We start from the raw sequence: 71,047 nt of genomic DNA on the forward strand, positions 1-71,047 counted from the left end.
CAAGCCTGTTAACTGTGTACTTTAATGATGTTTTAAAACTTATGGCGTTTTTTAGCTTTCTTACCCCAAGCTATTCTTATTCTACTCCCTCAACCCTGACCATGAAGCCCAAAGCTATTTATGAAAGCTTTTGAATAACATTTTCCAAAGGACAAAAGAGTGATCAGCTTGGCAATGGTAGGTATGAGTCTATTGCACATTAACTGCCCAAAACCAACATAACACTATACAGACTTTTTTAAAACAAGTTTGTAACCAGTTTTATTATAGAAAGACAGATAGCATTACATCATTTACTTCTCACTGGTCTGCTCTGGCATGCTTCTAATGATATCAGAATCACCTGTAAAACAAAAGGACCATATTCAGATAGGACTACCACAAGACCCATTTTCCAATGACAATTATATAAGTTACTTCAACACTGGCTTCCAGACTTATGTTTGTAACTGCACAGAAGCCAATACTTTATTTTTCTAAATCTGCTATAAGTTCTGAAAAAAGCTCTCTTATCAAAACGTAGTTCATTTATTCCAGTTCCTATAAAATAGTATGATTTCAAGTTCTACTGAAGTATAGTATTTACAAGGAAAGCAATCAAGACAAGTGTTAAATGTCAAAAGATATTTATGAACAATGTAGTATTTTGTTCAACATACTGTTCCCTCCCCCACAAAAAAAGAGAAAGAAAGCAATTATATACATGTCACTAGCATCACCAAAACCAGAACTAGAAGCAAAAACTAGTCCTGGGCCAAACTGCAGTTTTAATATAGCGAATGTCTAGCCTGCCGAGATCACTGAACTATCAGGACAGCGAGAATATTCGCAGCAACTTTAACAGCAACTCTGTTGTACATTTTTTTTAAACAGGTGCAACAGCTATAATATAGATTTAAAGTATCAACACTTAACATGACCCTATATGATATGTCAAAGTTGAAGCATTCTTTAAAAAAAACAACAAACAAACCAAAACACACCTGCTTGATCCACAGCATTTTAAAAATACATTTTTTTTGCAAGTAAAAATTTAGATTGATGAAGAGAATTTGGTAAAGAGAAATAAAACACAGTAAAACCAATCAAGAGACTGACCAAAAAAGTACCAGAACAGGACTCCTTAATAATTAACCATACTTTGGGGAAAACCAGGCACAATAAAATTGTCTTGAGGTGACCCATCTGGAGTTTTTGGTTCCAAAGAGAATACTGCCAGTCACTTCTTCTTGAATTTTATTTGCTAATAACTTAAAAATAAGATAAGTTTAGCAAAAAAAGCCAAATTTACAATCTTATTTTCAAATTAATGTCCGTATTTGTTCATTGCACATGTCTACATGTTGTCCTACAGCAATACAGTAACATGCTATGGTGACAGCGATCACGCGGTCCACACACGATCACCAGCTACGCTGCCATAGTGGCACCCTCCTCCAGTATAGTGTGCTACCACGGTGATATAGCAGCGAAATCTAATTGTTCACCCCACACACAGCACAGCAAGAGGAAGTACTAAAGCACAGTAACATGTAGACATGCCCTCTATGTTTAAAATGCATATGTCCACAAATTAACTATTTATGCCACTTTTAGAAAAAGTGATTTTGAAAGCAAATCTAGTCTTAGTTCTGGTATAAGCTGCAGAGGTCAAACAAGCTTGGTACAGAAAGGACGCTGTATAAGTGAGAGGATTTTAAGAATCCATCAAAAAGATCATGCTCAGATAACTGGTTCCTAGTTTTAGATAGAGTAACAAGCAACTAAGCATATGCTGGGGACACAAGCAGAACACAGGCAGAAATTAAAATGCAGACCTAGGGGTAGCTTTATTACAGCACACCAATATACACATACCTGGGTCAATGATAGCCAACGTGCACACTCTGTAGTACTTCCCGCAGGCTGTACCCAATTCAATGTTGTTGCCGCTATAGTGGTGCACGCCGGTCTTTGCCAACATAGCATAGTACTCAATCTCTGATTTTCTGAAAGTCAAAAGTTAGGCATTAGAAAATGAGGATTCATCTGGAGTGAGGGAGGACATGAAGTAGGTCACCAGTTTTAACCTGAAGGCAGCTGAAGTTAGAGACATTCACAAGCAGTAATTTTCAAGTAAGTCTAGAAGCTATAAAGTATCCTTTTTCACTGGGGGAGGGGGGCAGGGAGAAAGTGTTACCCCTTTCCTCCTAATGGACAGCCCCTCATAGATTCTATGAGTCATTTTAGTCACAGGAGTCATTTTTCAGGAATTAAGCCTAACAGTGCTGGTGTGGGTACTCAAATGCTTCATCCAGGACAAGCCACCCAGATGCAAATATAGCAAAGAGCAGAACCAGAATGTCTGACAGCCAGATCAGTGGAACCTGCAGCTGACCAGGACTGGGGAGCTAAATAGCCAGATGCTGAGCACGACTAATCCAGCTGCTCATGACAAAGGCACTAAAATGTCTTGCAGCCAGTTCTTCTGCACTGTATGTATCTCTATATTCCCCTCCATCCCAATTCCATCAGCCACAAATACTGCTGACTACTACTTCTCCCCCAGCCACGACAGTAGAGATTAGAAGGCAGGTTCTAGGAGAGACATTAACCTACCTCCCTGTTCCACAACCTATGAACCTTACAAGGCCTGGATCCCTTTCCTTTTGAGGAAATGGATGCAGAATTCTTGACAGAGTTGCTGCATAGGTAAGCCAGCACACGCAGCTGGAAACTTCAACCAGATAATAAGGAAAAGGAGTAGTAACTATGTAACACCTTATCCCAGAAGCGTGACTACTGCTTGGAAATCTTCACCGTTCAGCTGCGCTTGGGAAAAAACAGAACAGCATAAAGAAGTTTAACACTGCAAATATTTCAAACCCACGACACTATTAGAGCATTGCAAAAGAGATTTAAATTAAATACGAAAAGCTACGGAATATTGTTCTTTGACTAAATGTGTATAAACTATTTTGCTGTTTGAGTCACACCACAGACTTCTTGGGCAGCATTTTCAAAACTGAGTTACAAATCCAGCCCTGCAGTCTTAAGCAACCTGTCAGCTTCCAGAACACTATAAATACTTGTTCCACAGAACTCAGCTAGTTTTATACATTGTACTAAATGCCTGTAGAATAAATACTATAAAGCCAATATGAACAAGCATCTTTTTAGAGCTACACAGTCAGTTTTTATTCATTCACCTTTCTAAAATAAGTGCATACCTACCTCAAAGCAGGACAGTTGTTGGCGAGGATAACTAACTTGGCTTTGCCTTGCCGAATCATTTTCAGAGTCTGCTTGTACCCCAGAACATATTTACCGCTTTTCATAACCAGTTGAAGCCTTGAGTTTATAGACTCTAGAGACTTTTTCTGCAAGAGTTCACAAATGGAAGCTATGAAGCAATACAAATTTTGCTCCTCCCAAAACTGGAAAATGCAAACTTTAATCTTAAAAACAAAAACACTTGCTTACATAAAATTTACAATTACATTTGAGTAACCCCATAAATTTAGAAGCAACCCCTTGTTTAAGGTACAAACTATAAGAAAACAGTCTGCAGACTTTAAAAATCTCCTTTTCTCTAACACCCTGCACTTTTTAAGCAGCCTATTGCATTCAACAAGCACTTTAATAAATTAAAGCTGCTGGATCCTTTAAGTGTCTGGTTGGCATTAGAGAGATCTCACAGCCGAGATGATCCAGGAATGATGCAAGGCAATACCTGGCCAAGCACATACGATACCACTCTTCAGGCCTCTGCTACACATTACATGTGTCATGCAGCTGACCGGTGAACGAGTTCAGCCCGGCCACACGTGCACAACAATTATCAGGCAATACAGATGTCCACCCAGCTAGAGAAGAGCCAACAGCCACAAAAGCAGTGCTCGGAAATGTGCAACAACCCTGCACTTCGTTTCTATGCAGTGTTAACCTCGAGGAGTAGCAGGGCTCACCTGTGACAGCACCCGCGCAAGCCCGGCGCAGGAAGGGAGAACAGGGCCGGCGCGACGCGGTTACTCTGGCCAACGCAGCGGTGGTGAAGCCACCCAGCCTCGAGCCCCGGCCCGTGCATCACCCAGAGGGCACCGAGACCCCGCGCAGCCACTGCCTCGGGGCGGGAGCCGCGGCCACAGCCGGGCCAGCCGACCGACCTTCTGTCCCGCCCCCCCGCAACCCCTCGGCGGCCGCGGCGCCACGTGAGCCCCGACTAGGCCGCCCCGCGCCACTCACCGTCTTTTTAGCAGCCACCATGTTGCCGCCTCGCGTCGGGTCCGGCGGGAGCTGAAACACAGGAGGGGTTAGCGCCCGGGTCGCGGTCCCGCCGCCCGCTCCGCCCCGACCCGGCCCGGCTCAGCCAGCGGAGCCACTCACCGGGAGGCGCCTCCAAGATGGCCGGGCAGCAAGAAAGGAAGGAACTCCCGCAACGCCCGGCGAGTCCCCGCGCGGCCCCGGCCAACTCTCGCGAGAACGGTTCGCCCCGCCTCCCCCTTTCGGGAGGAAAGGAGCGCGCGCTGGGGCGAGGGCCACTAGAGACAGAGGGCGGGGCCAGAAGACCGGAAGCGGCCGTCGGTCCCCGTGCGCAGCGATTGAGCCGTTAGCCCTAGGGGGCGGGTCCAGAGGCGGGCTGCAGCAGAGGGCGGGGGCGGTACCTTGGGATTGATTGGTTGGTTGATTCCCTTCCGAGGGTACGTTAGAGCTTCCGGGGGGAGGGTAGTAGAGTCTGTGAAGCAGTGCTGGGGTATTTGCTTCTGGGTCATCTCGTTTAGTAGTGATGTCACGGCGGCGTGTGGTTTACCTGCATCGCGCGCTTCACCCGCGCTTTGTGTCATGTGCGTCACGCGTGGCGGGGCCGAGCAGAAGCCTCCCGCTGGGTTAGTCTGTCTCACCGGTGACAGCTCGCGTCGCAGCGGCGGTTTTTGAGGGGCTCCAAACGAGCGAGGTTGTGAGGGCACACTTGCCCAACCCCCTCCACTTCAAGCCTCCAGTAGGTTTTGGGCATGGGCAATATCCCCCCAACGGCCAGTCAGTGACCAGCCGATAGTGCCAGTCAGGAAGTGCGAGTGGTGCTCCTAGAAGTGGCCGCAGCACTCCCAGAAGTACCAGCAGTGCTTCATTCAGTGCCCCCACACCCTGGCCAGCACTCCTGGGAGGGCACTGGCACTCCCGTCTGCCCCTCCTGCCTGTTGCCTAAGTGGGGAACACTGCTGGTTAGGCGGTACACCAGCGCTCTCAGGGTGTACATGCACCTCCGTGCATCCTATACATGTCGCCACTGGTTTTGCTCAGTTTTGAAGGCCTATTTTTGCTACTAGAGAATACAGGCAAGGTTCATATAACTAAGACAAGTTCATGGCCTATGAAAAGGAGTTGTGCATACTCAGGTGCAAAACTGCCACAAGAATATAGGCATCTGTTCAAATATTGCAAAGGACGTACCAAAGATGGGTTACAAGCAGCAGTGCAGGGTGATGAGACAGGAATGCAGCCTTCCTATCAAAAGGAAGGCTGCTCTCTCCATTTGTGTTATTACATGAGTAGGGATATCACAATGGATGGTGACCTCAGCCTGGAATATCTATGGACACCTCAGAACGTGGGGAGGAAGAATCTGCAACCTATGAAGTGCAGTCCACAGTCAATTTAGTGCTGGGAGGAAATCACAGGGTACAGTCCCCTTAGACTTAGGAGCTCTTTGCAAGCCAACTAAATGTGAACCAGATGAACCAAGTGACAGAATCCACTGAGGAAGGAAATGGGAGCACAAATAAGGGTATCGTTGCACATATTTTTTAACTTTATCAGGCATGCACATTTTTCTAACAAGTATTTCTAATGGAGCTATGCTTATGTGCTGAAAAATTTCCTCTGGAAGATTTTAACCCCTGAGGGCTGGAACCTGATTGGATGTCTCCCTAGTTCACAAAAGTGGGAGGATGGCCATCTTTGCTGCATTGTTTCACTGTGCCATGCGCTGCCTTTTGTGTCTATGGAGAAGCCTATCCTTAGGGTCTGGGATCCACAAAAGGGAGGAACCAAAGACTGGGTTGGGCTGTCTTTAGTGTGGGTCAGGTCAGCTAAAAGTAGCAGAGGTTAGAGAAGGCCCTGCAGAGCTTCTCTAAATAATATCAATGCAGCACCATGCTTCTTAGGACTCAGTAGGCATGTCTACACATGCACATTACTGCGCAGTAACTAAAATTACTGCACAGTCTGGGCACGTGTCTACACATCAAGGCCCATACTGTGCAGTAAATATGACGACTTAAACCAGCTTGCAGAAATCTGATAACTGCATCATGCAGGTATCAAATTTACATCTGATTAGTTACTGTGCAGTAACACACATGTAGACAGACACCTTACTGCACAGTAACACTATGTGTGCACTGACTTGGGAATGACTTTAGTCCCAAGTCAGTGCACACATAGCATTAATATGCTTTAATGCTTACACATGTAGATGCCAGCCTATTCCCACTTACTGTGCAGTAATTTACTGTGCAGTAAATTTAAGCCAGCATAAATGCACTTGTAGATGCATCCAGTGATGTCCAAAGGCAAAGAGGAATTGACAGACTAGCATTGCTACCTCAGAACAGTATCTAGTACTTTGGTTCCTGCAGAGGGAGCTGTTTTCAAGAGTATTGAGATCACTGAGTACTAACAGAAGCAGAGAAGGAAATGTTGCAACAGAAAAAAAAATGGAATTCGATTTGCATCCAAATTGAGATAGCAGTGATCCGAGAGATCTTCCTGCTTCCTCAGTTAAAATGCTTTGTGGCACTGCAGACTCATCTGCGCCATTCCCCACGCTGCAGGCATTCCTCACGCTGCTGCCTTGCAGTGTGGGGGGTGAGGAGGGTTTAACCCTGGGAGATCCTGGGGTTAAAAAAACCCACACCAAGCAAAAGTGGGGTGGGGCACACATGGCGGCAACAGGCACTACCCAAAATGAGCCTGGTTGACCAGAGCCATGCTCTGGCTGCAGGAGTGCCGTGGCTGTAGTTCCCCAAGGTCCTCAGGATGCCAGGTAAGGCTTCTGGGACCAGTACAGTTGCTAGCCCCAGCCTCCTCTACCCCACCCAGGGTAACCTGCCACACAACAGGGGGCATGTGGCATGGGTGTTCCCTAGGGACAAGTAGTAGTAGCTCAGGTGTGCCACTCCTACTTGTCCCTGGGGAAGCAAACATCTGTGCTTGTGTGGACTCAGCGTAGTGGAGCAATGGCTTGACCTTGAAATCATGCTAGAGAACTTCTTCATCCCTGTGTGTGCAGGAGTGTGAAGTGAGTGCTGTATACAATCTGTGAAACAATGGGACACATTCAGATGGATCTTAGTGCAGTATCATTAGTATGTATAGACTGCCATTTTCTCATCCATTTGGACATTCAGGTGTCTGACATTTTATCCTCACCAAGCATCATTTCTTAGTGTTACAGAATGGATAGATTCAGCCTGTGTTTTTACCATTGGTAGCGACAGAAAAACATAGGTCTGACCACTTAATAGTGGGCATTTTACAGTTTTATTGTCCACATCTAAAATAAACACTTGTATCATGTATTCTATATGCTTACATGATTCCCACTGAAAACTTAGTATCAAGTCAATCCAAAGTTTTCTTTGAAAATGGTGCAGCTATGAATGGGCAAGAGAGCTATTTTTAATTGAAACAGCCACTAGGGATTGAAATAGGGGATCAGATAATGAGTAGAAAGAGAGAGAGAACCAGTCTGTGGAGACAATATGGGGTAATATCATCCATCACAGGCTTTTACTGAACAGAATTGTCATTTTACTGAGAAATAGCCTGAGAAGCTTACTACATAGCAATTGGCTAAGCAGCTAGATGCAGTGTAGTAATTTCTCTATGCCCAGGTTCTCATTTGCAAAATAGGACGATGCATCTTTTTCCCCATCTCTATGTGTTCTCTATTCAGACCATTCTCTATTAGGGCTGTGTTTCTTAATATACGTGCACAGAGGTGGATCCAGAGGGGACGCAATGGTGCAGCTGCATCCCCCACTTTGGATTTGGATTTTTAAAGTCCCTAAAGCAGATTAAATCCTCCCTCCCTCCCTTTTCCTGGTCAAAGAGACACTTTCTCCTCTCCCCTTTCCCCTCCTTCACTTCTACCTGACTTATCTCACTGTCCCAGAGGAGGGAAGCTATTCCTGCCCATAACCTTGAATCCTGGCCATTCCAAACTACATTGGAGATTAAAGGAATGATGATAATGATGATGTGGTGTTACAGATTATTCACTCTAACAAGGATCCACTTTATATTGTTCCAAAACAATCAAGATATATATTCCTACAACACTTAAGTGAAGCCTACACAGTAAAAGATATAGTGATTGCATGCATACATGTAGCTGAACAATTTTGAGCTGCAATCAGCTGTCACTGCGTTTGCAACTATTCTTGCAACCTTCTACCACAAAGGCAGTGCCTGGGGACGCTGCTCTGGATGCCTTCCCCTACCTTCCCCCTTCAGTTACATAACTCTTTTATGTGCTGTTACAATATAGATTGGGGTAGGCAATATTTTTGGCTGGAGTGCCAAAAAAACCACAATGTCGATCTTGTAAGGTGCTGGAGTGTCAGCTTGCCAGAAAAACAAAACTGGGGTGGGGGGTAACATGGCTGCATGCACTGGATCTTAATATAGTTAATAATAATAATAAACGTTGCTGTTTTTTAGAGTAAATACTATGTTTTCTAAAAATTCTAAACCTGGTAAGAATAAATAAAAGTTTGTTGTTGTGTGGTTGGGGTTTTTTTGTTAAGCATGTTGTGAGCCTGCCCTGCTCCACCTGGAATGCAGTTCTCCTTAGCCTTCCCCCACACCACTGGGAAGAGGCAGGCGCCACCCCCTAAGCTGGCCCAGGCTTTGGGCAGCTGCTGTCAGCCATGGAGCTTGTGCTGCTTGCAGCAGGGCTTGTAGCCTTCCAGCTGCCTGCTGGGAGCAGCCAGCCAAGAGCCTGGGCAGGCAATAGCATGTTGAGCAAAATGGCCTTGAGTGCCATGATTTGGCATGAGTGCCAGGGCTTGCCAGTCCCTGATATAGATAATGTTTGGCCAACTAAAACAGAAAATAAGAAAAATGAAAAAAACTCCTAGTGAAAAAAGGAAAACATATCTTTGAACACTGTACAATTGTTATTGTTGAAAAGGTTTTATTTTGTAAAGTTCTGTGTAATTTGGAGTCTCATAAAACTTGGATTAATGATATTGACTGTGCATCAGACAGAAATGAATGATCACATAGGCAGACTGTGTGACCTGTGTGGCCTACATATACCTTGGCTTCAGGCGCACAGGAGTAAATGGGGTTTTCTGCTTGCTTACTTTCTTCCCAGATCAGCTAGTCCAATGGTGCTCAACCTTCTGGCCTTGTGGGCTGGAATGACTGGCATGGAGCCAGTCTGTGGTCTGGTTCCCATGGGTGGGCTCAGTCTGTAGGCCACATACAGCATGTAGTTGGTGCACAGGCTCAATCTCTAGGTGCAATTCAGCCTGCAAGCTGGAGGCTGAGCACTACTGAATTAGTCTTACCTCCTCTTTCTACTCCCTTGGCAGAGTAGCTGAGCCCCTGAGAACAAGAGGACAGCCAGGGAGTCAGTCTTTTGTGATGTGGTTCAGAGGTATGTTTTGGTCTCCTAGAGTTACCCTTAAGTCAGGGTGTCAGATCCAGGGCATCAAATCCAGGGCAGATCCAGTCCACAGAACTGTATCATCTTCAGTGCTCATGGATCGTAAAGTGACCCACAGGCAGCATGTGGGGCGTACCCAATGACCCCGTGCACTGCATGCTGTGCCCACTGTACCTTATGTCACAGAGTGGCAGACCAGCTAGCAAAGGAGGCCCTGCAGTGATAGCAGCTCCAGACTGTGCTGCAGGTGGTGGCTGTTCCACCATTCTGGGACATAAGCACACTTGGCACTTGTTCTGTATCTGGAATGAGGGGCTGGTCTGTAGTTCTGGCCTGGCCTGCAGACTGTACATCTCCCTTCCTCTCCCCACCCCACTTCATCCAGCCTCCTGCCTTAGGTAATATGGCTTAGGTACCACCACCTCCAACTCAGTGCAGTCTGGCACCACAATCTAGCCCTTAACTAGATAGATGGTAGGCATGAGGGTTCAGAAATGCAGGCTGTTTTGTTTTATTTGTGCTAAAATCTAGCCCCAGATATTCATTTTATCTACAGAACCAGCCTCATTTTTAGATTTCTGTAAACATTGTCAGGATTCTTTTGATAAAGGAAAATATGGAAAAACATTATCTTTATTCTTCTTGTATATTTTTTCACCAAAATCATTAGGCAGTTATATAAGAACTCTATATGGGCACCTGCATTCATTATTTTCTCTTTTGCACTTGTTACAGCTATTAAAAGTGACAGGCTGTGCTCTCTGATAATGATCACATTTAGCACAAATGCAAACATGTTCATCCAATTTTCATAGGGTTGTGCACTAAAATATCCCTTTATTGTCAGGCAAACAAATATATCTCATTGTTTCAGACCACTGGGAATTTAGAATCCTAATAATAAGCATTTGTTGATTCAGCATTGACATTTCCCATCAGCCATCCATCCAGTGATTATACCATTAAATAAAAATAAAAAGAAGTTGCAAGGGGAGGAATGAAAGCCAGGATACAAAGATGATCTTGAAGCTGAATATCTGTTTGTGGATATTTGCACACCTAACACAGCTGAACTTAAATTGGTAAGGAACATAACATGAGGTAGCTCTTGTACTACTTTATGTTCATAAGTTTGTTGTTTCCCAGCCCATTATTTTCAGCTTGGCAAAGGAGGCCTTTTTTAGTGAGAGCTATATATATACTAAGTTCAAATGATTAAAGACATTTTTCCAGGTTCAAAGAAAGTCTTCACTTCCTAAGGCCACATTCTGTCAAGAAATATATAGGTGTAGGTTCCTAAAAATTGTCATCAGTCTGGCAGAAAGGTCCTTCAGGTTCTTCCTTCCCTGGAAATAGTGCACTGTGTTCTAGTCATGCACTGCTGGTTCAAGGGTTTTGCTAGGCTAACTAAAACATGTTGCATCTGCCAATCTTTAGCTAGTGTAGGTCAGCATCTTTCAATTGATTCTGGGGGAGCTACAGTGATTCACACCAGGTGAGGCTATGGCCTGAATTTCCTCTCAAAATAAACATAGTTAAAACATTTTGCAGTCTTATTATTGCTCTATACAGTCCTGTTCATTCTTGTATAGAAAAGCCTAAATATCTGGTAAAAGGGTTTGTAGCTGGACTAAAAGATCCTTTTATTTTTGTAAACTTGTTTAAAAGACTTATTTGATGAGTCCTGGGAGTTCAGGGCAACACTTGAGTAGGGGATCAAAATGTGGTAATTTTAGGTTCATCGCCTAGAAAAGTTCAAAATTACAATCAGCTGCTAACTTCCTGAAAGAGTGAATCAAGCTGGGTTCTGCAGCACAGGCCTAATTAGCTTAAAAGATGCTGATGCTTTATGAAAACTAAAATTGCTTGTGGAGTGGCAGTTCTGCTTATATATTTTGATTGTTTAGTGACCAGCTTTCAGGGAATGAAACAAGGGACACAGTCTTGAATCTCCACAGACAACTATTTACAGCTGATGGTGGTTAACCAGTTTGAGGGACTGAGACACCTGCACAATTTGTGAATGGCCAGGAGCAATCTAGAACTTTTTTTTTTTTTTCAAATTCACAATGAAAATCCCATTCCAGGAGGTAGTCCTCAGGAATGCAGGGACACAGCTCCAAAATTCTGGACAGTGAGAATCTGGGATGGGTTGTTTGCTTAAAACTGTTTATTCACAGTTACAAATGGACACACAATCTTCATTTCTTACTAGTCTATTGATGCTTGATGGTTATTGCCCAAAGTTTTAATCCTCTGTTTGTACACTACTGCAGTCACACACAGAGGATTAGAACTTAAAGTAAGGAAGCATCAGCAGGAGTCAATAAGTCCTTTGGCCTCTGTTCTGTAAGCTGATCCACAGGGAGCTGCTGCCTCATGGGCTACCATGGTCCAAGAGTTAGGAAATAAACCTGTTTCCATGTAAGTGTCTCTTGGAATATTTAAAATAATAAACCCAGAATGGCAGAGGCATAAGTGATAAGATTTGTGCTCTGCATGCAAATCCCAATAGCGCCATGGGAGATGCTGCTGCAGAGGGAGGTGTTGGCACTGCCAGCATCCATGTGGGATTAACACTCTTTGCCACCCAACACTGCCAAATTCTGTTGCCACTGGAAGTTGACAACACAGGGTTCAGCACCTACCTGCCCCTCTTGAGTGTTGCCCCAACACCTACAACCTGCTCCCTCCAAGTGCCATTTCAACTCCCACCCCCTTCCTGTATGCTGCTGTGACCCCCTGGTCCCTCCCTGTGTGCCACTACAAGCACCAATCTGCCCCTTATCCCTCCATCAGTGATGCTCTGACTCTCATTCCCTCCCCAAGTGCTACTCCAATCCCCATCCACTCCCAAAGTGATGTTCTGACCCCCCATCCCATTCCCAAGTACCACTGACTCCTGCACCTTCCTAAGCATTACCGGCACTCCCTTTAACTCAGAGCCTGGGGCTTGTACACTGGTCACACATTGCTAGTTACACTACTGTAACTGTAGGATGGCACGTTGCTAACTGCCTGGATTTCTGAGGTAGTTTCCACAAAGTAGTAAGTGCTGTTTATCAGTTACTCCTGGAAAAATACATGTTCACACAAAACCTGAAAGCAGTTCAACACCTAACAACCCTCCCTCTCCCCCTTCACCTCTGTTCTAGCATTTCACCCAGTATTCTTTTCTGTCCTGTCCTCCACGTTCCTTGGTTTTTATAATTGGCAGGTGCATTTATTTATTTCTCTTTTTGAGTTGCATGAATCAGGCCACCTGTGTTGGAATCCACAGCCAAAGGCTGTGGAAATGGCACTATCTCTTCATTTGTGACAATATGAATGTCTGTTCTCAACCTCCTTACTTCTCTGGTTTCATTTCTTTCCTAGAATCATAGAAGTAGGGTCAGAAGGGACTTTGTAGATCTTCAAGTCTGACCCCCTGCCTGGGCAGGAGAAAAAACTGGGCTCAAATGATCCCAGCCAGGTAGGCATCAAGCCTCTTAAAGACCCCCAGGGTAGGAGCCAGCACCACTTCCCTTGGAAGTTGGTTCCAGCTCCTAGCCGCCCTAATTCTGAAGTAGGTCTTACAGATGTCTAATCTAAACCTACTCTCCAACAACTTGTGGCCGTTATTCCTTGTTTGGCACTAGGGGAAACAAGTTCTCTCCCAAACCCTTCTGGTCTCCCCTAGTGAGTTTATAGATGGTCACCAGGTCCCCCTCAACCTTCTTTTGTGAAGGCTGAACAGGTTCAGGTCCCGCAGTCTCTCATTGTAGGGTCTGCCCTGTTGTCCCCGGATCATGCGGGTGGCCCTCCTTTGGACCCTCTCAATGTTGTCCACATCCCTCCTGAAGTGGGGCGCACAGAACTGGACACAGTACTCCAGCTGTGGCCTGACCAGTGTCGCGTAGAGGGGGAGGATCACCTCCTTGGCCCTGCTAGAGATGCACCTTTGGAAGCACAACAAGGTCCGGTTAGCCCTGCCAACCATGACCTCATATTGTCAGCCCATGTTCATCTTGGAGTCAATAATGACTCCAAGATCCCTTTCTGCCTCCGTGCTCTCAAGAAGGGAGTTTCCCATCTTACAAATGTGCTGCTGGTTACTACTGCCCAAGTGCAGCACGCTGCACTTGTCAGTGTTGAAGCGTATCCTGTTTTTGTTAGCCCACCCCTGTAACCTATCCAGGTCTTGCTGCAGTCTTTCCCTCCCTACTAGCGTGCTCACCTCACCCCAACTGTTGGTATCATCAGTGAATTTAAACAGGGTGCTTTTCACCCCGTCGTCCAAATCACTGATAAAGAAATTGAACAGCATGGGCCCAAGGACCGAGCCCTGGGGGACTCTGCTGTCCATGTCTCCCCAGGTCGAATATGACCTGTCCACCACCACCCTCTGAGTGCGACCCTTCAGCCAATCTGCAATCCATCTGACTGTGTAGGCATCAATGCTGCAGTTGCCTAGTTTTTTGATGAGGGTGGGGTGGGAGACGGTGTCAAAGGCCTTGTTGAAGTCCAGAAAGACTACATCCATGGCAACACCTGCATCCAGTGCTTTTGTGACCTAATCATAAAAGGCAATCGGGTTGGTCTGACATGACCTGCCCCTAATGAAACTGTGCTGGTTGCCCTTGAGCATCATCCCTGAGGCCAGACCATCGCAGATGTTCTTGATGATCTTCTGAAAGAGTTTCCCTAAGATTGAGGTAAGACTGATGCCCGGGTCCTCCCTCCTCCCTTTTTTAAAGATGGGGACCACATTGGCTATCTTCAAATCATCTGGCATCTGGCCCGAGCACCACGAGTGCTCGTAAAGCTGTGCCAAGGGCCCTGCAATAACCCCTGCTAGCTCCCTCAACACCCTGGGGTGGAGAGCATCTGGACCCGCTAATTTGAACACATCCAGCCCCTCCAGAAGCTCTCTAACCCAGTCCCCCCCAACCTGAGGTCTGGAGGCGTTCCCCTCGAGTCTGTCTTGCATCACAGTGGGGAAGTCCCGGTCCCCAACCAAGAAAACGGAGGTGAAGAATTGGTTAAAGAGGTCTGCTTTCTCCTCTGGTGCAACCACCAGATTGCCCAGAGGATCTTGCAGGGGCCCCATATTTCCCAGTGCTTTCTTCATCCTCCCTATATATTTGAAAAAGGACTTTTTACTATCTTTGATTTTGGACGCAAGTCCTAGTTCTATGTCTGCCTTAGCTTTCCTGACAGCCCCCCTACAGGCCCGAGCAGAGGAGGTACACACACTCCTCTTTGGAGATACCACCCCCCTTCCACCGGGTGTATGCTGCCTTTTTGGCAATCAGGCATTTCCATACACCCTTGGTGAGCCGGGGGGCTTTGGATCACTCCTGCCCCCCTTGCTTTTTGTTGGGATGGTCACCCCTTGGGCCCTGAGTATCGTCTCCTTAAGGAACGACCACTCATCTTGGACACCGAATTCCCCTGCTTTCAAGAACCCCAGCGCCTCTCCCACTAATCTCCTCAACTCATTGAATTTGGCCCTCTTGAAGTCTAGGGCTACCGCCTTGCTGCAGGCCCTTGACACCCTGCGCTGGATGGTGAATTCCAGCAAGCGATGATCGCTATCACCCAGGTGGTCAAGGACCTGGAGGCCCCTTACCAGGTCGTTGCCTGTGGCCAGGACCAGGTCCACCAGGACATTTCCTCTGGTGGGACTGTGCACCTCCTGAATTAAGTGGAGGTCCTGTATCACAACCAGGAACCTCCTGGAACAGTCCGACCTGGCTGACTGTTCCTCCCAGCAGATGTCATGGGTGATTTAAATTACCCAGACAACTACATCCCTTGCCTTAAGGGCCTCTGCAAGCTGGCCCGAAAATTCCCGGTCCAGCTTCTCCCCTTGGTTGGGGGGTCTGTAGTAGATCCCTCTCCCCATGGCCACCTTGTATCTTGATCCAGAGCACTTCCGCTTGCCCCTCTAACCCCATTTTGCTGGCAGGGGATGTGTATTTCTCCTTGACATAAAGCACCACACCCCCGCCTTTCCTTCCTTCTCTATCCCGCCTGTAAAGCCTATAGCCCCTAATGCTAACTGCCCAGTCATGGGATGAATCCCACCATGTTTCTGTAAGCCCTATTATGTCTGGGTCTGAACTGGCTATTCTGAGGGCGAGTTCCTCCTGTTTATTCTCCGTACTATGAGCATTGGTATATAGGCATTTAAGGCCCTGCCTAGCTGCATGTGCTACCCCCCGATCTGGGAGACTGTTTGGACCCGTTTCTTACCTGGGCACCCCTTGCATTTGTTACCTGTCTTGCTCGGGTGGTATCTCCTCGTCTTCCTGCGGCCCCCTCCCCCTGCGATGCTAGTTTAAAGCTTGCCATATAAGACCAGCCAACCTGGAAGAGAAGACATGCTTGCCTTTAGGATAGAGGGGAAGCCCATCCCACCCCAGCAAGTCCCCCGCCTGAAAGCATGGGTCATTATCAAGGAACCCAAGGCCTGCCTGGCAGCACCAACTGCGTAAGTACCGGTTGACCTCGCCAATGCAGGCCTCATGTCACCGTCCTTGCGTACTCACTGGAAGAAGAAAGGAGAATACCACCTGCTCCCCTGTCTCCTTAAGCTTGTCCCCCAGAGCCTTGAAATCCTTCATAATGCAGTCAGGGTTGCCCCTGGCTGTGTCATTCGTCCCCACGTGAATGACAACCATGGGGTACTGGTCTGCAGGTCGGATGTAGACAAGGATCCTCTCCGTGATGTCTCTAACCCAAGCACCAGGCATGAAGCAGACTTAGCTTTAAACGAAAAAAAAATTATTTACTTAGCTTTAAATAAAAAATTTAGATGTGTCCTCCCCACCCACCCTGGAAAATAAACATTTAAATGCTCCTCTGCTTTCAGTACCCTCGATAAATCAGGCTAGACTTTGGCACCTAAAACAGGACTTACGTAGAAGCTAGGCATCTATATCTTGAATTGTGATCCTGGAAATTCCTGTTCAGCTGCTGGCACTCTCTAGGGTTGCCTAAATTCTATGGGTCCTCCTTGTTTGATTTTAGTATTCACTAAAAGGTGTCTATTTCTGCTTCTGATCATGAACAGAACTGCCCTGGTCTGAGCAGTTTGGCACCCTGCTCATGTATAAGCCCAGTTGAAATCCAAAACATAGGTGTTTCTCTGACTCTGTTCCCTGAATGGCCCATTTCAGTTGGCACTCTCAGAGCAGAGCTATCCCATACCAACAGAATCAGGCTACTCACAAAACATAATGGTGACCATCAGTTTCTTTTAAAGCACAACCACCAAAGAAGAAGGTAATGCTCATACTTTATAATACTAGCCTTGGGGTTAAAGTACATGCCCAGAAAGTGAAAACTTGGGGTTCTGTTCCCTCCTCAGCCTGAAGAAGAGTCAACCTCACATTTTCCACTTCCAGGATCTGGCATACCCATCACTGAAGTTCTTGTAGCACTTAATGGGAGGGGAGTGTTCTGGTTTCTGGCGTGTGTTGCCAAGACCATTTCTATGTTTTATCCAATGGCCCATTGAACGTAAACCAGAAATGCTCCCAGGATCCTCCTTCCAAGTGAGTATCTTTAGCACTACAAGACACCTGTTTGTGCTTGTTCCCTTTCTCTGCTCCAGTAAATCTAGAATTCTTTTCCGAAGTGTCAATAGGACTCTTGGACTTGACCCTACCTAGACTAACCTATAGCCTGATGGTTACAGCGTTTTCCTGAGAGATATGGGGACTGCGGAGGAAACTGAACCAGCCTCTCCCATTCCCTAGTTTGCATGTTATTTTGCCTTCCACGTACTTAAAAATGTCCCATGCTCATTTAGCTAGCACATTACACCTGATTATTGATATACCTGATACTGTATGGCAAAATGTTTCATGTCTGAAGGCAAATGATTCCAATAGATGCAAATGGTGGATGGACTTAATTTGACCTCAGTGACTTCAAATGCAAAAAGGAGTAGAATTTGATTACCTTAATTAACAAATGTGGAGCCAGAAGTAGTTAGAGATTAAAAGGTTCCAGCAACTTTCTCTGCTTTGCATGAGGGGTAGTCACAATATTGATTTTTGTGAATGTTCATCACACTTTGGATACTTTCATAGCAAGAAAGATTGTCATGACAACTTTAGAAGAGTTACAGCTCAAGTTAGATAGTTTTTCTCCATAATTAGATACATATCATTTTAAAATGCAAGATCATTAAACTGGAAAGCAAATTAACTTCTCTTGTTCTTTCTTTTCACTATTCTTTTCTACATTTAATTATACTGAGACAAAGAAACTAGACCAGGGGTTGGCAACCTACAGCCTGAAGGCAAGATCCAGCCTGTGGAACCTTTAGATATGATCCACAGATGTGGCCTTTGACAGCATTTTGCAGTGGGTGACTTGGGAGCTCTCTCATGCCTTCACAATAAGCACTCGCTATAGCTGGCTCTTAGCACTTGCATTCCTGCTGCTGACACCAGGGTGGTTTGTTCTAGCCCAAAGCTAGAAAACGTGTTGCCTAGTCCTGAATTAGACCATTATGTTTCCTATAGTGGCACAATGTTACTGTGTCCGGGCTCCCACCCTCCAGAGAATAGTTATATCTGCAGTATCTGTTGCTGGCTGCTGACGTACTCCAGTGGCACCACAATCTCAACCAAGCAGCAGCCCATTATGAGGTAAACTGTCTTGCCCTGGAAGCAGAGAAGAGGCAACAGAGGAAGGAAAAAGAGAGACATCCTGGCCTATTCTCTCCTGCAGAAAGACCTGCAACTTCTGCAGACAGGTCTGTGGCTCAAGGGTTTGTGAGCTAAGATCAAGTGTAGTTGCTGCACTGGTCTGTTGCCCAGACCGAAATGGATTTGAATGGTATTGTGTAATGAAGAGTGGACCTCTGTCCAATGCACTGCAGATAGGACACCCTATGAGGCTACGGGCAGACATTACACATTGTGAGACTATCCGTACCCAACGTGAATCTCTGCTCATGTGATGGGTGGATAGGAGCTCTCTAGGGCTTACATCTTTATGGTGTTACAGCTGATGTTTATGGGAGGGTTCTTTCTTTTCTAGCTTATCCATCCAATCTCACCTGCCAGGACTTGGTGTAAAAAAGAAAACGGAAGGAGGGAGGCTAGCCACCCAACTCAGCTGTTATCCTTATTATGCTCAGTAAGCTGTTACTGGCTTGGTACAGGCAAGCCACTCTTGTGACAAGTCTCAGAGGGCTCCAGGGCTCAGAGCATCTGGTTACACAAGTGCTTCTGCCTGCAATACCCTCACTCATGGTTTTGATATCTTCTTCTACCGCAGGGTCAGCATTGTGATGGTTGCTTGTGTGGAAGAAATCAAACTTCACATTGTGGTTGAATCAGAACTAACAGAGCCAGCTTTTCTTTATTTAGGGCTGTACTGTGATCACAGGGAGGATTTCATACAGCAAGGAGAATTACCCACTTGTCTGTTTCAAAGGAATCCTCCTTCTCTCTAAGTTTTCAAGCATTTTTATACTTAAGACAGATAAAGAGAAAAAAAACCCGACCTTGGAGAAACTAAAACAAGTTTACTTAATTGGACATCTGTGCACAGGGTAATAAGATGTGCAAGATTCCTCATCTCAAAACATGTCACTGAAATAAGCAGTATCAGCTCTTCAGGTCTTTGTCTGTTTTTCTAGTCAAGTAGGCCAGAAGCCCGACTAAATTTATTACCACATTCCCTGTTTTTTTTTCCTTTTTTCTAACAAGTTAGATATTTTTAGCCATTAGCCTTTCAACTTCTAGTTTTTCTTTCTCTTTACTTTCTGCTATTTCAACATACAAATTATATACTTCGTTTCTGGTTGATGGGCTATTCCTCATTTGCTTGGCAGCACAGTTTAAGCAACACTGTATTATCATAAACACTAGGCATACTTCAATAAAAACAACAAACAATATCAACAAACTATGAATGATGGTAGAACCTAAGGAACTGAAAACAGAGTTAAACCAAGAACTCAAATTCCAACTATCTGACTCGTGCAATTTAGCTGCTTCTTTTTGAATATGTTTACTTAAATCCTGGAGTTCTTCTGAATTATCGGGAATATAAGTACAACATTCTTTACCTATTAAAGCACAGACTCCTCTGCTGGCTAGTATATAAACTAACTCAAGTCGGTTTTGCAATGTCATTTGCCTTATTTCCTTCATTTCTGTATTTATTTTATCAAAACTATCAGCAGTAGCATTAGCAATCTTTTCCAGAGATGGTGCAACTTTCTTTATCTCGGACATAGCTAAGCCTGCACCATAGCTGGGGAACATTATACCCCCAAACCTTTGATTTTCTGTAATTTTGCGAACATTGCGAATTCTTCCTTTAGGTAAATGAGATTTAATAGTAAAGGCAGGATACTCTGTGGAGACATAGCACATTCCTCTCCAACTGGAGGGAAGATTTTTATGGGCCTTATCTCCACATGCAGAGCAGTGACCAGCTAGTGCAGTATATCCACCTGTATTACAGCGTGGGGACATCATCCATTGTGAATAATAGCCTGAAAATTGACCTGCAGGGGAGTAGTTAGATATCCAGGAACCATTAGAAAACCAAGCACCATTTATCTTAAATTCTACCTCACACTTACTGACTCCTACTCCAGCACGAGATCCATTACAGGTCCAACAGAACTTTCCAGGGGTGGCATAAGCTAATTGTACATAGTCAGACCGGTTGCAACTTACATTCTGCCAAGTTTTGTTTCCATGAAAATCTGAATAGTAAGGAGCTAACATCTGAGTTGCATTCAAGGGTACCAGTATTATGGGTATTCCTCTGGTAGAATAGATAGGGACATGACTACATATCCAACAACGAGAGACATTTAAATCTATCCCAATTTGATTAACTAAAGACAAGAACATATTTTCATTAAATGGTCTTCTTTGTTGGTCCAGAAGTGTAGTTTGGTTTACAGAGTTTCTTATAACTGATGAGTCAAGTTCATATAAGATGTCCCAAAAAGATATACTGAGAACTACCCAAATCATGACTAACCAACTCTACCTTGGGAACCAGGAACAAGGTAGAGGCCTTTTTCCTGTCCCAAAGAGCACAGTGGTGTCATTGGGGCACACCCTCTTTGCTCTGTAGTGGCAAATCCTCTTCACCAGTAGGCGCTTGGCTCACTACCAGTCTTGAGCTCTCCTGATGGCAGGCGCTAGGCTCACTACCAGTCTGTGGAGGCTGATTACAAGATTGATATGGAGGAGACTCTGGGTCTAACGGGACTGATGTTTTCTTACTGTGTGAAGCGTGGATCCGTGTCTGGAGTCCTTGACACTTTATTGCAGTGTTGGTGGTCAGGAGTACCTGGAATGGGCCTTTCCAGCAAGGTTCCAGTGATGACTTTTGTTGATGGACTTTTATATGGACCCAATCTCCAGGCAGGATAAAATGGCATGACTCATCTGGAGAGCTGCCTGTACCTGTGAATGAAAAGCCTTAACACACTTCATTGGTGCCTTGCAATAGTCCAGAATGGTATCATCAAGTGAATATATATCGCAAAAGTTGGAGGCAACAGATGGCGAGGCGGGGAGCCTCATGGGTCTTCCCATTAGAATTTCATGTGGGCTAAGCCCAGTCTTTCAGGTGGCAGTAGATCTCATACTCGTAAGGGCTATGGGAAGTACATCTGGCCATTTTAGGTGAGTCTCAGCACAAATTTTGGCCAGTTTATTTTTCAGAATGCCATTTTGGCGTTCCACTTGGCCCGAGGCCTGTGGATGGTATGGACAATGAAAGTTCTGTTGGATATGCAGGACTTTGCAGATTTCTTTCATTATCTGTCCAGTAAAATGAGTTCCTCTATCAGAGTTTAGGGATAAAGGAATACCAAACCTTGGAATAAAGTCTTTGAGCAACTTTTTGCTTATAGTGATAGTGTCAGCTTTTGCACATGGGTAGGCTTCTACCCATCCAGAAAACATACATACAATAACAAGAACATATTCATAAGAACAACATTTCTGCATTTGAATAAAATCTAATTGTAAATTTACAAATGGTCCCCAAGGTGGGGGGGATGTGCTGCCTTCTTTGTTTTTACAGGCTTTCCCACATTATGAGCTTGGCAAATAGGACAGGGGTGGCAGTACTTCTGAGCCACAGATAGAAAAGTTGGAGCAAACCAATAAAGCTTAACAGCTTCTATCATCCCCCCTTTGCTCACATGTGCCATGCCATGGTGTATATGAGCAAGATGAGGAAGAAGGACCATTGGGGCCACCAGGCAGCCGTCCAGGGAGCGCCACAAATGGTCAGGGTATAACAAACACCCAGCCAATCTCCATGTATGTTTCTCTGGTTCTGGAGCCTGATCTTGGAGGAGGGCAACATTGTGAAGACTTGCCAATGGAGAATGGTTAGTTGGAATAGACAAAAAAATATGACCTTGGAGAAACTAAAACAAGTTTACTTAATTAGACATCTGTGCACAGGGTAATAAGACACGCAGGATTCCTTATCTCAAAACATGTAACTGAAATAAGCAGTATCAGCTCTTCTGGTCTTTGTCCGTTTTTCTAGCCAAGTAGGCCAGAAGCCCGACTAAATTTATTATCACACTTGCTGCTGGGTCCCATCGGTCATCTCTCTCGATTCCTTACTTCAGGTAAGTGTGAAGATTTTCCTCCATGGAGTTCCCTCTGCGTCTGCTGGTCTGTCTCCACCTTACTTTCACTTTCATCTCCTCTTCTTCCGGTTGCTGTGGGGCACAGTTTTTGAGTATTCCCTGTCCCGTGCCCAGTGAGCTGGAACCTGCAGGAACTGATAAACTGGGGCATCCCTGCTCTCTGTGAGTCCTGCTCCCCAGCTCCGGTCATGGTCTTCGGTGAGAAGAACCTACCCCAGCACTTCTTATTCTCTTCTGCTGTGGCAGCGCAATCTTCGCTGCCACACACATAAACCAGTTTAAGTGATCAGAAACTGGTTTAAACCTATAACAGAACAGATGTTCAGTGCACATAAGCCAGTTTGAAAATGGCTGAAACTGGTTTGAGATAAACCTGGTTAAATGTAGTATCAGACTTAACTGACTTGGCTCAAACTGATTTATGCAATACCCGGTGCTGGTTTAAGATAAATCAGATCCCCCTCCCCCAGCATCCCAGCATGCTCTCTGAGCTGGGTGGGGCTCTTTGCTCCACAGCAGGGTTGGCCCCTCCCCCTGCTCCTGGCTACAGCAAGACTGCAGGGTGTTTTCTACCTTCCCCTCCAGGCTCCCCTGCTAAGCAGGAATTCCCCCCTCCCTTCTGCCTTTCTGAGGAGGTGTCTGTGTATTAGCTAGCAGACCCCATGCTGGCTGTGGTCCCCTCTGAATCAACAGGAAGCTGGTAATATCCCTCTGTTGTTTTCTTAATGGGGTGATAAACACTGTTATCAATTCCTTGCTGGGCTAATCAGAGCAATGTGCCAGGGCCTGGCCAGGCCCCTCTCAGCTCAGCATTGTAAGAAGGAAGGGAGGGCTGCTCTAGTGCCCTCCAGCTTCTAGCCTGAGCCACTGCAGGCATGTGCCTGTATTTCTGGTATGTTTGTCCAGTTACAAAACTGATTTAGCCAAACCAGGTTATACTAACCTGCAAAGCTTGAATCAGTTCAGGCTCAGGGTTTTTGAATGTCTGTCCCTAACCTGAGAGTCTTGTAGTTAGCTTCCCAGCAGCCAGCTTCCAGTGGAAGGATCTTGGCTACAAGCCTACTTTATGGAAATGGCAGACTCCTCACTAGCTTGCTCTTGTGGTGGCTGGCCAAGGGCAAGTGAGACTCGGGGGCATCTGAACTCCAAGCCGGAGGGCTTAGGCCTTCATGCATGAGGCCTGCCACTAGATTAGGGAGTATCTGAAGCCCCAGGCTGAGCAGTCTGGGGTGGAGCATACTTGCCAGTTGCAGCACATACAGTGTTTGAATGACTGAGTTTTGCTCAAATCAAGAGGATCCCAAATGGATGTGGCTAATTTGACCTGGAATAGGAAAAGAAATTCAAAAAAAAAGAATTGGTTTTGACTTTTAAGCCACCTCAAGACCCACCGTGAGCGGTGCCGGAGATCGTCCTGGGCTGGAGCGAGTTGTATTGCCGTGAAACCTGGAAGCTTCCCCGGGGGCTGAGCTGGGCTTTCCGTGGCCGCGGGCAGAGTCGTCGGCTCTTCCTCCCCCTTGTGCCTCCGCGCAGCGGCCCGCTCCCCCCGCACGGCCCCGCGCCCGCGCCCCTGGCGCAGGCTCTGCCCTTGCCCAGCCCCGGCGGGCGGGGAGACGCCTTCCCCGGGCAGCTTGTCAGGGGCCGGGCCGGGCACTCCCCCGGCTCATAAGGCCGCGCCGGAGCCGTAGACCCCGCGGAGCGGGCTGGCGGCGGCAGCCTCTCGCGGGCACCATGGGCTGCTCCAGCAGCGCCCAGACGCGGAGCCGGGACAGCGGCCGCCCCGCGCCCAAGTCGCCCGGCGCCAACGGGCTGCAGCCGTGTGGTGAGTGGCCCCGGGGGTCTCCTGGCCCGGGCGGGAGCGGAGGCTGCCCCGGGGCCGGCCCAGCGCGCTGCCGTCAGCCCAGAGCCGAGAGCGGCTCCTGGGGCAGGTCCCGCACGAGGCCGGCGGGTGCCTCGCGGCTTCGCCCCGTGGGTGGGCTGAGCAGGCGGGGCTGCTAGAAGGAACCCAGCGAGGAGCCGCCCCCCCGCCCGGTTACAGGACCCGGCAACAGCTCAAGGGCCCCTTCGCCTCCTCTCTCGCACACGCAAAAGAAGAAAGGGGGGGGACACGACACCTATTTTTACCTAGAAAGCTGTGACGAGCAACTGTAGGGTATTTTGAAGCAAAACTAGTAATAACGTCCCAAGATCTTTAGCCTAGAAAGGAATTGCTGGAGGAACTGGCTCTAAGTTCTTCAAAGCCAGAGGCAATTCTTTGTTGTTGGGTGTTTATGGCACCAAGAAGCATCCACAAATTTAACTTTAGCTACCTACATCTTCCACATGGCTAAACCAGCATGACTTGACACAGCTGAATGAGTTAGTTCCATTTTATTGCGTAGTTCAATTGTATTCCTTTTTTGCAGTGATGACAAATAGTTACTGTTTTCAGATAAAACAGTGTATTATCCTTTTAGATGGTGAAATGATTGTCCCATTTGCAAGGACTGCTTTTATAATAGTGTATTATCACTTTTCATTGTTCTTGTCAATATATTTTTCATAGAAATAGTTAATATGTATCTTATATTTCATTGTTTTATAAATGCTACCTGATCACTGTAAGCTAAATCTCTTCCCCCTGAAGTCATCGATGGAGTTGTTACTGATCAGGAGCAAGGTCAAGTGACCTTAAAGGGATTTTAAGTCCAATCCTGCAATCTGTTCGTATTGCTAGAATTTAAAGTTTGAGTGAGTGAGGGTCTCCAGATCAAGAAGAAGTATTCATGGCAAGTGAGATTTCTGAAGTACCTGCGTTGTTTAGGCAGTCAGTGTGGTAGAGATGATATCTTCTTTGTTAGATCAACTAGACAGTTGCAAACAAAACTTTTCTTTTTGCTTTGAGTTGCTTAGGAGCACAGGTTCCATTGACTTTGTTATAAAAGGAGCCCTGGCATCAACCTTCTCCCACTGGAGAATCAGAGAGGGGATTGAATAGCAGTCTTTAACTACCTGAAGGGAGGTTTGAAAGAGGATGGAGCTGGACTGTTCTCAGTGGTGACATGTCAGAACAAGGAGCAATGGTCTCAAGTTGCAGCAAGGGCAGTTTAGGTTAGATATTAGGAAGACTTTTCTCACTAGGAGGGTAGTAAAACCCTGGGACAGATTACCCAGAGAGGTGGTGGAATCTCGCTTCTTGGAGGTTTTTAAGACCTAGATAGACAAAGTTTGGCTGGGATGTTCTAGTTGGGAATGGTCCTGCTTTGAGCAGGGGGTTGGATTAGATGACTTCCTGAGATCCCTTCCAGTCCGCATTTTCTGTATTTCTATGAAATGCTGGGCTAATCATCACTGAGCTGGTTTGCAGCAGCAGACCAGTGCAAAGTGGTTTTGCTGGTCTGCATAATCTGGTCCCAGACACCACCGTGGTAAGCATACAGGTATGTTGGACCAAACAATCCAACAATCCAGTGAAAAAGTAGAAGTAAGGAACAGCGGGATGAATTAGGTTCCATAAAGTCTTATTCACATACAGGGTTTACATTATACAGTTACTTCTCTGGACCTGATTATGACTGGATAAATCAATGAATATTTTACCATTGACTTAAATGAGACAGAAATAGGTCTATTGATGTAATAAGAAGTATTTCTGTGACTTTCACTGGCATTTTTGTTCTTAAATTACTCTGGTACTTTTGAAGATCCCACCTTAATATGAAAAATGTTTTTCTTTTGTTGAATAGGATAGTACATGTATATGTTTGCATAGAAATGTTCATACATTTAATTTTTTTCTTAGCTTAAAAGAGAGGATGTTTTAATAAAATCCTGAATGACAACATAGTAGTATTTGATTTTTTTTTTTTTTTTTTTTTTTTTAGTTAACTAATGCAAAGACTGAATATTTCACAGATTGAAATATTCTACTTTGTATTTCTGAAATATATTTACTCTTGTTAGTAACATTTTATCAGTGTTTGAGCCAAATTCTTCCTTTTGGGTATACGTGAGTGGCTGCCATCTCTTTCAGTTTATGTATTTTTAAATGCAGTTTGTCTGTGTTAATAAGCAATTGGTCTTCATTCTTGAATATTTTGTTTCTAATTTAGAGTTGATTCCTGCTGTTGGTCCTATTGTGCAATGTCCTGTAAAAAATTAGTTGTTTTGCATAAAAATAAATTGTATGATGTAATTGACCCTGCTATCCATGTGGGATCTGTTTCAATTCAGTATGTGCATTCCTGCCCCATTTAAGACAATGGACCTTAAAACCCTGCTGGCATAATTTGAGCAGGATCAGGTTATTTTGTGTCTAATCAGTAGCATACCAGAGAAGGGGAAATGGCCCTGGGTATGGCGGATGGCAGGGGACACAAAAAATAGCAGCAGCTGAGCTAGTGTCCCGGCCACTGCCATTGTAACAGAGCCCCTGAAGTTATCCTGTCCACTCTGCCACCCAGGGTGCTCACGCATCCCGTTACACCCCTGGGTCTAATTACATGAGCATGAGGTATCTATGTGACTGATGTTTTGTAGGATCCTTAACTTGTTTAGACATATCCTCCCTTACTTTTGAGTGACTGAATCATCAAAACCTTACCCTCACTTTTCATGGTATTGAATTATTTGTTCCATGCACTGTCAGTTTTAAAGGGTCTTTATATGAAGCCTGGGACTTTAGAGACCAGGTTGCTCAAAGTGCTCTACCTGCTTGTCATTGTTCTGTTGGTAGCATCTGGCTTGGTGAGGATTAGCCCAGGGCATGGAAGATCCTTCTGTGGTGCAGAGCTGAGACAGGGGCTCGTGTCACAGTCTTGGCTTGCTTTCCAGCTTAAGAGGAAACAACCTTCAGGTTTTAGTCACCTTGGTGTGTACAGCCCTGGTCTCCATTTTGTGCAGTTCAGCTGCACTCTAGCACGATTCTTCATTTTCCATATCTGCCAAAGATTGCATATTCATAAGCCTTGTGATAAGTTTTGCGATTATTCTGATTCAGTATTTGAAATCATTAGTTTTCTGCATCTGGTCCTGCACATATTTACACTCATTAGCTGAGCCCCTCTACTCATGTCCCTGGGATGAAGTACAATTTTCTTGCGCAGGAGTTGGCATCGTATGGACACTGCCACTGAATACCACAGATCCACCCCAAGGAGCTGGGGGTGTTCAGTGGTATTCAGTGGCAGAGTGGGGATTCATTTGTGCTGGGTTCAGGCCATGAGGAATCATGCCTGCATCAGGGGGTGTAGGGAAACAGTGGCCGGGAAATGCTGTGATGGCAGTGGCTGCTTGGCCAAAACACTGGCCTACCTTGGACCTGAGCTGGGTTGTTCCAGTCTATGGCTACAAAAACATTGCCAGCCACTGCCCTTGGGTAAAAGTTATCAGAACTGCACCCTTTCTTTGTATCTGATGGTGGATGTTCTATGCATTGATACTTTGTCTGTTTGTACACTTTCATCATAAATTTTAATTTTTCTAAAATTAAAATATATTAAAGATATTTTAAAAATATAAAGTGTTAACAAATAAAAACCTAGGATTTCGGACTAGCCCAGGGCTTGACACGACACCTCGTTCAATGAGTGACAAAAAGGCTTTATTTACTACAAGTATTCAAAATCAAGTCAAGTGAGCCCAAACCAAATCAAAGTCCGGTAATTAGCTATGAGGTGATAATTTCTCACCGAAGAAGTGGTCTGTTTCTTTTCAACTTCTCAAATAAGTCAGGCACATCAGCTACTGGTTTCGGAGAGATTTCTCACTCTTGAAGCATGCACGCTGTTTTCTGTTTTACTGCCTTTTTATTCCCTCAGCTTAGCATCTTCAAAACATTCTTTTACTTGCATAAATCAAGAGTGAGTCCCAAGCAGTAATTGACAGGAAAATCCTGTTAATTAACCTGCTCATTACTAGTAATCACAAATTTCTAATTTAAATGAGTTACCTTCTTCAGTAACAAGAGGTTATCCAGTTTGGAACGTATCAAGAAACTGATTAACAGCCAGGAAAACATATGCAATCTTTGGATTAAATCAGGAGGAGACATCTATCACACATGGAGAATGTCTCTTCCTGCACATAAACACAAGTTAGGCACAAAAGAAATATTTACTATACTAATTAATCAAGGATAGACATTTCATGTGGTTACACACCAGACAACTAGGAGGATGCCTGAAATCATCTTGAATATAGCAAGATAAGCTGGAAGAGATACTTCATTATTTCTTCTCAGATGGCCTAGCCATGAACTCACATCCTTTTGCGTTGTGCAGTTAGCATCAGTATTCTGTATTTTAACTTTTATGAGTAGACCTGAGCTTAGCATGAGTTTCAGAGTCATCAAAAGCCAAATCCTGGTTTTAGCTCATGTTCAATGTATATAAAATCTAAATGCAGCCCAGTTGCTTCCACAGAGCTGCTGCACATATCTTTAAAGATGAATGTTGTATTAGCCAAACATGCCTTAATCTAGTAGATGGCAGAAAGTGAGTTTGACAGACAGGGGAGACAATAAGGTCAAGGAGGAAGAGCTCTTTCCCCACCACTACTAAATAATTGATGGAAATGGATAATGGACCTTCCATCATGCACAGAGAAGCTTTGGAAGATATTTTATCTGCCTGAAGTATAATTTTTGCACCTTTCTTTGTGGGGCTCCCTGACTCGAGGCCCACACCTACAGAGCTCTCTGACGTAAGCATTATAATGAACATCAACAGCTTGGGATAAAGTATAAACAAATTTAATATAAAATCCTGTTTGTCTTCCTTTATTTTTATTGAATTTTTTTTTACCTATTTCCTTTAATTATGTATGTAATAGTTTAGTCATTATACACTTATAAAGATTCTCAATATAGTTATTTTCCAGACTGTAAAAAAAGAATTCCTGCACATACTAATTCTTAGACTTCTGTGTCTTAAAATATTTCATTCCTTACAGCTGAGGAGTTAACAGCAGGTTCATAAGTGGCTATTATAATTCAGAGTGCTAGATGGAACAGTCTAAACCAGTACACCTCTGTATAGAAGAGCACACTGAATATTTCATCAGAAGTTTCATTCCTGATAGCGTGCCTGTTGTTTTGGTTCATTTTGTCAACATGCCAAGGCCAAATTCTTCTTCAGTTTCACTGCAGATATTAGTACTCTTGTACATGAGCAGGAAAGGGCGTGTAAAGGAGACTGAGATTATTGAATATGAGGTATTTTAATTATTTCATTTCAAGGAGTTTTGTTGGCAGAGGTTATGAGGCATAATGAATACTTAATAGTATGATGATAATACATTGCAATGTATAAAAACAAGGAAATAGTTGGACAAATTGGGGATCTTACTAACCAGGAGATATTTTATTTGCTATCTGATTTCATTTAGTAGGAAAAAAGGTATTTTGAAAGACTCCTCTAAATTTTGTTATGGAAAAATGTATTTAACTAAAATAGAGTGTGCAGAATTTTGGGGCTCTTTCAGTAGATCTATAATAAAGATCTTGAACGGAAAACATGCAACTGCTGTCTAATGGGCATATTGTTGTGGGAACTACCTACCTAAATTTTCTGCCATCATTGAAGATTAGCATTTATAATGCCTGTAATTTTAATTATTTTAAAAGTGCTGACAGGCATATGATGGTCATTCTTTGGAGAATGGACATATTAAGCTGACAAATTGGAGGTCTCCTTCTATAAAAGAGAATTCACCCTAGTTTGGAAGAAAGCAATGGAACATTTATATATTTTTAGCAGTATTGAATGCACATGGCATGACATCACTCTAAAATCTATACTTATTTTGTACATGTTATATAAAACCTATTGAGGATAGGTTGTAATGTATGTTCAGTTGGTCTCTAGACACTAGAGAGGACTTCTAGTAAGAATCCTTGAAATGTATTTCTTTTGTCGAAAATGCTCATTGTTTCCAATAAAATGCTGATTGCAGATCCATATAATAAGCTCACTCTATCCATTTCTCAGGCCCCTGCTAGACATGTAAATAAAGGTATGATGGGATCTGATGCACAATCCACACAATTGTGTTTTTTGACATGCTACATGTGGCATTAGGCATAACTGTGGGATTACGTGTCAGAACACATTATACCTTCTTGCCCGTGTAGGGGGAACCTGGGATTGTGGTGATAATCCTGGGCTCTCCCTGCACTCTCATGTAGCAAGCTTTCTGAGCCTGGGAGCCCATCAGCTGACCTGCAGGCTCCCAGGTTTGAAGGTGCATGGTGTGTCCCTGTAACTGGGAGCTCCGGTCACTTGCAGGGCTCCCAGCCACATCAGGCCACACATTCATAGGCATCATAGGAATCCATCACAAAATTGTTATACATATTTTGTGGAATAACTTTGTGGCTTATTTTTCATTTTATTATTCCATTAATTGATAGAATGTGTAGCCAGGTCACAACTCAAAATGTGATTTAACTGGTTAATCATGTCTTGAGTGTAATATGTCATGGGGACCCTTAGGGCCAAATGATTTCTGAGGAGGATAAAATTGCAAAATATGTATAGAAAAGGCTAAAACAATAAATAAAAATGGGGGGGAGAAAGGAATTGCTTTCTTATGAGCACATGTAGGGCTTGAGGATGGTGGCAAAGGCAGAATGTTCTGTTTCCAGAAGACTGAGTATGTGGGAAGAGAGCCTTTGGAAATAGAAGGCATCCCCCTTCCACTGCAAAAGGAAGAGGGGAGTTTTGCATCATTGCTATTCAGTTCTTGGCTGGGGAGATGTTGTGATTCCCTCATCTGCTGTTGGGAGGGAGAAGTCCTATTTTTAAAAATTTCTGCTCATTTTGGGTTCCTCCATTTTTGGTGTCCAAACTGAGATACTGTAAACAGGCCTGATTTTAACAAGTGGTGAATATCTGTCTTGTAAATCCAATAACTATTTAATGCAGAATACATAAGCAGTCCCAAGGGCTGGAACCAAGGTCTCGCTCTCTCCCATGGGGACACCTTTGCCCACTGTAGCTACAGAATCGGACTCTGTTCCTTGTTTTCTGGCCCCAGGAGTCTTGTATTCTTGGCTTCAATAGAAGGGCTGGAGGATGTCTAGCCCAGTCCATAGACTAGTGACTATGATGCTTTTCCAGTAGTGGAAAATGTGGGTCCCAACTTTCCTCAAGCTGTGAAGGACCTTGAGCCCAAGTCCTCCACTTCCTAGGCAAGTCCTCTAACTATTAGGTAGTTGGGCAAAAACTGGGCAAATCTGCTGTCTCTTCCTCCCCCTGCCTTTCATGCTGCCTGTGGAAATCCCATCCAAAAGGCATATGCATGTCCTACTTCGAATGGAGATGCTTAACTCGCTACTTTTTAATTTAATTCATGGGCATGTACACCATTACCATGACTAGGTGCCTTTTTGACTGTGAACCAAGGTGACTCTGGATGAAGCCCCAGTGGCTGAGTGTACTCCACCCTAATCTCACTGGGGACCTCAGCTGGTGGCTCCTCCTTGGAGCCATCACCATGGCCATGTATGTGGTAAGCTTTACGGATACCCTGGTCTCCTGCGCCTTTTGTGGGCAGAGGGAGACCCTGGTATACATGACCCTCAAGTGCACCAGGCTGCAGCCTCTCCACCTCTGGAACCTCCTCCTGAGGTTCTGGATTAACTTTATCCCCCACCTCTTTATTTTTGGACTCCCCATCCATGGCCCCACCAAGTCCTGGGACCTCCTGGTCAACCTCCTCCTGGTTCTGTCCAAGTGGGCCCTGTACTTGATCAGGAAGGTGCTCATGGACTGCGGGCCTGCTTTCTTCTTCACTGGTCTGCACATGCCTCCAAACGGAGCACCACTGGGCAGTGTCCAGCAGTTCCTTGGATGCCTTTGAGGACTAGTGGACACGGCCCAGGGGGCTCTGCTTAGTGGCCCCCTCAGGAGCACTCATTCTCATGTTTTGACCCTCACGTCACTCCTGTCCTGTTTTTTTGCCTTTGTTGTCCCAAGAATTCTGTTGCGTCTTTCACCCATTGGCCCCACACAGTAGAAACTATTAGCTGGGTGTGCCTGAGGGCCAACGGTACTTGAAGGATACAAATAAATAGGTGCTATCAGGTCAAGCATGGCCTAAGACTCTTTGCACATTTTAACTCCCAGCTTTCAGTGTCCTTGGCCCACTTCCAATTTTTCTGGCAAATTCTTATAGACTGAGAGCAGCATTCTTCATATGTATTCTGCTTAGAAAGTTATTTTCAGCATATGTAGCTGCTTTTGGTTCTCTACTGTTGCCACTCTTTTGGGTCAGCTGTCTTAACCCAATATGCATTTCAGCCAATGACTTGGTGACCCCTCTTAAGGGTCTGCTTCAAATGAGCACCTCTAGAAATATAGTCTCTCCTCCTGGACCTCACAGAAGTTCGTTTTCCCTTAAATTCACTTTGGTAAATCCTTGATCTCAAAGGCAAGCAGACCTAGACTTGTTAAAAGCAAGACGTATTACATTCTTCAGCCATTTACTTTCATGTATAAAAACTATTGCATAATTCTTCTGACAGCTCTCATCACTGTAATCATTTCGGCAGAAAATACAATTTGTCAGCATCTTGTAATTATGATATGAACAAATTTTCCTCATAAGCCGCCTAAGGCTTTTTTTTGTCATCGTGTTTTTTGTGAGACACTTAAATCCAATTTCTTGTCAAATTTAATTTGGCAAGCTATTAAATCAGCCTGATCAAGTGGTCTTAATTTGGTATCTTATTGTGTGACTTTTTCAAGTTCTAATGTAGGGTGTCCATCATATCGGATGTTTAAAAGTCATTTTGCTCTGTTTCCATGTGGCTTTCAGACCCATTGCTTTATTTATTTAGTAATCTGTTTGCAGTGGAAAATTATTCACAGAATTTTTAAGTTCTAAAAAAAATGGCAGCCCATTTGTAAACCTAAGGATCCTACCCATGCACATTCAAGATAGAAAAGTCTCAGCACACTGGCTCCATATTTCTGTACCAGAAATTGTCAGGTAGGTCTGATTTGGTCATAGCTTCCCCTTTAGTTTAGGGCCTTGCTGTCAATAACAGTAGTAGAATGATTTGTTAAAAGTGTGTATCTCCTTAATACATATATTTTCCATGTAAAAAAACCCTGAAATTATTGTTGATCTAATAGCAGAACGACCCCTTATGGCTAATTCAAAAGAATAATGAAACTATCAAAGAGTAATCCTTCTACCAAAATAACAACTAGTTCGTGGATTGTGATATGAACTGCACAGGTGCTATCATGTTCTAGAACTGATCTAGTTAAACACTTTCTTATTTAATAATTTATGTCTTCTTTTTCTCATTTTTATTATACAATAAATAAAACTGACACCAGATGAAAGTACTCCAGTTGCTGATGAAAATGAAACTATACCTGACCAGACAAAGCTAGACCCGATCCAGGATGTGGATGTCACCTCTGAGGAATCAAAAATGAATGAGAGTTTCCCAGCAGAGGCAACAGAAGCTTTGGTTCCAGCACCACCAAAAAATGATTCAGGCAGTGAAGGAGTAGATCCCAGATCTGGGGAGAGCACTGGGCCAACACCTGAAGGACTGGTAGAGGATGCTGGTCAACTGTCTACAGGTCTGGAAGAAGGCACAGACTTACTGCCTGCAGGAGCAATGGAGATCATAGAGCTGGCACCAGCAGGATCACCAGCAGAAGGCATTGGGTCACTGCTGAGGGTACCAGCAGAGGACATTGGGCTGCTACATATGGGACCAGTGGAGGGAAATCTCAGCCCTGTAATAGAAATCACCAAGGAAGTACAAATTAATGAAGAGGATCAACTAATTGAGGGTAATATTGGTGCTTTGGTAAATTTAGGAGGGCAATGTCTATCATCAGAAATATGTGTGCAGTTCCCATTGACTTCAATCAAGGGTTGTATGAGAGCAGAATTTAATCCACAAAGTTCATACAAAGGAGTGTATGGAATGGTGTGGTTGGCAAAGCCTCAGACCCAGAAGTCAAAACTGTGAGAAACCTTCTCAGCATAACCAGTGGTTGATCATACTCCCTGCTTTTACACCCCTTGTTTTCCAGGGAGACTAAACAGTCCTTCACATGCTTCATTTAAATGATAAGGGTGTGTTTTTTCAGACTAAATGTATTTGCATATCACAGGAAGGAAGAGCCTGGCAACTACAGGCCAGTCGGCCTCACTTCTGTCCTGGGGAAGGTCTTTGAAAAAATTATCAAGGGCCACATTTGTGAGAGCCCTGCAGGGGAAGTGATGTTGAGGTGTACCAACACGGGTATGTGCCAGGTCGATCCTGCCTGACTAACCCGGTCTCTTTCTATGACCAGATAACGAAAAGCTTAGATGTGAAGGAGGAAGTCGATGTCATCTTCTTGGACTTCCAGAAGGCCTTTGACACAGTGTCCCACCCAATTCTGGTGGGCAAGCTGAGGGACTGCGGCATTGATGAATGCACAGTCACATGGGTGGCAAACTGGCTTCATGGGCACACCCAGAGGGTGGTGGTGGATGGGTCGATATCGACCTGGGAGGGTGTGGGCAGCGGAGTCCCCCAGGGCTTGGTCCTCGGGCCAGTGCTGTTCAATATCTTCGTTAGCGATCTGGACGAGCGTGTGGAAAGCACCCTGTTCAAGTTGGCTGATGACACCAAGCTGTGGGGTAAAGTGAATACACCGGCAGGCAGGGACTGCATCCAGGCAGACCTGGATAGGTTGGAGAAGAGGCGGATCTGAACAGGATGCAGTTCAACAAGGACAAGTGCAGGGTGCTGCACCCGGGGAGAGGGAACCAGCATTATGGTTATAGGTTAGGGGCTGACCCTCTCGGCAGCACAGAGGCAGAGAGGGATCTTGGAGTCAATCCTGACTCCAGGATGGATATGAGTTGCCAATGCAATGAAGCAATAGGCAGAGCTGACCGTACCCTGTCGTACATCAACAGGGGCATCACTAACAGGTCCAGAGAGGTCTTGCTCCCCCTCTATGCAGCACTGGTCAGGCCGCAGCTGGAGTACTGTGTCCAGTTCTGGGCGCTGCACTTCAAGAAGGACATGGAGAACCTGGAGAGGGTCCAGAGAAGGTCACTCGTATGGTTGAGGGTCTCCATGGCCAGCCCTATGAGGAGAGGCTGAGGGACTTGAATCTCTGCAGTCTCCGCAAGAGGAGACTGAGGGGGGGGATCTTGTGGCTGCCTACAACCCTATCAGGGGCCACCAGCAGGGACTCGGGGCAAGTCTGTTCACCAGGGCCCCCCTTGGAGTCACCAGGAACAATGGCCACAAGCTGAGGGAGGATAGGTTTAGGTTAGATATTAAGAAGAACTACATCATGGTAAGGATGGCCAGAGGCTGGAATAGACTTCCCAGAGAGGTGGTGCTCTCACCTTCCCTGGAGATCTTCAAGAGGAGACTGGATAGGCACCTGGCTGGGGTCTTATGACCCCTGCCACCCGCAGTGCTCCTTCCTGCCCATGGTAGGGGGTCAGACTAGATGATTTGTCTAGGTCTCTTCTGACTCATTGAGTCTATGCATTTGTATCACAAAAAATGGCCCTCTGAAATCGGTGTGCGAATCTTAAACCAGAAGGCTAATTTTCTATCAAGGATAGAAATGTGGAGATGCTGTAATAGCTGTTATGTCCCCTTCTCTCTCCGCTTGCCAGCTGCAAGAAGGACGGGGAAGAGTCCAGTCCTCAATAGTAAGTTTTAATCCTTTCACAGACATTGCTCATTGGCAGTTGGTTTTGGCTGAGCCGTCAAAAGCTGCTACCAATTCAGCAGTAGCTGCGAGAAGGTTGAAAATGTAGCTTTTGCCTGAGCAGCAAAGAGAGGGTGAGTGAACTGACAAGTCAGCTCCGCCCCTGCTTCATGTGGCTGTAAGCCTGGAAGAGTATTTTTTTCTTCATTCTTTCTTCCCAAACTAGATGCATGTCTTATTTAGGGGTGTGCTATATTCAAGGAAATATGGTACTGAGATGTGCTGCTCAACATCCTCAGTGACCAAATGCCCTGTTATTTGGTTTATTGTATAACTGATGTAAATACTCCAGTAGTGCTGTTATGGAAGAAGTGGGGTCTCTGCAAATTGTAGAATAGAAGGGCCATTTCATATATTGTTTTATTTGTAAAGCACCTGTAGTGTGCTGGATGCAATAAATCTAAACAGTGGCATCAGGCTAAACACAAAACCTTTTACCATTCAGTGAGTTATGCTATCTCTGGGCGCATGCAGCAAGAACAAGTTTGTTATTTTCCCAGCTAAATACTGCTCTACAGTATTTCTCTTTGGTATAACTTGGAATTATGTTAGGGATATAGTTGGTTTTATGATACTGAGCACTGATATCTTTCTTGCTACTGTTCTATCAATTAAAAAAAAATCATACACACTAAATGGAGAAAGTCCCCAAGTCTTACAGGACTGACTACTAAATAAGTGGGAAAGCATGAGACATGAGACATAGGTGTAAGAAAAGGAGTCTGGTGCATGATTTCCTAATGGAGAGCAAAAGTAGATATCTGGAGAGGACTATCAAGTACGGAGCTCAAAGGAAGGGTGTTTTCATTTGGGGTGCCTCAGAAGGAGGAGTATGTATTGCGAGTCTGGGAATCTCATACAAATCCTTCCCCTTAAGTTCGAGGTTCAAGGGAGTGCTTGAACCTCATGCTTTCCTGCTTATCATACAAGGCCCGTGTATCATGTACACAGAGTAGGAAATTGTCTATGTGATGCAGCTGCTGATACCACAGCTTTGCCAGACTTAGGAGAAATGTGACACGGGACCAGCTTCACTAGACCATCTTTCCACATGCCAGTAGCTCTGCCAGCACAAACCCTTTTCAGATGTTGCTGATATAGCTATAATAACTAGGGACCATGGTCCTTCATATCCTGGGCCGCCTTAGCCTCCAGACTTCAGGTTGGGGAGGACCGAGTTAGAGAGGTTCTGGAGGGGCTGGACGTGTTCAAATCAGCGGGTCCAGATGCTCTCCACCCCAGGGTGTTAAGGGAGCTAGCAGGGGTTATTGCAGGGCCCTTGTCACGGCGTTACAAGCGTTCGTGGTGTTTGGGACAGGTGCTAGATGATTGGAAGATAGCCAATGTGGTCCCCATCTTTAAAAAAGGGAGGAGCTGGGCAACCATAGGCCCATCAGCCTTACCTCAATCCTAGGGAAACTCTTTGAGAAGATCATCAAGGAGCACATCTGCGATGGGCCGTCCTCAGGGATGATGCTCAAGGGCAACCAGCACGGTTTCATTAGGGGCAGGTCATGTAGACCAACCTGATTGCCTTTTATGATCAGGTCACAAAAGCCTTGGATGCAGGTGTTACCGTGGACGTAGTCTTTCTGGACTTCAGCAAGGCCTTTGACACCGTCTCCCACCCCACCCTCATCAAAAAACTAGGCAACTGCAGCACTGATGCCTACACAGTCAGATGGATTGCAGATTGGCTGAAGGGTCGCAATCAAAGGGTGGTGGTGGATGGGCCGTATTCGACCTGGGGAGAAGTGGGCAGCGGCGTCCCCCAGGGTTCGGTTCTTGGGCCCGCACTGTTCAAACTCTTTATCAGCAATTTGGACAATGGGGTGAAAAGCACCCTGTTTAAATTTGCTGATGATACCAAAATTTGGGGTGAGGTGAGCACGCTAGTAGGGAGGGAAAGACTGCAGCAAGACCTGGATAGGTTACAGGGGTGGGCTAACAAAAACAGGATATGCTTCAACACTGACAAGTGTAGGGTGCTGCACTTGGGCAGTAGTAACCAGCAGCACACTTATAAGATGGGAAACTCCCTTCTTGAGAGCATGGAGGCAGAAAGGGATCTTGGAGTCATTATTGACTCCAAGATGAACATGGACCGACAATGCGAGGTCATGGTTGGCAGGGCTAACCAGACCTTGTCGTGCATCCACAGGTGCATCTCTAGCAGGGCAAAGGAGGTGATCCTCCCCCTCTATGGTCAGGCCACAGTTGGAGTACTGTGTCCAGTTCCGTGCGCCCCATTTCAGAAGGAATAACAGCCACAAGTTGTTGGAGAGTAGGTTTAGATTAGACATCCGTAAGAACTACTTCAGAGTTAGGGCAGCTAGGATCTGGAACCAGCTTCCAAGGGAAGTGGTGCTGGCTCCTACCCTGGGGGTCTTTAAGAGGAGGCTTGATGCCTACCTAGCTGGGATCATTTGAGCCCCGTTTTTTCTCCTGCCCAGGCAGGGGGTTGGACTGGAAGATCTACAAGGTTCTTTCTGACCCTACTTCTATGATTCTATGATTAGCTATGTTAGCAAAACCATGTAGTATAGTAAAGTATAGGCCAAGCCTTGGATTTCTCACTGGCTGAGGGTGCAAGGTGAGGAGTTTGTATTGTCTAAGGCAGCAGTCAGCAAGGTTTTGCTGCAATAGGCTGGATCCAGAGGCACAGCAAGTTCATTCAACTCCCAAAACAGGGTAGGGGGTGATATGCTGACCACTGTAAAACAGAGCAGGGATGGGTGGGGAAGTGGGGTGTCTTACCTGCCCCATGGCATGAGTGGCTCATGGGATGAGGGTAGAGTTCCCTGAATGGGGAACATGGCTGTTTCTGCTACTGCTACCATGCTCCTGTAGCCGATGCTGTCTTCCCTGTGCAGAGAGCTGGGGCAACAGCAGAGAAAGGGAGTCTGGCACAGCATCCCCTGGGAGCTGCCTCTGGAGCCCCATTCATTCTCCCCCTCCCCAGATATGCTGCTGGGTTCAGGGCTGACCTTGCTGTGAGAAACTCCCTGCAGGTGGGGAAGGACAATTCCACTTGCCCCTTGCCACTTAGATGCACTGCAGGGGGCAGGGGTGCTTCCATGGCTGGGAGCGCAGTCAGGGCTGCCACTCCTGCCATAGTCAAGACTCTGGTATGGTGGGATTCTGGTGCTTCTTCATATATGGTGCTGGGGCTGATGTCCTGCTCACCCTGACATAGTTACTGGCTGGATCAACCCAGATTGGGTCTGAGGTGGGCTGGTGCTTCTAGTTCAGCCACAAGAAACACGCCCCCCACTGGCTGGCTGCAGCTCAAGACAAAGTTCACCACTTCCACGGGCCACATGCTACCGACCCCTGGTCTAAGGAGTGCCATTTGCATTAGGAATCAGATTTCATAGAATAGGTGTCAGTTGTTGGGTGAAGGACATGAGTGAGAGGAACTACCACCAGCAGTTTTGTGCACTGTACGTGCCTACTGATAAAGGGAGAGACCAAAAGATCTCTGTTTCAAGTACAGTTTAGTGGCTAGGGTGACCATAATAATTTGAGGGAAATCTGGGAAGAGGTAAGGAAATATGGAACGGGGTCCCTCCCACACCACCCCATGGCTCCTGGGAGCAGAGCAGGTGGAACAGTGTGGCATTCATGTACACGTACACACAGGAGTGGGGCTGGGCAGGAGCACGCAGAGCACACACAACACACCCAACCCCATGGCTCCCCAAGCACACATCTCCCCTCTACTGCATAACAGCTATTGCCAAGTATACAATAATTATCATATTATATAATAGTGTCAGCCCTTGTACAACATATAAGAGATAATCTTAAAAGTGTTCAGAATGAATGATAACGTTTGAGACAGTTAGTTGATGCAGCATATGCAAAACCCCAAGTCACTCTTTTGGGTTTACTGTTAGCACTTACTTATGACCTGTTGCCCCAAAGTAAATTTCATAGATTTCATAGATTTCATAGACATTAGGGCTGGAAGGGACCTCGGGAGATCATCGAGTCCAGCCCCTTGCCCAAAGGGCAGGAAGTCAGCTGGGGTCATAGGATCCCAGCAAGATAAGCATCCAATTTACTCTTGAAGGTGTTCAGTGTAGGTGCTTGAACCACCTCCGCTGGCAGACTGTTCCAGACCTTGGGGGCTCGGACAGTAAAGAAATTCTTCCTTATGTCCAGCCTGAAACGGTCTTGCAGGAGTTTGTGACCGTTCGACCTCATCATCCCTTGGGGCGCTCTGGTGAACAGACGTTCCTCCAGATCCTGGTGGTCACCCCTGATAAACTTATAGGTGGCCATCTGATCACCCCTGAGCCTGCGCTTTTCCAGGCTAAAGAGTCCCATGGCTCTCAGCCTGTCATCGTAAGGTCTGTTTTCCTGACCCCTGATCATGCGCATGGCTCTCCTCTGGACTCTCTCAAGCTTCTCCACATCCTTTTTGAATTGTGGAGCCCAAAACTGGACGCAGTACTCCAGCTGCGGCCTCACCAAGGCCGAGTACAAGGGGAGAATGACGTCCCAGGATTTGCTCGAGAAGCATCTATGGATGCACGCCAGCATTTTGGTCGCTTTACTAGCCGCAGCATCGCATTGGAGGCTCATGTTCATCTTGTGGTCAATGATGACCCCCAAGTCTTTTTCTTCTGTAGTGCTAACCAACGTAGCACTGCCGAGCCTATAAGGGTGCTGCAGGTTTTTCCTCCCAAGGTGGAGAACCTTGCATTTTTTTGGTGTTAAACACCATGAGGTTCTCGTCTGCCCATTTGCTGAGCTTGTCCAGGTCAGCCTGGATCACCCGCCTATCTTCTGGCATGGATGCTTCGCCCCAAAGTTTGGTGTCATCGGCGAACTTGGCCAGTCCACTCCTGACTCCAATGTCCACATCATTAATGAAGATGTTGAAAAGGATGGGTCCAAGGACAGAGCCTTGAGGGACCCCACTGGTCACAGGGCACCATGATGAGTGACTGGCATCAATCACAGCCCTCTGGGTCCAACCACAGAGCCAATTTCCCAGCCAGCGGATCGTGGTGGAGCCAAGGCCACAACTGGGCAGTTTGGCCAAGAGGTGATCATGGGATACCAGATCAAAAGCTTTTTTGAAGTCAAGATATATGACATCAATCTCTTCTCCCTTGTCCAGGTGATAGGTCACCTGGTCGTAGAAGGAAATGAGATTGGTCAAACAAGACCTACCCGCAACAAACCCATGCTGGCTATCCCTTAGAATGTTAGCCTGGGCCAGTCCCTCAAGGATGGCCTCCTTAATAAACTTTTCTAAGATCTTCCCCAGGATAGAAGTCAGGCTAATGGGCCTGTAGTTAGCCGGATCCACTCTCCTCCCTTTCTTGAAGATCGGCACCACATTGGCCTTCTTCCAGTCTTCGGGCACTACACCAGAGCGCCAGGAGTTTTCAAAGATCCGTGCCAGGGGCTGGGCTATGACGCTCGCCAGCTCCTTGAGTACCCTGGGGTGCAGGTTGTCAGGGCCAGCTGACTTGAAGGTATCCAGCTTCTCAAGGTGTTCCTTCACGAGGTCAGCATTGATGGAGGGTAGGGGATTCCCCTCACCCAGATTTCCCTGTCCCATAGCAGGCATGGGCATCCCGTGTGACTGATGAAAGACTGATGCAAAGTACCTATTTAATAGGTTGGCTTTTTCCTGGGCGTCAGTTGTCAGTTGCCCCATCTGGTTTAGCAGGGGTCCGACATTGCCCTTGCTTTTCCTCCGGCTCCCCACATATCTGAAAAAGGACTTTTTGTTGTCCTTGATGCCTGAAGCTAGTTGGAGTTCAGTTGCAGCCTTGGCTTTCCTGGTTTGCTCCCTGCAGGACCGGACCAGCGCGGAGTAATCCTCCTTGGAGGTGAATCCCGTCCTCCATCCTTTGTAGGCTTTCCTTTTTAGCCACAGTAGGTCTGCTAGGTCTCTGGAGAGCCAGGGGGGCTGCTGTGCCTTCTTGCTGCCTTTCCTCCATGTTGGAATAGATTTAGCTTGTGCACTGAGGATCGCTTCCTTGAGAAGCAACCACTCTTCTTGAACTCCCATCTCCCTGGGGTCATGGTCCCTGAGGGCCTGACCGACTAGCCTCTTGAGCTTGTCAAAGTCAGCTTTTCTGAAGTCAAGGACTTCTGTGTTGCTGACTGACTTGCCAGCTTTACGGCGGATGGTGAAGGTGATCAGCTCGTGGTCGCTGTCACCCAACTTCCCATCAATCACTAGGTTGCCGATTAGGTCGTCCCCCGTAGCCAGTACCAGGTCAAGCAGCGCTTTGCCTCTCGTTGGCCCATAGACTTCTTGAGTCAGGTAGAGGTCATCCACGCACGAGAGAAAGCTTTGCGCCCGCTCAGATTTAGCTGTGTGATCTTCCCACAAGATGTCTGGGTAATTGAAGTCACCCATGACAACCAAGGTCCTGGAGCAAGCGGCCTCAGTCAGTTCCCGGGTGAACTCCTGGTCAAGCTCGGGACTTTGAGTGGGAGGTCTATAGTAGACTCCCACCATTGTGTCCCCTGTGCCAAATTCCCCACGAATTTTTACCCAGAGGGTCTCTAGCTGTCCATGCTGGTCGCCAACATCAGCTTGCAGGGACATGTAGCTTTCCTTCACATAGACAGCTACACCCCCTCCCCTTTTGTCAACACGATCCCTCCTGTATAGGGTATAGCCCTCTATACCCGTGGTCCAGTCATGGGTGGAGTCCCACCGGGTCTCCGTTATCCCAATGACATCATATTTCTTTGCACTGAGCAGGAGGACGAGCTTGTCCTGCTTGTTGCCCAGGCTCCTGGCATTAGTGTACAGGCAGGCAAGTGTGCCCTTGGGGGCTCTTGCCTTGCCCACAGATTGTGCCAGGGCTGGGGCAGGGGTGGGCTCCCTTAAGTGCCCCCTTAAGTGCCTTGGTCCGCTGGCTTTGCAAGGGCCATTCAGCGGGCCAGCAGGGGCAGTAGTCCCCCATCCCCCAGCGGGCTTAGTTTAAAGCCCGGTGGAGGAGGTCAGCCAGCCTGACTGAGAAGAGCCTCCTCCCCAGGGGAGAGAGGTGGAGGCCATCTCTTCCCAGCAGCTCACTGCCTCTCTCTCCAAAGAGCGGGCTGTGGTCATGGAAGCCAAAGCCTTCCCGATAACACCAGCGCCGCAGTCTTTGGTTCACCGCGTGGATCCTCCTTTCCCTCCTCAGCCCATAGCCCGAGACCGGGAGGATCGACAAAAACACCACCTGAGCTCCCAGACCCCTAAGCCCCGCTCCCAACTCCCTGTAGCGCCTCATGACCTGGCTGGGGGTGCTCCGAGCTGTGTCATTGGTGCCCACATGAATAAGGAGCACGGGGTAGTGGTTTGTGGGCCGGAGGAGCTGCGGGATCCTCTCCGCAATGTCTCGGATGCGGGCCCCCGGGAAGCAGCAGACTTCCCGGGCTAAGGGGTCGGGGCGGCAGATTGCCCCCTCAGTCCTGCAGGATGGAGTCTCCCACAACAAACACCTTACGCTTTGTCTTGGGGAGAGCGGGGGCAGTAGCTATGGTTGAGCCTGGGTTGCCTGCGGGAGCTGGCAACCGCGTGGGCTCTGCTGGGGCTGCAAGAGGTGCGAACCTGTTGCTAAGCTCCGGCGGGGCAGGGGCCTTGGTGCGGCGGGCCTTGGGGCCCTTGACCACTTTGGTCCATGCCCCTGACTGGGCAGAGCGGGAGGTCCCAGAGTCCTCCTTAGTCGCGGAGGGAGACGGTGCTCTCCCCTGCGGCTCCCGGGGGAGTAGGAGTCTATCTCCTGCTCACAGTCCCTGATGGCACGCAGTCTCTGGACTGTGGCCTGGAGCTCCTCCAGCTGGTGCGCCAGAGACCCCAGTAGGGAGCAGACCCCGCAAGGGGAGGTGGCCATGCTCCCGGGCCCCAGAGCCTGAAAAAGGGACAGGCAGCCCCCGCAGCCAAGAGCCAGGGGCTCCGTCTGCGTGCAGCCCGGAACCATGGGCTCCGTCTGGGTGGCCGTCCCTGAGGTGCCCAATGGGGGGGCCGCAGAGCCCGAGGGGACCCTCGGGGTGTGGCGCATGCCCGTCCGTGTCATGCCTCTGGTAGGCTGGCTACGGCTGGGGCTGGCTATGGCTGGGGGGGGTTCGCAGGCAGGGTCTCGTGCCCTCCCACTCCCTCCCCTGCACGAACTCCGCGCTAACTCGAGCGCCTGTTTACGCAGCCTGTTCACGCGGCTCCAGTCGCGGTGCTCCCTGGGGGGCTGGGCCAAGTAGGGTCCTGGGCGGGGGCGGGCTTGACCCGGCCGGCACCAGGCAGCGGCCTCCTCCCAGCAAGCGAGGAGTTAACCCCTTCCCACCATGAGCTTACCTCCGGCTGTGCTGGGGGTCGGCAGGGGGCTGCTGAGGGGGTGACTGGGGGGGAGTGGGGGCGCAGCGGGCTTCACCCGCGCGTCTCTCACTGCTCCGGAGCCTACCTGAGTAAAGAAATGCTTCAGCTTTGATCCAATTCTCTGTCACTGGTGAGCAACAGTGAGCAGTATAAAGTAAGTAAGAAGACTTACTCACATACTTATTTGCACACTTTTTCCATGTATGATAGTTCTTCAGAAAATACAATCATTTGAGCTTCCAATACAATAATTTCATATTTAAGACCTGGTAACACTGCTGCACAAGCAACTCCATTCACAGCCCAGTGGGGTGTGTACCAGGGAGCAGCCCATTGGGTGGGCTCCCTGGAGAAAATTGAAGCAAAAGTCCCGGATTGGTGCAGACCTGCTTGTACATGCTGGGCTCCTGACTCGGGAGCTGTACGTGCGGGTGGGTTCCTGCCAGGACTTCTGCTTCAATTTTTCTCCAATGGCCAGGATGCTGAGACCCTCTGAAATCCAGGACTGTCCCGTCCAATCCAGGACATATGGCCAACCTATTAATGGCACATGTAGTCCCTAGAATATGTTAACTCTTGAACGATGGGAATCTCTCTCACAGACATTCCAAGCTTATAGGTACTCTCTCTTTTATGTACAACTTTCTTACATGAAATGGTGATTTCTCTTTTAGAATATAGGTCTGTTTCCATAAAACACTATGTGACTGCAAGTTCTTTCACCTTCAAAATGTGTAGTCTTTCTTGCCCATCTGGCTTGGTTTGCTCAATTTAATTAGCATTTATAAGCATAATGACATGTTACTGGAAATGGAACTTTGTCTCCTATAACATGACCATATAGAAGAACATGGTTGCAGTGGAAAAACTGGTTAGTTGCCTGAAGGACATACATGGGAGCTATTTTGACTATTTATGCTTGCTTGTATCTCCATTCAGGATTCTTTTTCTGTTCAGACTCTTTACCATTTTGGTCCTGACAATAATACTCAGTATACTCTTAATTCTTATGCACTTCTTTCTGGGCATTCTATGATGGATAGACTCTTCCATTTATTTACAGAGTTTTTACATTTATTTGATTCAAACTTACAGATAGAAGAGATGACTTCTTGCTAATTTAGACTTCAGTGTTTTCTTTGTATGTGTTCTGTCACCTTATGTTCAGATATGTGACCTTGATAGCAATGTATTTACAGGTGTTTGTAATAAAATGTTTAAACATAAAATACACATCTATAATTATTAAAACTACAAAATCAGGCTTCATTTCAGAGTGTGGACAAGTACAGCATTTTATGGGTATAGATCATGCATGTACCTATAGAACTGGAAGCTGCATTGGAATCTCTTACCTATTGATTGATTCAGTTTTCAGTGTTTTTCCACATTTATAAGTGATACAGAAAACCTGACAAAACCAGATCAATAATGCAGAAAAGAGCTAGGGCACTTAATACTGTTTAAGTGTATCCTAATTTGATTTCCATGGTTACTATTCCCAGGTGAGACGGGAGAAAAAGTGGAAACTGAGATGCACAGTGAGATAGTAAGTGAGGGGAATGAAACAAAAGAAGAAGAAACAGGAGAAGCTTTGGATGTTACAGCAGCAACAGAGATGGGTATGTTGACAGAGGAGTAAAGGACTATGTGTTCTATCCTTTAGGAGACAGAAAAGCTGTACCAGTGTTGATGAACACGCTTTTCATTATCAGTTTCCAGCCACTACCTTTTTAACATATTAACTATAACTGGAAGCATATTTACCCTATGTGGTGTGTTTCGTGGGGAGTTTTTGGTAGTGATAAAGGGTAAGTTATGCTTTCTATCTGGATGTTATTTTGGTCACATTCCTATAAAAGCTAAATCTTTGCCTATTTGTCAGAAATGCTAAGCTCTAAATGCACAGTCCTGGTAGATTAGCTGCTTTGTTAAGATCTTGATCCCCTAATTACTATTTGTCAGACGAGTTCTCATGAATTAATACTCAGTCTCACTGCTCTGGGTTATCCTTTCTGGGCTGATTTATTCATCACACCTTTTTCATTAGCAACTGAACTCAGCAGTGTTATGCTGAGACTATTGTGGATCCCACAGCCAATGCAATCATGTTGTAGGCAGAAGAAAGCATGGGCTGAATAGTGTTTAAAAATATATGGGATGGGATGGAGGCTGGCAGCCACACTCCAGAAGAATTTAAAAGTACATTATAGATTTTTATTTTCCTTCATTGAACACTGTATGGAGGTATAACTCTAAAAGCCAATCACTTAGTGCCACTTTATTAAGGATACAGGGAAGCCTCAAGATGGCCAGTGGAACCCTGAAATCCACTTAGAGACATCTAACTCCCATTGTTTTCAAAACGTGGGGGGGAGGACAGGGGGCCGTGGGAGGAGGGGGAGAAATGGGACAGGGGAAGGGAAAGAGACCCTGTTACCATCATGTCTCCTTTGCCCAGTGAATGTTGGAGCAAGCACTGAAACCACGATTCCCCTTTCTAGATGAGTGCTCTGAAGACTGGCCTATGGGGTTTGGCTCATTTGCCCTCCAGTCCATGCAAAATGAAACAACTTCACTGGAAGGGAAACTCTGCCCCATGTTGTCCTAAAATCTGCTGGTAGAGCACTCATTTGGGAGATAGGCAATGTAGGTTCTTTTCTCCTGTGTCCGACTGCATGCGCTGCTGACCTTTGAACTCTGTAACTTCCTCTGGCATTACTTTGTACAGGGGAAGTGTGGTACATGTGCTGTGAGAACATAAAATCATAGAAAATTAGGGTTGGAAGCAACCTCAGGAGGTCATCTAGTATAATCCCTGGGTCAAAGTAGAACCATCCTCAACTATATCATCCCAACATCCAGCAGATCAGGGTGTGCGGGCAATGTAAGTGCAAAATACCTAGTTTGATCCTCACTGCCACACGCTTGCATTTTCACAGACCTCCATTTTGCATATTGGTTTCTCTTCTACCCAGGAGACGATAAGACACCAGCAGGCTCTTCCTATGCCTGAAGATGGGTGTTTGGGCCTGAAAGCTTGCAAAGAACATTTTTTTCCAACTATTTGTTGGTCTAATAAAAAATATCACATCTACCTAAAGAACCTTGTCTGCCTATGTCTTTAGACCAACACGGCTACAGCCAACAACCCTAAATACCTAGTTTGTGAATCTTGATCGAGTCAGGTACCTACCTGCTCAGCAGCATCAAGGCTTTAATAGGGTTGGCCAAGCCCACCAGCTGACTCTTAATTGCTTACAGAATTTTGTGGTAGAAACATAGGCTCTTAAAGACCCTAGGTTATCCAGCATTAGACAGCAGCTGAGCAGAGCTTTGAGGATTTAAATTGTGGACATATGCCTCAGTTACAGCACTTTCTTTGGCACCTAAAGTTTTGTCAACACAGTGCAATGTAATGTCTTGTAGAAAACCTGAGGTAAATATGTTGGCATAGTAGGCTGCTCAGGCTAATCATTAGTGTGGCTATATTACTTTGTCCAGTAGAAACAAAGGCTTGTCTCAGTTTCTGAGCTAGCTTCATTTTTAGTCTATTAATTAAAATAAAAATGGGGCTGCCATGATTTTACAGAGTAGCATATTTCATTCTGTTTGTTGCTGTTTGAACTATTGTGGCAGGGTTTCTCCCTCCATTCTTGAGGCAGAGAGACCTACACTGAACCAAGTGAATAAAACAAGAACTGAGATTGTGTAATGATTTTATTGTAAGTGGAAATTCTAGCACCCAAAACAACATTCTAGGTAATGTTAATCGCTTTTGAAATCTACATCTGATCATGCAGAAAAGGACAAGTCCTCCCTTTTTCAGCGTGCTGCCATTATTGAGTTACTTACTGGATAGTGTCCAGGATTTTTTTCCCCCCAATCTCCTTTCAGTTCAATAGAGAATAGCCTTAGAAGCCCAGATAAGTGCTGTGAGCTAGTCATTCATATATGCTTCAAGCTGTGGAGTAGGGGTTCAGCACATAGGGCACATCCAAATGAGTGCAGACATTTGTTTCCCTGGGGACAAGTAGCAGCAACACACCTTGTGTCACTGCTAATTGTCCCTGGGAAAAGCAGGTGCCACTCATGCTCTATCACGCATTAGGTTACCCCAGATGGGATAGGGGACGCTGGGGCCAGTAACTATGCTTGCTTGAGCAGCCTTCCATGGGGGCCTCTCGGGGCTGCAGCTATAGTGGGAAGCCTGGCTGGGAGCCAGTGTGGCTCTGACAGGCCAGGCTCCAGCTTTGGGTGGTGCACACTGCCACCATGTGCACCACCCTCCTTTTTTCTGGCATGGATATTTTTAAAAACACAACAACCCTGCACTGCAAGGTACCAGCCTGTATGTGCGGTATGTGGCAGACGTCCATGCTTGTCTGGATGTGGCCATAGGTATGCAAACTTGTTTTAAAATTTGCTCCTTTGCCAGAATCGGGAAATCAGAGGCAGAGAGGCTGGAGGGATTTCTGCTCTCCAGCTTTGGTGACAGCTGAGCACCCACACAGCATTCATCAACTGTCCATCCTACTCTTTTCTTCCTCCCTCCTTTGGGCAGAGAAAGGGGGGAAAGGAGTGGCGAGCAGGGCACTGTGGGATGCTGGAGGATAGAAAGACATCCCCATAGTCACATTTTAGTGCACCATACAGACATTGCATGTGACACTATAAAAAGTAGCACTAAGCGAAGTTCCCGTTTCATCAGGAATGTTTTTGTGGTGCCTTCACCATTTTTTAAGTGCCACAGTGGACACTGTTTGCTCAACTTTTTGTAGTTTTGTAGACAAATATAGCATCTGTCCCTGGTCTTTGAGGGACCTGGATATTAGCATGGGAATAGAAAACCTCTTCAGGACATACCATATTAAAGGGTCTGTTTCATTGAGGGCACTTTTAAAATAACTCTTAACATACCATAGATCATGAATTAACTTTTTTATATACATATATATTTCAGAGGCAACTAATAATGAGGAATAGGAGTCATTTCTTTATGGACTTCTTCTTGGGCCTATTCAACTGATGAAATCAACATTCTTTAATGTTATGGCTTTTGGAGAATATCAGGATTGTAAAAATGCTTTTATGGACTTTGACACAAATATTAACAAGAGGCACTGGAAAACATAAGGATTCTTTCTCCAAAGTCAAGTTGCCAAGGCTTCCACAAGGATGTGAACTTTCATCTATCTGCCATAGAGTGCCTTCTGCACACTAACAATTGATTTTTTTTTTCTTTTTAGAAAACAAAACAATTTACTGCTTAGTTTTCATTTAAGTTATTTTTTTAACCTGGAAAAAAAATCAAATTTAAAATGTGAGGGGTTCAGACATCATGACTGAATTAGTAGTATACAGGATGCAAATAATATAGCACAGAATGTTTATTTTTTTAATGTTGGTGCTAGATTGAGATATGAAGCTTAAGCATGTTTATGATTCTTCACTCTATTCTTGTGTATTAAGTTGCCCAAACCTGCAAACATACGTGGGATTCAGACCCCAGAGTGCCTATGTGCAAGGATTTGGGTATATGTGGCAGACACTTTACAGAATACATACAGCATTCACTTCTGAGATAAAATGTCCACAGCTGCCTCTCATTTGTTAGCGTTGTTAAGGAAAAATCAGCATGTATGCATGATATAAGCAGTATATATACATGATTATTGAAATGGAGTGAGGAGGAAAAGTATTTTAAAATCTTTTTGATATTTTATGCGCTTATGCTTTGACCCACCTAAGAGAGTACAAAAGTGATTACTGATTACTAAAGCAAATACTACAGCAGATTAACTAACACTTATAGTCACTGTGCAGTTTTTAAAATAAAATTATAACTAGTGATGTACATAAATTAGTAAATTCCTTGTTCCAACAGCGTGTGATTTTTTCAGTTCCATTTTTCTGATAGTGTTTACACTTCCAGAAGTGATATATATTTATCTTAACTTTCTTTACTACACATTAAAGAACTCTCCCTGGGTTGAAGTTAATAGTGAAGATTTCAAACAATTTCCTTGGAAACAGGCTTGAAAGTGCCTTCCCTACTGAATTTGATAAGTTATTTGTACTAGTAATGGCCATGGAGAAGGTTCTCCTCATTATATCTGGGTTTTTTTTCTTATGATTAGAGAAGTAGTTAGCTATCTGAGTCTGAAATCAGGCAGAAGGCAGGGAAGGGTAGCACTTTACAAAAGCATATGCCCTTCTGAATGAGTCAGTCTTTAGACTCACAGTGGGCACACCCACTTTGTGAAGGTCCAAGGTGCCCTGAGCCTGACACTGAGGGGATTTCTCCCCACCCAGTCTGTCTCCAGGGCTCAGGCAGGGGTGGCTGGATCCTGGGACTGCTCCATGCTAGACCCTGAACCTCAGCTGAGCATCAGGGGTCAGCATGGGACAGCCTCAGCATGCCACACATTGAATTTAAGGAGTTATGCACCAGCCAAAAAAAATGTGGCACACAATATGTTGAACATATTTGTGAAGCATTGAGTATATCACCACACCATAAATTGGCTTTAAGATGTGGCACTGTTATTATTTATGATGTGATTAACAGGTTAACGTCTGTCAGGGCCCTAAGGTACCACCCTGCCTTGCTTTCTACTTGGGTTTTTGTTTACAAGATTCCAATATAAGAAATCAGAAGGCTGCAGTCCAGAAGGAAAGATAAAGTTTTTTCCACAATGGCTGAGCACTGGTTTTAGGGTTATTTGCTCCATTTTTTTGAAGGAATTCCCGCAACTTAGAAAAATATACCCATGACTTACAGAATTTGGCTCTTGCTGTTTGTGTATTACTGTACAAGCACAAAACTTTGATCTGTGTTCAACATTTAGACTTATATCCTTTGTCTTTTTAGCCTTTTACTTTAGTTATCTCTGGCCATATGAGTGTGTTGTTTTCTTACAGTCTTCTGAGTAAACCATTAAGAAATAGATGATGGAATTTCTTAAATGTTGATTAAGGTCACCTATCAGTTTCTGATTTGTACACCTCATTCTATTTGCAATTTATATTCTTTTTCATGTCACAGCTATTTGAGAGGTTCTGTGTTTAACTGAAGTCCGGTAGATGAAACAGCTGTCATGGTTGACATTTTAGGATAACATTTTGCAACGTTTATAACATATTTTAAGCCAAACAATGCACATGAGGAATTTCCCCCTTTGCCTTATAACTTCTGTAGTTGGAGGTTCCTGGGCCTATTAATACTTTAGAATGCTGATCGGAAATGAAATACAAAAGCTGCCCTTACTAACTTTTCTGATGTACAGATCCAGTAGTGGGACAAAATTAATAATGATATATTAAAGGATTCCAAAGCCTGTGCTAATAGTATATCAAAGCAACAGGCATTCCAGGACAAGGTCAGCAGTACTAATTTGCAACAATTCATTTCAGAAGATGATATAACTTACATTTCAGAAGATAATATAACTTAATAAAATAAGCAAAATAACCTGTAGTGTACACAGCATATTATTATAATACTAACTGCATATCAGTATCCTCTTCCAAGAAACCAGTAAAAATATCTATACAGCTCATGTAATTTAGCAATTTTATTGGAAGCAAGATATCTGTAAGCCAGTTGATGACTAGCATACTTCATCTAATCTATTCTAAAACACCAGGAATGTGTCTGGCTGTATTTGGAGAACTAAATTGAAATTCAGTTTTTAACTAAAATTTTAAATCAGATATGATCTGGTTTTGTGGCAGTTTAATTGACAGAGTTTCACAGCGTATCACTCACTACCTGCAGAAGTGAGATGATCACTAGCATTCTAATGGTATTAATAGATGCGTTTCCAAAGCTACCAAGGCATGCGCTATTATGGGCTCTCTATGCACTTCTAAAAAAAAAATGTATTGGCAACTTGCTTCTATCCAACTATTACCTCTCTACAATCCTACAGAAATCAAAGGTATTGCCTAGGGTATAAATTGTTTCTTGGATCAAATAGAAGCTACACCATGTTAAAAGTTAACAGTCATATTTGTTATACGTTTACAAGGCTACCTGTAGAGTTAGTACTATGTATTATTCAAAGGGGATCTTCCCGTCTAATATTTCCAAGGGAAAAGCTATTTTTAGAAGCGTTTGTAGGAAGGTGGAGAGACAAAGTACAAAGTCCTAGTATTTGGCATAAGGATGCATGGTTGTTTTGCCAATTTATGGTATTAACTCCAAGGAAGAATCTGCATATTACTTAATGTCAGAAGAAACAAAGGTCAAGGCTGTTCTTCAGAAGAGAACATTAGGAAGCACCATATGAGTGAGCAAGGTCTGCTGGGGCACTTATTTCTGTTAACAATGAAAGGAAGGTTAGTCGAGAAGACAGCAGCAGCTAAGTTATAAGCCCCTTGTGCATGACAGTAAGCACACAGTGGGAATGTCTACATGAGATGCTACTGTGCAGTCATTACTATGTATTTATTTAGTACTTGTATTAACAAGTACTAAATAAATGCGTAGTATCCTGAATTGCCACACAGTAGTGCTGCCGAACGTTTTTAAGTGATACTACTGTACAGTAGCCTAATAATACCGTGTTGTAGTGTATTACCGCTGTGTGCTGTGATGCACTACTGTGCAGTATTATTAGGCTACTGCACAGTCAGCATCTTGTGTAGATGCACCCAGTAAAAATGTTACATGCTTAGAGAAGTAATGAGCAAGCAGTTTAACTAGATGCAGAGATTTCATATTTCAAGAAGGGTGAGGTGCTCTCAGTCTCGATGCTCATGGCTGAAGCAGCAGGGAAAGCAAATTCCACTGTAATTTTTCTGAAGCTAAATTGTATGTGTTGCATTTAATGTCTAAATAGTAAAATTCCCTAAATATTAAAAGTAAATAAGAATGCATTGTAGGAGAGAGATGTGAAAGTAAAGCATCTTTAAAATAAAAGTTAAACTTTGTTTTGTTCTTTTTTATTTTAAGTAGCTAAAATGTGATTGAACCAAAGCATCTATCAGTACTTGTTTTCATGTTGAAGAGTTGTAGATTAAAAAGTAATTAAAGTGTTCTTACTTTTTTGGTTTTTGTTGAGAAAGAAGTCGATGTGAAAGTATGTTGCAATCAAATTTTAAACAATAAAGAGGTTTAAACATGCATTTAAGGCTATCAGTTTTGGGGGGTTGGGGGGTTTTTTTTGTTTCATTGGATTTTTTTTTTAAAATTCCTGTTAGTTGTAATGTGATGTATTTGTTTTAGTTATCTAACTGGATTTCAAAGATACAAATTGCAGTTAGGAACTTGCAAGAAGCTTTACACAGATATACCCCATTTTGAGAGGTAGAAATTTTACCTCTAACATTTGGATTATTTCTTCTATTCCCCTTCAGCACCCACAGGTAATTGGATATTTTTATATTAATCCATCAAAGACACAATCTTTGGATGGGTACCCACTTCTCACAAGACAATCACTCCCTCTCTGATCTCTCAGTTCTAATCCTCAAAGGGAACTTACAAAACACCTTTTGTAGACAAGCCTACAAACTTCACTGTGTAAATCTACTGGATACAAAAAATCATGGACTCGATACAGACATTGGATTTATGACATGTTACAGCCTGCATGACATCTGATTCACTAGGTACCTGCCTGATCTTAACATATACACACCCCTCCCTTTCTCTCCCCTTTTTCTCTACCCTTTGTCTTCCTAATTTCCAGCTATTTACTTTTTCACAGACTGCCTCACAGGCCTTGGAGAACTCAACTGCAGCAGTCTCCCTTGCTTACCTTTGGCATTATTTTCCCCCTCTTTCCTCCCTTCTGTACACAGTTTTCCTAATTTCCACCTATTTACATTCTCAGTGACCTCCTGTCATACTTTAACTTCTTTTATTCCTTGGAGATCTCAGAACAGCAAAGGATCCCTATGCCTGAAGAAGGGTGCTTGTTCCTGAAAGCTTGCAAATAACCTTTTTCCAACTTCTCAGTTGGTCTAATTTAAAAGATATCACATCTACCCAAAGAAGCTTGCCTACCTATGTCCTTAGACCAACATAGCTATGTCACAGGGACACAGGGTCAGACCAGGGGGAAGCCTTGGACAGAGGCAGACCCCTGGGCAAAGGAAAAGAAAACAAAAAACACATACCCAGAGGCCCAGGAGAGCGAAGAGGGGCACTGCGGAAAACCACCAGAGCAGTTTGTCAGCTGCGCCCATCTCCAGCTGGGGCAGGGTGACACAATGAGAAGGCGTCACCCGGTGAAGATAAAAATCAGCCCGGAAAGCGCGGGAAGAGGGACGTTTAGGGCTGAAGGCCTGGCAGGGGGCCGCTGGACGGACAGTATCCCGCTGCTGTAGCCAGCACCAGCGGCAACTGCAGGGACTTTAAGGATCCCCGTGCTGGAGAAGACCAGCAGGGATTGAAGACGCCAGCGGGGAAGCTGGCAGCAGTGGCAGGGGCAGGAGCTGCAGGGAATACCCGTGCTGGAGAAGCCCGGTGGGGATTAAAGGAGCCAGCAGGAAGAGTCGGCATGGGAACACTTATAAGAGGCAATGGGGGCTGCAGCCGCAGGGCAGAGGCAGGTCCCAGAGGGGAAGAAGGAGGCCCCAACTGGGGTGGAGGCATGGACCCTGACCCTGAGGGCATGCTTTAGGGGCAGTAGGAGACTGAGGGTACAGGATGCTTCCTGTGATTCCTCCTTGTCCATTTTGCCCTTCCCTGTCTCATAGTTCTTGTAGCTGGGGTATTAGTTTTGTTTCGTGTCGGGTGGCTCCGAGGCCCGGGGCTTTACGTTGGTGATGGTGTTTCATTTGTGTTTCCCTTTTTCAGGTTGCCCTATTTTGGTTCCCAGTCTAGTGCAGTTTAGCGTAGCCCTCCGGCCCAGGCTGGGGTAGCAGCAACTCCAGTTGAAGGCAGGAAAGAGACCACAAGAGAACGGGAAGAAGAACGCCATCTCCCGGAGATAGCGCTGGGCGTCGGAAGGGACGTCTCCAAAGGAAGTGAGTCACCAGACCCTCTGGGTCCAGTCAGAGCCCGAGCTGCCCGTCGGCGAGGAAAGACATGGGGACCAGAAAGATATTGTTGGGGAATAGCCGCTAAAGATCTTGAGGCTCATCTAGAAGGTTGGCATATGGCCGGGGTGTAGGGGAGGTTGGAGCACCGGAGACATCTGCCAAGACATGTGTCCACTCTGGAGGCACCCTCAGAGGGGACCCCCTTCACTGAGAGACCTCCAAAGTCATGGAAGGCGAGTTTGGGGAACACCCCAAAGGTGACCGAGGTACCCTCTGGGGTCTACACGAGGTTCCCTGGTGAGCAAGGTCAGCTGCTCAGGCAAAGGTGGCTTGGGAGAAGGCCTTAGAGAGAAGATGGCCACAAGCTACAATAAAAAATCCTGCTACCAAGTACATAAAAATACCCAATACATTTCTTATACCTCTAAAGATGTAAGTTCTTAGCAGTTGCATCTCTAGTGATTTTCTTTCCCTCTTCAAAGACACACGACCTCAGCCTTGTGAACGGTGGGCATACAGGTGCACTCTAGGCCTGATGCACAAGTTAGCACGGGAGTTCACGAGGCTGCAGACAGTGAGCCTAAGGCAGTGAGTCACTGTTACCAGAAGACAGGTCAGCCCCTTTAAGGCCAGAACTTTCTGGGCACAGTGTGCTGGTAAGGTGGGGGTTAAAAGCTGAGCCTGGCCAGCTAGTCAGGTGACCAGAAGGGGGCAGGCCAGGCCTATAAAAACCCTGGGCTGAGTGGCAGTAGGGGCCAGCAGTACATCCCAGAGCTCCACGGGGAGGCTTGGTGAGCGGTCCAAAGGCTGGAGGAGGGGAACTACAGAGGACTCCTGAGAGACAGCAGCAACCCCAGAAGGATTGTAGCCGATGGTGGGGAGCCAAAGCATGAACCCCTGTGTAAATGTAAGCTGGCATGCTGCCTTCTGTAATCACATTTTCTCTATGTGGTTGTTATAGCCCATGGACAGGACTGTTCATATTTTTTTTTTTTGTTATTGAATAAGGTTTGGGTGAGGCTACTGGGGAAGGAAGAGGTCTCATTGGAACCCTACTACAGTGTGGGGACTCAGCACCAGTGTCGGCACAGGATTTGGGGTGCACTGGCCCCGGTGCCAGTGTGGACACAGGATTTTAGGGTGTATAGACCCTGGTGCCAGAGGGCATGATCCTAAAATGCTAAGGTGGTCTGGCGCACTTGAGGTGCAATTTTGGGTTTCTTTGAACTGGGATAGCGTGGATTCAGGGCTGTTCCCTAGCCTTGAACTTGTGGCTCCCTACCTGTAGGGCTGGTGGCTGGACCTCTAGGCCAGGCTCCAGACTGGAACAGAAAGGAGAGCTACGAGCTTCAAGACAAGGGTAGTGCCTCGGCATTGAGCCCTGTTTGGTGGGTTTAGACAGGGAGGCCTAGCTAGAGAAAGACGGGAGTCGAGGTCTGTGGAGGCAGAAGATCCAAACATACGAAGTACAATAGGCATTCTCCGGCTTACAAGAACATCAGCATAATAATTTCCATCAAGATGTGGCAGGACAGTAGAGAGCAGGACACAAGAACCTTAAAGGGGACTTCCAGGGCACCCCATGTAAGGCGCAGGTAACAGGGAAGATGGCACTAGGGAGGGCGACATGTTACAGTCATAAATACACAGAGCTGCATTTAGCTTTTTTTTTAATTCCATGACTTGGTCTCACAATGTCCTCATGCCTAAGCTGGAGAACTTGCAGCCTTGACCATCTCTTGGTCTGAGGATTGGGTAACTGGGTCCAGGGTTGGACCCTAAGAGTATTAGTTGATGGGAGCAAATCAACTTGGCACAAGGTGACCAGTGGTATTCCTCAGGGCTCAGTACTTGGGCCAGTACTCTTCAGCATCTTCATAAATGATCTGGATTTGGGCATCAGATGTGGACTGGAAAAGTTTGTGGATGACACTAAACTATGGGGGAAGGCTGAGGATACAGGCTGACCTGGACAGGCTCACAAGGTGAGTGGACCAAAACCTGATGGCATTTAACGTAGAGAAGTGTAGAGTGTTCCACCTTGGGCGGAAAAAACAGCATCAGACTTGTAGGCTTGGCAGTGCTCCACTCACTAGCACCACGACCAAAAGAGACTTGGGGGAGACTTGGAAAGAGATTGACCACCAGATGAACATGAGCCACCAATGCGACGCCATAGCCAGAACCAAACCAAAACCAAAACCAAAAACCAAACCAAACCAAACTCTGGTATACATCCACCAATGCATCTCAAGCAAAAACAGGGATATCATCCTCCCATTCTACTTGGCCTTAGTGAGGCTGCAGCTGGAGTACTGTGTCCAGTGTTGGGCCCACCACTTCAGGAGGGACATGGATAAGATTGAGAGAATCCAAAAGAGAGCTACCTGCATGATCAAAGGTCCAGAGAGCAAGCTGTATGAGAGGCTGAGGGACTCTTCAGCCTAGAGAAGTAAAGGCTCAGGGGGCACTTGGTGGCAGCCTATAAGTATATAAGGGGGGTATACCAGGATCTGGGAGAACAGTTGTTCACCAGGGCTCCCCAAGGGATAACTAGGACTAACAGCCAAAAACTTATGGAAATCTGATTTAGACTGGACACAAAAGACGTTTGGATGCATATGTCGCTGGGATCATTTGACCCCAGCAGACTTCCTGCCTATGGTGGGGGGGCTGGACTTGACCATCTTGCGAGGTCCCTTCCAGCCTCTAACCAATGTCTATGAAATCTATGAAAGCTGAAGATGAATTTGTACCTCACTTCCTTAAACACCAACAGTCTAATTGTTGGATCACAGTTTCTACAGTAGCTACATATAGGCAAAAAACAGTAAGGAGTGGAAGTAAACTGATCCCAACATTACTCTCTATGTGTGCATTTAACTGCCGGGGGAATGCATGCTCAGGGGCAACCAACATGGGTTCATCAGTGGCAGGTCTTGTCAGACCAACCTGGTGGACTTTTACGATCAGGTCACCAAATCATTAGACGCAGGGGTTGCTGTGGATGTAGTCTTTCTGGACTTCCGGAAGGCTTTCGACACTGTCTCTCACCCTGTCCTCATCAAAAAGCTGGGAGACTGCGGTGTCGATGCCCACACAGTCAAATGGGTCGCCAACTGGTTGGAGGGCCGCACCCAGAGGGTGGTAGTGGATGGGTTCTTCTCGACCTGGAAGGACGTGGGCAGTGGGGTTCTGCAGGGCTCGGTCCTCGGGCCCGCACTGTTCAACATCTTCATCAGTGACTTGGATGAGGGGGTAGAAAGCACCCTGTTCAAGTTTGCTGATGACACTAAGATGTGGGGGGATGTGGGTGCACTAGAAGGGTGCAATAGGCTACAAGCTGACCTTGACAGGTTGCAACGGTGGGCGGATGAGAATAGGATGGGGTTTAACACTGATAAGTGCAAGGTGTTGCACATGGGGAGGAAGAACCGGCACCACACTTACAGGTTGGGGAACTCCCCTCTTGCCAGCACGGAGACGGAAAAGGATCTTGGAGTCGTCATTGACTCCAAGATGAACATGGGCCGGCAGTGTGGGCAGGCAGTCAAGAAGGCCAACCGTACCCTGTCATGCATCCACAGATGCATCTCGAGCAGGTCCAGGGAGGTGATCCTCCCCCTCTATGCGGCACTGGTCAGGCCGCAGCTGGAGTACTGCGTCCAGTTCTGGGCGCCACACTTCAAGAGGGACGTGGACGATATGGAAAGAGTTCAGAGGAGGGCCACTCGTATGATCAGGGGTCAGCAGGGCAGGCCTTATGAGGAGAGGCTACGGGACCTGAACCTGTTTAGCCTCCACAAGAGAAGGTTAAGGGGGGACCTTGTGGCCTGCTACAAACTGGTCAGGGGGGATCAGCAGGTATTGGGGGAGTCCCTGTTCCCCCGTGCGCTGCCAGGAGTGACCAGGAATAACGGTCACAAGCTGGCGGAGGGTAAGTTTAGATTAGATATTAGGAGGCACTACTTCACAGTCAGGGCGGCTAGGGCCTGGAACCGGCTTCCAGGGGAAGTGGTGCAGGCTCCTAGCCTGGGGATTTTTAAAAGGAAGTTAGATGAGCACCTTGCCGGGGTCATCTGACCCCGGTGCTCTTTCCTGCCAAGGCAGGGGGTCGGACTAGATGATCTACCTAGGTCCCTTCTGACTCTAGCTACTATGAAACTATGAAACTTGTATCTGATCAGACTATCTGGCAGTGCAGTAAATTAGCCTGCTGCACCCTGATTACCACATACGTGTAGACAGTGACACTTTACTGCGCAGCAAATTGGTCTGCTGTGCAGTAAAGTGTCTCATGTAGATGTGCCCTCTGTCAGGTAAACAAGTATTCTTTTTTTTTTCATTCTTAGCTGTGATTCCCACTGGTCCCAGAGAGATGCTATTGACTTTTAGGTGGTGGCATCTGGTAACAATAGAAGCACAAAACAGAAACTTGAAGATAGACATGCTTGTATCGAAAATGTACTGCTTGGCCATCTAGGATATTTGGGCTGTAATGTTAATGCTCTGCCTTTAATCAGGGCCAGCACCTAATGTTTTAATGAAAGGGAGAGGGGAAACCTGAGATTGTAGAAACATTCATCATTTCATACATATCTGATGTGTGATGTTTGTTATTAGCAAACTTTATTCTGTAAGGACATATATGCCCTGAAAATAGCAGAAAGGGTAGTGCCAACTTGAATGGACCAGGCCTTGTTCGAAAGAATGAGCAACTCTCCATTCAAATATCATCTTATTGGCTTTACCCCCAAGTGCCTGTTCATGCAACACTGATACACTTTGGAACAGATGCACTGACAAGTAAAAGAAAAACATAAAGTACATCTCCTGTACTCTCTAATATAGAGCAGGTGTGGGCAATTATGTGGGCCCATAGGCCACACAGGGAGTTTTGCTGAGCTGTCGTGGGCTGGGTCAGCATCCCCTCCCCCCAGTAGCTCACTGGGATGGAGCCATGGGTGGGTGGGGAGCAGTGTTCAAGAGCAGGACAAGCAGGCAAGGCTGGGATCATGGAGTAATGACAGAGCAGGGCCAGGGCCTGGTGCAGAGCTGAGATCCATTGCCAGTATGACCCTGCAGCAGGCATGGGTTTGACGGACAGGGGTGTGTAGGGAGTGGATCGCAGCCCTGCTCCAGGCCCTGGCCTCAAGCTGTCGCTGCCCCAAGATCCTGGACCCTACCATCCACCTAGCTGCATGCCTTATCTGTGCAGATCATGGCTGGTTTCCATGGAGACCCCAATATTATGGGGCAGTGACAGCATGGGGCCAGGGCCTGGGGAAGAGCTACAATCTGCTTCCCCCACGTCACAAGGGTGTTCAGGCAGCAGATCACAGCTCTGCCCCAGCCCCAGCTGACACTGCTTTGCAATCCCAGGGTCTCCATGGTGCAGGGCAGGGAATTATTTTGGGCAGAAGGCCACTTACCAAGTTTTGGCAAGCTGGAAAGGGCCACATGGGTAGCCCCATCCCTTGATAGGTGTCCTGCCCCTGGTCACCATCTTGTGACTGGAAGTCCCACCCCCTAACCTCTGACCTTTGCCACCAGAAGTCCCTCTCCTTGCCCCCCGCAAGTACTCCTTTCAGCAAAGGGTTTTGCCATCATGGAACCAGAAAAATACCAAACAATATTCTAAAAAGTGAACATCTACAACATTCATTAATTTGATTTAAAAACTTATTTTTGTCCCAATGTATATGCATTAGTGTAGTGTACACAGAGGTGATTGCACAATAGCTTAAAGTGAAGTCTTATGCTTGTATATTGTCGGGTGGGTTGGGGTATAGGTTTGTGGGGAGCTGTGGGTGTGATTATGCAGGGAGTGGGGGAGGGTGTGTGTGTGTGTGGGAGGGCTTCTGAAAAGGATAGGTGTGGGCAGTGTGGGTGTGAGGTAAGGGAGCATATGGATGTGGATATCTGGAGTGTGGGTGGGTATGGGGTTTGTGGGGGTTCTGTATACGGGGGAAGGGTGGCTGGTATGTGTGAGGGGGTGTCGGAGTCTGTGTATATGGTAGTGTGAGGCAGGTGTGGGTGCATGTGTATGGTGGGGTGCGCACGTGGGACTCGCCCTATGAACACACACACACACCCTCCCACTCCTGGCCCCAGGGTACCAGCACGGGCCCTGTGCTCCCGTAGTCTGGACATGCAGCCAGGAACCATGTGATGTTGGAGCGGCCGACAGCCAGCAGGAAAATAAGCTAATGGCAGCTACAGGCAGGCAGGATTGGATACAGGGGAGTGCAGCAACAGCTGGACAGGAGCACAGGGCCAGTGCTAGCAGGGCCCAGAGCAGGGTGGCAGGAGCGCGGGACCCCTGCCCCCCCTGCAGCACAACTGGTGATGGACCCTGTGCTCCTGCTGCCTTGCTCTGGGCCCTTCCCAGCCATTACTGCATTCCTGTGCGCCCGCTAACTCCCACTCCCCATGCCTTTGGCTGCCATTTCCCTGCTTTGCTGCTAGCCACTCCAGCACCATGTGGATCCTGGCTGCATGGCTGGATTGCAGGATTCAACAGGAGCCAGCTCAGCCCAGCCTGGCCCTGAGGACTAGGGAAGATCACCCATGGCCTTACCCTGCCTTCCCTACCCCCCCCACACACACACAAATGCTTATCTGGATTTCCCTGTCTGGCACAGGGAGGCAGGGACAGCCCCAGGGACCCAGGCTGGGGCTAAGTCTTTGCTAAGCATGGGGCTTCTGAGTGTAGGGCTGGAGAGGCTGGGTAGGGGGGAGGGGTTGGGCCTGGACAGGCCTTGCTTCTGGGTTACTGAGTTCTACCAGCTTCCCTGCCTCATCTTTGACAGGAAGGCAGGAGCAGATAAATATTAATTTTCTGAATTCTTTAGGGGCCCTGCAGGCATGTAGAATGGGCTGAATCCGGCCTGTGGGCCTTATTTTGCCCACCCCTGCCATAGAGATTGGTTGGGAGCCACACAGGCAGGATACACAGCCAGGTAGATGAGATGAGGCTATAGGCAGGCAGGGAGCTGCATCCAGGATCTTGGGAGTGGTAACAGCGCAGGGCCAGGGCTGAGGTGTGATCCACTCCCTGCATGCCTCAGCTCACAGAACCTGAGCTCGTGGCAGGGCTGCGTGTGGAAGATCATGCTTCTGCCCCAGGCCCTAGTCGGAGCTGTCACTGCCCCAAGATTGCGGGGTCTCTCTGGCCCCACCCGTCTGTTGAATTAAAAAAATCGTGGTTCGTTTCTCGGGAGGTGGAAAAAAACTTTCAGCTACAGACACACTTTATTAGCAACACAAAAGATATATATTTGCAAATAGGGTCAGAGGGAGAAGACAAAAGATCAAATCCCTCTGCCCCCGAGCACAATCATTAGCAGGCTTTTATCCCCCCTCTCCTGACCACGTGTGTAGAAGGAGGAATTTTTACAACTCATTTCCGGTTCATACAAACATATATGTAAACATGTCGCTTCATACGTCCCATGTGCATTATAATTAACTACTTAAGTATGCGGGGCGGGTAGGCTTAATATGCATTAGGCTATCACGCGTGCGTAGATGGGACCCAAGGTTACTCAAGGTTCAACCTAAAGGCAAAAATGGCATTTGCTCTTATCTTAGCCTAGGAATGTGGGGTCATGAAAGAAAGTGTGATTTAGTGTAACAAAGAGATAGTAAATTTGCAGGACAGAGAGGGAGTGATACCTTAGTACAAAGGGCTTTTGGTGGTTTTTCCCATCAATTTCCAACCCCCCCCTTCCCTCTCCCATTAAGGAGACAAGGAGGGGTAGCAGCTGTGGTTTTTTTTTTTTTTTCCTAAATCTGCTATTGATAATGCATTTTTAATAATATTTCTAACAATATCCCCCCTCGAGATGCTTTCTGATCTTTACTTCATTCGGGCATATCAAGATAATTACGAGGAATTTTTCTGAGGACCATGACCTTTGCAGCAGTCTGTGCTTTTAGAGGGACTGCTGCAACCTGCATTCCTTCCACTGTGGTGGTTATCAATCTAGTGAGACAAGGAATAAGGCAAAGGATAAAAATCAAACCAGTTAGAGCACACAAAAGCACAAACCCTACCTTTTTCCACCAGGGTCCTCCAAATAATTGAAACCACCAGTCCTTATTCCATGTGGTTTCCCACATTTGTATTGGTACATGGGCTATTTTTCTAATCTCTTTGGCAATCTCTAAGACTGCTTTCCCGTTGTCATCTATTTGGAGGCAACAGTTAGAAAGGTTGAGCTTTCCGCAGACTCCGCCTTCCTCTGCAAGTAAATAGTCTAAGGCCATCCGATTTTGGTATATGGCTGCTCTCATCTGAGAACTTTGTCGGGCCAATAACTCGAGAGCAGTGGTGGTCTGGTTAGTAATTACTTCCAAGACTGCCTGCAACCGGATGATTCTATTCAGCATATATATTGGTATCCCCAACTCCCATCATTAGCCCATGTAGCTGGTCCATAATACTCAATAATCCTCTGAGGGGGCCACTCATCCTTCTTCCACTTTTGGGAGCTACCCTGTGTCAAACTTACATCAATACTTCTCTTGGCCCTTTTCCAATCATCATACAAAGAGACTCCTAGCTTATTTCCAACCTCAGACGGTAACAAAAAGAAAGCTGGTACAATTACTCCCATATAGCAAGTTCCCGTCCACCCCTGTGGTAGTATTGTATAGGCCCGTCGTCCGCAAATCCAATAGTATCCTCTTAAGGCCCTATTTTCTCTATTGGTGGCATTTGGAGGGGCCCAACCATAGGGCATCTCGGGAAACCCCAAGCCTCCTTCTGGACCCAAAGGACCAGCAACTGCGTGGCCTCCTTTCATGGAACATTCCCATAGCCCATCCTGGTTCTTGTCTGTACAATCTGTCCGATCATCACTTTGATTTGTGGCACTCCAATATTTATTAAACCACACAATTGTTCCATTGGGATGCTGCCACACTAGCCGATTATACCCTGGGCTATTAGGATAATAAAGCCGTTCTAATCTTGTAAGGTTCATCCACCTTACTTTTAAAGTCCATATGCAACGGCTGTGTCCCAACCTTTTTCCTGTACCATTATTACTGATGCAATACTCTCCTAACGCCACTTGGGAAAGTTCCCAACTGTGGTTCTCATCCCATTTTTGACTAGTACTTTTAACATCTGCCTTACTACTTACTAGCCATTTCGGGGCCAAAGGAAAAGCCCTCCAAGGCCACTGGCCTCCGGCCTCCCGAAGCCCCCCACAGGCCCAGCAGTTGGTAAGATTAAAAGTACCTGCAATTCTTTCCATCATATCAACATACAAATTTGTCCCTGGGGGAGCAATTTGGGAAAGCGAGGGTGTGAGCCAGCGGTTAAGGCTGCTCAATTCTGCTTCTTTCATTATGCAGATAACAACAAGGCACATTAAGATTCCCACCATATTTTCCCTTTTACTTTCTTGTCTAATTTTCTGAGCTTTGATTAAGCCGTCTCAGGCGCACTTGGAGATCACCAGTAGGTTCACAGCTCCACTTGCTGGCTTCTTGTTCCGAAGACGACTCAGCTTCCGGAGTAAGTTCGTCTTGGGAGTTGTTGTCCTCTGACGCTTGTGGATGTCGTTTCACACGAGTATGGTGTATCCAACGATCATGGCCAGTAATCTTTACAGCGGTGTGGGTTGTTAGAAGTACCTGGAAAGGGCCACTCCACCTCTCAGTCAAAGGCTCCTTTTTCCACCGCTGCACCAAGACCCAGTCTCCCGGGGAGAAGTCATGTACCGGTACATCTAAAGGCAGACGCTGAAAGGAGGCTGCATACCTGTGAAGAGAAAACAAGACAGACTGCAAGGCAATAACATATGTATGAAGTTCACTATTACCTAATTCAAAAGTTACATTCTCTCGCATCCCAGGAGGTAAGACTCGAGGCGGCTTGCCAAACATAATTTCATATGGGGTCAATTTGAGGCCCCGTCGGGGAGTGTTTCGAATACAAGTAAGAGCTAGCGGCAATGCTTGAGGCCACTTAAGGCGTGTTTCAATACAGATTTTGGTGAGCAAAGTCTTTAAAGTTCTATTCATGCGTTCCACTTGTCCTGAACTCTGTGATCTCCATGGTGTGTGTAGTTTCCAAGTAACCTTGAGAGCTTGTGCGACTTCTTGAACCACTCTTCCCACAAAGTGTTGTCCTTGATCCGACTCGATGGACTCAGGCAGGGAATACCGGGGAATGATCTCCTGTAACAAATACTTCACTACTGCAGCTGCAGTGGCAGTCCTGGTGGGCCAAGCCTCGACCCAACCAGAGAGCTGGTCTACCATGACAAGTAAAAACCCGTGATGTCCGGATCGTGGGAGCTCGGCAAAATCAATCTGCCATGCCTGTCCAGGGTACGCTGCCCAGGGTCTACCTCCCATTGGCACAGGGGGTTTCCTTCGGGGGTTTACTTTCTGGCATGTAACGCACCTGGTAGCAATGCGCTGAGCTTCTACATATAGCCCTGGGGCTACTGCTTGGCGGATCACTAGATCACCCATGGCTAAACCTCCCATATGGGTTCTTGCATGGAGCTGTTGCAGCACCTCCCGAAGCAATGGCCTGGGTATCATGACTTTCCCTCCTGGTACTATCCACCACCCCTGGGAGTTCTTTTCTGCACAAGCTTTCTGTGCAAATTTATCTTCTTCAGGGGAATACTGTGGGACTAAATCCTGAACGTATGGCCATATGGCATGGGACATAGCCTGCTTGGATACCTCTTCCGCTTCTCCCCCAATAAATGCAGCTTCCTTTGCTGCTGCATCAGCCTTTGCATTTCCAAGCTTATGCTTTTTCTCAGCAGCCTTCCCATGGGCCCGCACATGAATGACTGCTACCTCTTTAGGCTGGTGGAGTGCCTCTAGTAGTTTGATAATCTGGGGGCCATTAGCAATCTTATTCCCAGAGGCAGTAATGAAACCCCTTTCTTTCCACAATAGTCCGTGCACATGGACTGTAGAAAAAGCATAGCGAGAGTCAGTGTATATATTAACTCGCTGGTCTGTCCCCAGCTGTAATGCTCGGGTGAGCGCAGTGAGTTCTGCGGCCTGTGCCGACCATGAGCTCGGCAATGACTCCCTCCATACTACCTTATCCAAGGTTACCACTGCACATCCTGTTCGTCTTTTTCCATCGATGACAGAGCTGGAGCCGTCCACAAAGTATTCAACATCTGGGTCTTCAATTGGGTCCTCAGCAAGATCAGGTCGCACCTGCGTGGTCTGATTCAGGACCTCAAGGCAGTCATGCGTCGGTTGCCCTGGCTCTGGCAGCAAAGGTTGCAGGGTTTAAGGCTGTAGTATGTTTGAAAGTAAGTCCTGGATTAGAGAGCAAAAATATCTCATACCGTGATTGTCTGGAGGGGTTAAGAAATTTCCCTCCCTCAGTCCCTAGGATCTGGGGAACTCCATGAGGAGTGAGTATTTCCATATCCGCACCCATGACTATCTTCTGGGCTTCTTCAACAACCACTGCTGTGGCTGCCACAGCCCGAAGACAGGCTGGCCACCCGAGTGCAACTGGATCTAGAACCTTTGAATAATATCCCACGGGTCTCCAGGTCGGGCCCGATGGCTGTGTCAGCACCCCTGATGCAACCCCTAGATTCTCATGAACATACAGTCGATATGGCTTTTTACTGTTTGGGATGGCTAAGGCTGGGGGCTGGGTTAATGCTGCCTTCAGCAGATCAAAAGCATGCTGCATTTCTTTATTCCATTTCCATTTAGTGAGACTCTCCTTAGTCAGGGATTCATACAGTGGTCTAGCCTTCCCACCGTAATCTGGTATCCATAGTCGACAGAACCCAGTTAGCCCTAGGAATGCTCGCAGCTCCTTGGGTGACTTAGGTGGGGTTAGACCTTGGATTGCCTGTATGCGATCTGCACTCAAGGCTCTGACTCCTTTTGAGAGCTTATATCCCAAAAATGTGACTTCAGGCTGACATATTTGGGCTTTTTCTCTAGAGACTTTATATCCTTTTTTTCCCAGAGTGTTTAGGAGTGACCTGGTGGCTTCCTCGCAGAGCTGCAAGTTTGGGCTTGCAACTAGCAGGTCATCCACATACTGGAGGAGAGTCACTGCGGGGTGTGATCCCTTCCATTCCCCCAAGTCCTTCTGAAGGGCAAGTCCGAAAATATGGGGGGCTGCTATAAATCCTTGTGGAAGAACTTTCCACATGAGTTGGGCTTTATGGAAAGTATCTGGATCCTCCCATTCAAAAGCAAACAATTTTTGACTCTCTCGGTGAAGAGGAATAGAGAAGAAAGCATCTTTCAAATCTAGCACTGAAAATATTTCAGCTTCCCCCGGTACTTGTGTCAAAATCGTGTGAGGGTTCGGGACTACAGGATGGTCTGAAAGGACCTTCTTATTTACTGCCCGTAAGTCTTGGACCAGTCTGTATGAGACCCCATCTGCCTTTGGCACTCCAAGAATGGGGGTGTTATAGGGTGAAGACCCTTCCACTAGCCATCCGTACCTCTTGTATTTCTCTATTAACGGCTTGAGTCCAGCTCTGGCCGCTCGGCTGAGTGGGTACTGCTTTACCCGGACGGGCCCCTCCCCATCCTTGAGTACGATCCTTACCGGGGAGACGAACTTAGCTCGCGCAGGGGTTCCATCAGCCCATACTGAGGGGTCTACTCCAATCATGTGATCTTCTGGACTTACTGCAGGGCGTCGGTCCTCCAGGAGAGCCATCTGATAGTTCGAGCTCTGCTTGACAGGTAGCTGGACCACCATCTGATCGTCTCTGAAAAAGATTTCAGCTTGCAATTTTGTGAGTAAGTCCCGCCCAAGGAGTGCAACCGGGCAACTTGGAGAATACACAAAGGAGTGCTCGAGCAAATGGTCTCCCACCTTGGTGAGGAGTGGTTTACAAACAGGGAGTCGAGTTTGCATTCCCTCAATCCCTTCTACAAGTACATGCCGTTCACTAGTTCCTGCACAGGGGGGTTTTTCTGGAATCATTGAAAATGTAGCCCCAGTATCCACCAAGGCTTCAAAGTTTTTGCCACCAACCCTAATGGTTACCATGGGATCTTCTCGGGCTCCAACCCGAAGGGTAGTGGTCTTAGATCCCTGTCCCCTTCATTCTGAGTCCTCACCCTTATCTTCTGCCCACATGAGGTGACCTCTCGGTTCCCCCTCTCTCTTCTCCTTCAACTTCGGGCATTCCCTCTTCCAGTGTCCTTTCTCCTTGCAATAAGCACAAACATCTGCTCCCACTCTTTCTCCCTTCCTCTTCTGTATCCCAGCCTTTCCAGGGTTCCCTCCAGTTATAGCAGCTGCTAGTGCTGCCATCTGTCGCTGAGCCTTTTTATCCTCCTTGCGCTCCTGCACTTGCTCACGATTCCCATACACCTTATATGCAATTTCCACCAGCTCTGAAATCGGTTTCCCAGCACCTCCCTCAGTTTTCTGTAACTTCTTACGGATATCAGCAGCAGATTGACCAATAAACATAAGATTTACCATGCGCTGGTTATCTGGGGCTTCTGGATCCAGATCCGAAAACCTGCGAAACGCCTCATACAGCCTCCCAAGGAAAGCTGAGGGATCCTCCTCTCTTCCCTGTCTCACCTCATACAATTTAGACAGATTGGTAATCCGAGGCACTGCCTTTCCCATTGCTTCCACTATAATTCCCAAATACCGTGCACTCAGCTCTCTGCCCTCTGCAGTATGATTGTCCCATCTCGGCTCTTCTACAGGGTAGGTATCACGCAGAGTACGACCAGCAGCACCCTCTGACTCAACTCTGGCTGCCGCAATACGCTCTGCTGTACCTAACACTAATCTCCTCTCCTCCGGGGTTAGGAGGGTCTGGAGCATCATCTGGACATCAGCCCAAGTGGGTCGATGAGTCTGCCCAATAGATCGAAACAAATCCCTCATCTTTTCAGGGTCTTCACGAAAAGAGGGGCTCTGATTTTTCCAGTTAAATAAATCTGAAGTGCTAAATGGGGTGTAGACAAAAGTTGCAGTGCCTCCTTCCCCAATAACCTCTCGCATCGGACAGTTCAACACCGGCTGTGACTCTACAGGCTTGCGCAAATAATAACCTTTATTTCCTGATTCAGATGAGGCACTTGGCTGAGGCTCACGCTCTAACTCATTAGGTATGCATTGGTACGTCGGTGGTGGTCTCTCTAAGGGAGGGGGCGGTGGTGCAGAAGGACTGGATGCCGAGGAGGCGTCTGACTCATCTTTGCTACCCGACAGGGCAACCGGAGCACGGGTCCGGTACTCAGCCAATTCAGAATCCCCCCCCTCATTAGACTCAGGAAGTACAGGCGGCCCCCCCCGAGCCTTTTTCTTAACAAGCATCACATGAGACTTTGCTAAGTAATTCTTAATCCAAGGTGGCTGATTTTGAACCACCCACAACCAACAATCAATATAAGGAAACTGATTCCAATACCCATTTTGCATAACAATTTCATGGATAGCTATCACTTCTTTTAGCAAAAAGGATCCTTTCGGGGTCCAGTGGACCCCAAATGTTGGCCACTCGAGTTGACAAAACTTAGTTAAATCACCTTTTTTCATTTTTATTCCATAATCGGCCGGCCTTGCAAATTTATTAAAATAATGTAATAAGACTTTTAGAGGGGTATCAATATTGTTTTCTACACGAGAGCTATTCGTACCCATTTGCCCACAAAAATGCGTCCAATGCACACCAAATACCGAAAAGATCTCAACAACAGATGATTTACAATGAGAGCTAAGCCTAGAATTTCTCAGCAAACTTACACATCCTTTGTTTTAGATCCGTACACCAGATTGGGCAAAGGGAATTCGTATACTCACTCAGATACCCCAGAGATCTCGATCCAAATTCCAAAGTGTGTCTGCCTCTCCAGAAACTCAGAATTTACATAGGATACTTCCTTTAACTTCCCGGATATTTGGACTTAAACCTCAAATACCAGGGTGAGTCCAAAGTCGGCTCGGTGTGCACAAATCCCTGGTACCGGAGGTGCTCCGTCACTGAATTCCGGGGTAGTCCTCGAGAAGCCCCACGTTGGGCGCCAATTGTTGAATTAAAAAAAATCGTGGTTCGTTTCTCGGGAGGTGGAAAAAAACTTTCAGCTACAGACACACTTTATTAGCAACACAAAAGATATATATTTGCAAATAGGGTCAGAGGGAGAAGACAAAAGATCAAATCCCTCTGCCCCCGAGCACAATCATTAGCAGGCTTTTATCCCCCCTCTCCTGACCACGTGTGTAGAAGGAGGAATTTTTACAACTCATTTCCGGTTCATACAAACATATATGTAAACATGTCGCTTCATACGTCCCATGTGCATTATAATTAACTACTTAAGTATGCGGGGCGGGTAGGCTTAATATGCATTAGGCTATCACGCGTGCGTAGATGGGACCCAAGGTTACTCAAGGTTCAACCTAAAGGCAAAAATGGCATTTGCTCTTATCTTAGCCTAGGAATGTGGGGTCATGAAAGAAAGTGTGATTTAGTGTAACAAAGAGATAGTAAATTTGCAGGACAGAGAGGGAGTGATACCTTAGTACAAAGGGCTTTTGGTGGTTTTTCCCATCAATTTCCAACCCCCCCCTTCCCTCTCCCATTAAGGAGACAAGGAGGGGTAGCAGCTGTGTTTTTTTTTTTTTCCTAAATCTGCTATTGATAATGCATTTTTAATAATATTTCTAACACGTC

General features: G+C 46.3%; 2 protein-coding genes, 1 long non-coding RNA gene and 1 other non-coding gene across 7 annotated transcripts; 1 reads left to right on the forward strand and 3 right to left on the reverse strand.

Annotated features, from left to right (window-relative positions):
- Positions 1–234: 234 nt before the first annotated feature.
- RPL30 (ribosomal protein L30) lies at positions 235–4,470 on the reverse strand. The gene is made up of 5 exons (XM_090040402.1): positions 4,366–4,470; positions 4,225–4,275; positions 3,214–3,359; positions 1,858–1,988; positions 235–343 (listed from the first exon to the last, which is right to left on the reverse strand). Exons 2-5 carry the CDS (start codon positions 4,243–4,245, stop codon positions 294–296), a joined length of 348 nt encoding a protein of 115 aa, XP_089896528.1. The 5' UTR covers positions 4,246–4,275; positions 4,366–4,470; the 3' UTR covers positions 235–293.
- Positions 702–832, reverse strand: LOC149869487 (small nucleolar RNA SNORA72). Its single transcript, XR_016441541.1, has one exon. It is a non-coding gene; the product is annotated as a small nucleolar RNA SNORA72 (small nucleolar RNA).
- Positions 4,471–19,164: 14,694 nt separating the features above from the next.
- LOC149869488 (uncharacterized) lies at positions 19,165–23,824 on the reverse strand. Its single transcript, XR_016441482.1, has 2 exons — positions 23,693–23,824; positions 19,165–22,605 (listed from the first exon to the last, which is right to left on the reverse strand). It is a non-coding gene; the product is annotated as an uncharacterized LOC149869488 (long non-coding RNA).
- Positions 23,825–23,989: 165 nt separating this feature from the next.
- On the forward strand, positions 23,990–53,492 carry ERICH5 (glutamate rich 5). Of its 4 annotated transcripts, none has more exons than XM_090040406.1 (4): positions 23,990–24,123; positions 33,629–34,096; positions 45,872–45,988; positions 49,330–53,492. In XM_090040406.1, exons 1-4 carry the CDS (start codon positions 24,033–24,035, stop codon positions 49,350–49,352), a joined length of 699 nt encoding a protein of 232 aa, XP_089896532.1. In that variant the 5' UTR covers positions 23,990–24,032; the 3' UTR covers positions 49,353–53,492. The 4 variants fall into 4 exon arrangements, with proteins under 4 accessions (XP_089896532.1, XP_089896529.1, XP_089896531.1 ...); XM_090040403.1 differs by lacking the exon at positions 49,330–53,492 and adding an exon at positions 47,309–49,307; XM_090040405.1 differs by lacking the exon at positions 49,330–53,492 and adding an exon at positions 47,345–49,307.
- The last annotated feature ends 17,555 nt before the right edge of the window (positions 53,493–71,047 follow it).

This window comes from Crocodylus siamensis, chromosome 3, assembly GCF_052110815.1.
Source record: "Crocodylus siamensis isolate JL-2025a chromosome 3, ASM5211081v1, whole genome shotgun sequence".
In the NCBI taxonomy this organism is placed as follows: domain Eukaryota; kingdom Metazoa; phylum Chordata; order Crocodylia; family Crocodylidae; genus Crocodylus; species Crocodylus siamensis.

What these genes read in the sequence shown, in the direction of transcription:
- RPL30 (XM_090040402.1), bottom strand. Translation starts at nt 4,245, where the DNA reads ATGGTGGCTGCTAAAAAGACG. An exon ending in AACAACTGTCCTGCTTTGAG is followed by an intron (nt 1,989 to 3,213) that starts GTAGGTATGCAC and finishes TTTGACTTTCAG; the next exon opens with AAAATCAGAGATTGAGTACT. An exon ending in GTTGGCTATCATTGACCCAG is followed by an intron (nt 344 to 1,857) that starts GTATGTGTATAT and finishes TTTGTTTTACAG; the next exon opens with GTGATTCTGATATCATTAGA.
- ERICH5 (XM_090040403.1), top strand. Translation starts at nt 24,033, where the DNA reads ATGGGCTGCTCCAGCAGCGCCCAGACGCGGAGCCGGGACAGCGGCCGC. An exon ending in CAACGGGCTGCAGCCGTGTG is followed by an intron (nt 24,124 to 33,628) that starts GTGAGTGGCCCC and finishes AACTGACACCAG; the next exon opens with ATGAAAGTACTCCAGTTGCT. An exon ending in TACAGCAGCAACAGAGATGG is followed by an intron (nt 45,989 to 47,308) that starts GTATGTTGACAG and finishes GCATTTTCACAG; the next exon opens with ACCTCCATTTTGCATATTGG.